At 45.3% G+C, this 71,845-nt stretch overlaps 1 long non-coding RNA gene across 8 annotated transcripts; it reads left to right on the forward strand.

Moving 5' to 3' along the window:
• The first annotated feature begins 331 nt into the window (after positions 1 to 331).
• On the forward strand, positions 332 to 59,557 carry LOC123799799 (uncharacterized). 8 transcript variants are annotated; one of them, XR_015725272.1, is made up of 7 exons: positions 332 to 445; positions 5,001 to 5,092; positions 6,573 to 6,647; positions 6,833 to 7,014; positions 8,571 to 8,761; positions 53,599 to 53,787; positions 58,386 to 59,557. It is a non-coding gene; the product is annotated as an uncharacterized LOC123799799 (long non-coding RNA). The 8 variants fall into 8 exon arrangements; XR_015725270.1 differs by lacking the exon at positions 332 to 445 and adding an exon at positions 4,095 to 4,197; XR_006781704.2 differs by lacking the exon at positions 332 to 445 and adding an exon at positions 4,095 to 4,197 and having other exon boundaries at positions 8,596 to 8,761.
• Positions 59,558 to 71,845: the final 12,288 nt, after the last annotated feature.

The raw sequence follows: 71,845 nt of genomic DNA on the forward strand, positions 1-71,845 counted from the left end.
TTTATTTAAAATAAAGGTTGTTATGCTTGACTGTAAACATGCTGGCCCATCCCTCCCTCCCACCCTCTTCTCATGGCAGAGGGCTCAGACCACACAGCAAGCTGGGGAGCAGGAGGCAGAGAAGGCCATAGGGAGGGCTGGGACTAAGGTGGCCCAGGTGTTGGGAGGGGAGAGGGACCCAGGAACTCAGTGCCCTGCTGAGCACACCTGGGCTGGGCTAGTCCTAGACCGCACTGGCCCTCAGCTCCGAATCCTTCAGCATATAAACCCGCAATCGTAAAGACGGCGTCAACGTCACACGCACACGCATGCGCAGTCAGCATAGGGGCCAGGACGGCACAGATGGGCCCGCAAACCCTGCCTCGCGGGTGTCTGCCTCTGTCTCTGTTTCTCTCCTTGTGGGAGGCAGGCAGCAGTCCTAGCGGAGGTGGGAAGAACTCCAGCTGTGAGTCACCTTTTCTATTTGAACTAAAAATTCTTATCTGCCTTTGTCCTCTTTCTTTCTGGTTCCACCTGACTTCCTTCCATTTTTTTCAGTGCCTGAGCCGTTTTGGGTGGCCTGTAAGAACCTATGAGCTCCCCAGAGAAGGGAGACAGGTGTGGATGGGGAAGAATCTGGACTAGAGACAGGTCTGGGGACGCTGCGTTGCAGCTCTTTTGTGAATAGGTTGCTGTGGCCACCATTGGTGGCCCCAACCAGACAGGGAAGGCTGTGGTATGCAGGGTCAGAAGCAAATAGGCAGGAAATGTTTTGTGATAAGAGGCTTCCCTTCTTGCAAGCTCTCCTTAAACCCAGACCCAGCTGTCAGACCCCAGGGCTGCAAGAGCCAGCCTTTGGGACTGTTGGAGGAAGGGGCTGCATTTGCTATGGGGCCCTCGGGGGCAGGGGGGAGGGCTCCCCAAAAGGCAGCACTTGGGGATAAAAATGATCCTGGGAACCCAGCCAGGCTGCCTTCTTTTGGGATCAGGAAGTTCAATCATACTTCGTAAGACCAATCAATCTCTTAAGAAAAAGAAAAGAAAACAAAGTCCTTTGGTTTTTTCAATGCAAGTTGCCCAGAGGGCAGAGTGGGTCTAACCACTGCTGCCCTCCCCCCCCCCCCCGTTTCCTGCTCTGGGTTGGTGCCACCTGGAGCCATTCATTAATATTAAGCAGTAAAAATGGAAAATGGAAGAGTGCATCCATGAAGTCCAACCTGGGGGCTCTGCGAGGGAATCCATTCCGGGGTAGTCTTCTGCTGGGGATGGAGTCTCAGGAATGTGTGTCACGCAGCCGTTCGCGAAGCACGGTGCTCCCCAGACTCCCAACTGTCTCCTGTTTGTTCGAGGCCCCCATAACTTCGCCATCTGTGGTTGACTTGGACAGCTCACAAAAGAGCTGGAAGGGCTGCAAAGGAGCACCCCATGGATGGGGGTGAGGCTTTCGGCCTCCTGCTATTGTATCAGTGCTCCTTCTTAAGGATTAGCGGCTTCTATCTGTCCCTGGGGGCTGCACTGTAAATGCCTGTGTAATGCTAATTTGTGGTTGGCAGGAGATTGATTGGGAAGAAGCTGAACAATGGCAGGAGGAGGCTGAGCTCCCCCCCCCAACTTCTGGAGCCTTTGGGGTGTGTGTGTGTGTGTGTGTGTGTGTGTGTGTCTATCTTCTAGAAAGAATGTAGCACAAAGGACACAGAGAGGATGATTGAAGGAGAGGACGGGGATGAAGTCACTGACAGAGTAGAGTCTGAAGCACCCACTCAGGGAGATTTTTTTGGGATAAGTGATGTCCCATCACTTTTGCTGTATTCTATTCGTTGGAAGCAGGTCCCACAGGTCCAGGCTACGCTGAAGGGGAAGGGATCACACAGGAGGCAGGAATCGGCAAGAGCCATTTCAGAAGCTGCCTGAGACACAGTGCCTGGTACATAGTAAGTGCTCAGGAAAAGTTGTTGGTACTGGGTCTAGTGACACTGTCACTGTGTCTGTGAGGTGTGTTACTTCGCCTTCAGTGGCCCGGCCTCTGCTGTCCCATCTTCACCCCTCTTGGAATGGCTAGGTTTTCTTGGAGGATTTTTCCTCTGGCACTGTGAGGTTTGTGACTCTCTCTCTGGGTATGAGCTGGCAGACAGAGGCTAGACGCTTGCTCACACGAACACTGTCTCTCTCACAGCCTCTTTGTGACCGTGTGTGGTCTTGCATTGTGGTCAGCGTACAGATATTCTAATTTCCGGCTCACCTGCTCCATGGAGGATCTGATTTCTTCTTGCGTTTATTTTTTTTTCTCTAGCAGCTTGTGGACAGGTATTTTGGTCTGACCATCTGGTAGCCATTCACCTTTATGATGGCTCGAGAAAGGAATTAATTTCACTTGTTTCTTTAGCCATATCTGCCTCCTTTGACAGTAAGTTACCTTTACCACCTCTTAAAATTCTTACTATGTTGGTCCTTCTGGTACCTAGGGGGCTCTTTAGATCCCTAATTTTGTGCAACTGTGTCTCCTTCTTTGGTTTAGCTTCTCGTGCCTTTCTTTTCGTACCAAGGTTTTAAACAACCTAGATACACTTCTAAAGCGTACCTCTCCGCACCCATGGCCCTCTGAGAGATGGATTCCACTTGACTAGGCCAGGCCAAGAGTCATCAGAGAACAATCAACTGAAAGAGAGAATCTGACCCCTGCCCCAGTCCTGTCCCTTGACTGACTCCTCAGGCCTTTAACCTAGTTCTAGTGGGTAATGTGGGGAGGGCAGAATATGAGAAGGTAGAGCGAGAATGAGGTGGGTGGAGCCTCTTCATTCCCTCTGGCTTTGTATTGAGTGTCTCAAGGGCCTACAGTCTCCCCGGAGACCTCTAGAAGGTGGAGAAATCAAGGATTGGTTTTCTGCTTGACAGATGGAACATCAAGGGCTTCTGTTCTGGAGCCTCAGCTTAGCCTACCATGTTCTGCTGTATTTTTGTTGGAAGGAGTGCTGGCAAGGCGGTGGTATACACTGGGCTCTCTGGCCATAGAATATTATGAACACTTATGACAAGTGTCATTATATACCTTGCCTGAAAATGGTGCTGTGTGGAGGGGATGGTCAGAATGAAGCCAACAACTGTCTTCTGGGGTCTTAAAAGTCCTTCTAGCACCATTCATACACTAGTCTCTAATTGGTTAATAGACATGGTTGTCATTTCTAGGACCTCTTGCTCTAGTGTAGTGGTCAAGAGTTCGCACTCTGGCCAGTTGGGCCTTGGTTTGAATCTTAGTCCCTTCACTTACTAGCTCTGTAACCTTAGTTAGCTTCTCTAAGTCTCAGTTTTGACCTCTGTAAAATGGGCATGTGATGGTTTCATTCTCATAGGGTTGATATGAAAATTATACAAAGTAATAAATGTAATATTATATGTAACATAGGGTGCCTGGTGCATAGTGATCTCTCTTTTTTTTTTTTATTTATTTGAGAGAGAGAGAGAGTGCACAAGCGGGGCGGGGGGTGCAGAGGGAGAGGGAGAAGCAGACTCCCTGCTGAGTAGGGAGCCTGAAGAGGGGCTCTATCCCAGGGTCTTGGGATCATGACTGAGCCAAAGGCAGACAGTTAACTGACTGAGCCAACCAGGTACCCCGCATAGTGAGCTCTTAAAGTCTTTTTTTTTTTTTTTTTTTTTTAGTTTTATTATCTTGGCCCCTAGGACCTTCCAACAGTTGAAGCCTCCATTTTTGGAGTTTATCATGCTTGTTATACTGATGGAGACTGTCTCTTTCTGTCCACCTCCCTTGCATGTTGGGCATCTCATGACCCTTCCATCAGTCTCCCTCCCGGATATCCTTTCTCTGGGACCTTGACACCCTTTCCCTGCAACCCCCACTCCTTGCCCCTCCTAGCATGCGACTCAGTCTCCACGTCCCGTCAGCTTGTCTGAGGGGCTGTGGGACAGTCCAGCTGGGAGGTCTCCCTCCCTATCATTAATGACTTTGTTGTGAACCTTACTGAGGCACGGAGGAGAAATGTAAAAAGTTCAGACAAGTTGTTATTTGTCATCCCTCTCACTCCTCCCCCCGCCCCCATTAACGGAATTTAACTCACTCCCTGAAACACAGAATTGAGTCAAAACCCTTTTTGTCTACAGACATAGAGTGGACTTTTCACTTGGCTGGGGAGCTGTGCTGAAGAAACTGCCCAGGAGGCCAGACAGGATGTCTGTGGTGGGTCGGCTCTCTCAGGGGGAGAGGAGGTGAGATGGAAAGGACAGACAAGTGTCAGTGTGGCCTGAAGCTTCACGGTGATCCCAGGCTTTGGCCACAGCCACTCCAGGCCAGAAGCTTCCTCAGTTTCTACAGAACAGCCTGGCAAAGCAGTGCCGCAAGAACAGCTAGTCTTTCTCCTTTGGAAACTGGCACACTGGTTTCCATAGTAACAGGACTCCCCCATTCTGTCCTCTCTGAGCCCCATCTCAGAAGCTTTTTGGCATGGATATCAAGGCTCAGGATGAGAGGATGAATCATCTGCATACTTTATCCAAAGGGAACTGGGCTCTCTAAGCCCAAGGCTCTCATGCGATGTAAATAGTGAAGCCGAAGTCTAGGATGTCAGGGTGTTAGGGAGCTCGGCTGTGCTTGCAAAGCAGGAATGCTGAGTCAGTTGACGGAGGCAGATTTTGATGAGTGTTGTGAATTACTGGTTTGGCATGGAACATGAAATGGCTTTGTACCAAATCTTTGGCGAGGAGAAAAGGGCTGGCACGGGCAGAGACCCCCGCTGGCTTAGGTAGAGTGACGGTGTCTGTGAGCTCCTTCTCAGAGATGTGGAGAGCTTGCACAGTCTTACAAAATCCTTCCGAGGAGGGAGAAACTTAGAAGCTGTCCCATAAAGAGGGAGGAGGGTCATTTTTCTGTCTCAATGACCCGTGGATAAAGCCTATTTCTCAGGACAATAGAAATGAGGGGTCTGAGAGTGGGGAGGTGATCTTCAGGTTGGGGGGGGCTATGACATATCTTCAATTGGAGTGAAGAAAATTTTCTTTTCTGATTATTCCAGAAGAGGACAAAGCTGACTGGATGGTGGTATGGAGGCTGGCTGTAGAAGAAAGAGAACAGTGCTGGGAGTTCTGCAAGCTGATTGGTTACTGGGTGAGCTGAAATTTACTTTGGGAAGCTAGCTGATCATTGATACGAGTCTTATTTTTCACCGGAGTTATTTCCCTGTCTTTAGGCATTCATAACAAATAAGGGGAGAAGAATAAACAGATCTCTACAGTTTTTATACTGGAAAGTCCTGTTAATCTCTTTGTGATTTGGGCAGGTGGGTGAGAGATTCCTGATTTCCTGATTCCTCCTGTGCCTGGAGGTTTATATAGAAAAGGATCATTGGGGTAGACTTGAAACGTGGTGCCCATGAGTGGAGACTGTACTCCAGAGGCCATGGAAAGAACTTCCTTCTGACAGCTGGAGAGGGCCTTCTGTGTGGGTGGGTGGAGACATAATCCCTTTTATCCTGGCTTTGGTTTGCGTAATTACCTCTTTAGCAATACTGTTCATGGCTACAACAGGTGTCAGGCTTTGTAAGGCAGATGCTGAGAGCTGGCCAATATCTTTGGTCATTCCTGACCTGTAGGATTGAACCTTCAATACCATGAGGTCTTATTCACCATTGCAGTCCCTTGTCCTGGGGATGACAGATAGGGTGTTGTGTTCCTTTCTAGTAAAAGTCCAGGAGCCAGTCGGGAAGGGCAGACTGTCCTTCTAAGTCCCCAAAAGAAGCTACAGTGGAAGAATTGGGGTGGCACAGGGGATGGAGACCAAGGGGATTTGTCACCGCCTTGAAAAATTGTCCTAGACATTTGCAAGTCACAGGAAGTTAGAGGAATAACAGCTGGATTCTTTTCATCACCTTGGCCTGCATATTATCTTGAGATAATGTGTGCTGCACTACACTTTTGAGAGAGTGTAGAAATATGGGAAGTGTATGATAGTGGGAGTCAGGACCCTGGCGTTTTAGACTGCTCCTGACCAGTGGTGGGAGTCTGGGGAAGTTGCTTTGGCTCTGGGGTCTTTCCAGTTTTCTCCCCTGTTGGTGGGGGTTGGGAATGTGGGCGGACAGGGATGAGGTGGTCTCTATTCTATGACTCACTGGGCCCCGCAGCATGACCATGTCTTACATACACAGCCAACGATGTTGATTGCTCTCAGCAGGGCTACACTCTCCCCTCCCCTGCCTCCACAGCGGGTTATCATGCTGACTCGACTAACACAACCCCCATCTGGACGCAGTCCAAACGCCAGATGTGCCCCCGATTAGTGTCGGTCTGGGGAATGTCTCCATGACTGAAAGGTCAGTGTCAGCTGGAAGTGCCCAATGTGGGTGTCTGCCCCCCCACCCATGTCAACTGGGAGAGCTGACACTTGCATTATCTCACTGGCCAAGGAACTTGGCTGGGGCAGCATGGGGCCGGGAGCTGGCCAACTTCAGGAGGGCCTTGTTTTACTTGCCTTCCTCCTTTGCTCTCCGCTAAAGGACAGAGTGTGATTTTCCACTTGGAAGAGACTCCCGGGGTGTGCAAAGAGGGAAGTCCTGCTGGTGTGTAACTGAAAACACTTTGTTCTCCTTCAGATCTGCAACGTGCTCGTGTCTCTTCTGATTTTCTTATGGCGGCCGTCACCTCCACTATGGAAAGAAAAATGAACGGTAATGTTGTGATGGGCTGGGCTGCCATGTTTTACCCTATTTACAGGTCATTTTAAGTATCGCTTCTACACTTCAGACGGGCTTTCATGTTTAATTTCACTCGTGTAGGGCTATGCGAGGCTTTCCTCTAGGTAGCAATGAAAATTAAACACAATTGAGTTTGATGTGGATCTTATTGATTCCAGACCCATTTCAGTAGACTGTGACACTTTGGCGACCTGCAAATTCTACACACTAGAGTTCATATTTTACACAAGTGCCGGATCCCCAAGCCACGGACTCTCATTCCTCCCGGCAACATCCAGCTCCCAGCAGAAGACAGAGACCCTGTCAGAGGACGAAGACTCCTAATGAAGATGCATTACAGGTGATATTTACGGTCAGCCCCTTAGGAAAACAGAAATGATTCATGAATAATTTCATGGAAGTCACACCAAAAAGAGAGTCATAATTTTCTCAAGTCCACGTTGTGGCCACTTGCAGTCCCACAAGTCACCACAGCTTCACTTCAAAGGGATGAGGCAGGACAGGGGAAGAGGCAGTGTGTTAACCTGGCTTGGGAACTACCACGTAATGAAAACTGCTCAGCACCTATGATTGATTGCGTCCGGTCAAAGCAGAGCTTCTCTTCTTCGCCTGTTACTGGAAGGCTGAAGTGGGCTCTTCGGCTGGTGGCCGTGGTTCTCCCGGCAGAGCCATCGTTCGTTATAGAAGACCCCCCCAAGCTAAGGGAAGGATTGGTGACAGAGCAAGGCGGGTGGGTGGGTTCTGGCCGGTCATTGGTTTCAAGGCCCTGTGTCCATCTTTTCTCTTTTGCCACGGAGCTGGGAATGCGAGGCTTTCTTCAGGCCAAAGTGGGAGAGAGGGAATTTTTACTAGAGGGCATGGCCTTCTGAGGCAAGGGAAGAAAGGATCTTCTGCCAGCAAGGGCAGGGAACAGAGGGGAGTCAGAACAGCTTGTGGAGAATGGTATTCCCCTCTGGGGGTCACAGGGCCACTTGTAAAATGACGTCGCGATGTTGGTCCACATCCAAGGTTCTCAACCTTGGCTGTACATCAGAATCACCTGCGAGGCTTTTACAATCCCAGGGTCCGGGTCCCAGCTCATAGCAATTACATCAGAATCTCGGGGACGGGACCCAGGCCGAGGTAGTTGTCAGGGGGCCCCGGATGATTCCAGGGTACATCCAGGCTTGGTGATCATCCATCTAGGACTTTGCTAATCAAAGTACGGCCTGGGGACAAGCAGCGGTGGTGTCCCCTGGGACCTGTTAGACGTGCGGAATCTCAGGTCCCACCCCAGGCCTACTGAGTCAGCATCTGCATTTTAGCAAGGTCCCTGGGAGATCTTAAGTCTGTTAAAGTATGAGGAGCTGTGGTTCTCAAACTTTGCTGCACATTAAAGTCACCTAGGGAGCTTTTAAAAACCCCAGTGCCCAGGCTGCCCCTCGTACCAATTAAATCAGAATTTCTGAGGGTGGGATGCAAGCATCAGTAGTTTTTTATTGGTTCTCTGGTGATTTCTGATGTGCATGGTACTCAACCCTGGCTGCATATTAGAATCACCTGGGGAGCTTTTAAAGCTCCAGATACTTGAGCCCTATTTTCAGAAATTCTGATTTAATTGGTCTGGGAGAGGCTGCAAAAAACTTCCTAGGTGATTCTAATATGCAGCCAACGAGAGCCCCTGTTCTAGAATGTTCTGCCAGCTTCACTGAAGGGGCAGCCAGGTTGAAAACCTTGCTGCAAGTCAGTGGATCCAAGAACAGTTGAAGGGAAAGACCAACCAGACCATGTCTAGACTTATCTGATCTCAGGGCTTTGATATTTGATCTCCTTACGTATGACAACCACTATACTTTTTTTTTGAGTTCAAATATTTGTATGCTTTACTTTTACTTTTTTACCTTTTCTTTTCTAAAGTTTGTTTTGAAAAATTCAACTTCAGTGCAGCCAAATGAAGGGGCAAAAGCATTGGTCTACATCTGGGCCACAGGGGCTAGGAGCAGCTGAGGAATCAGGTGGGACGGTGGCAAAAGAGGTCAAGATGGAGAACTCGGGACGGCCGGGGCCCAGCTGAAGCGTGAAGAAGTACCCTTGGGGACAAGAAAGAGGTGAGCCGACTGTGGTTTCTTGTCCCCTTTGCCCTATGGTACCCCCTCTCCACTTCCACCATGGCTGTGGAGTTAGGTATTTCTTGAGTAGGGATGTCAGAGTTAGCAAATAAAAACAGGGCGCCCGGCTAAACTTGAATTGCAGAGAAGTAATTAATTATTTTTGAACATAAGTATGTCCCAGGCACTATTTAGAAATACTTATGCTTTCTTAGGAAATGATTTGTTGCTTACCTGAAAATCAGTTTTAATTGGGTATTGTGTATTTCATCTGACAATCCTACTTGATCGACAACCCTAAATTCTCGGTGTTGGAAAACCTGCCCTCATGAATGCCCTCTAGGTCTGGAGGGTTCTTGCTGTTTGAGGTGAGGTCCATGTGTGTGGGTTTGAGCCCTGTCCCTGGGAGGTCTGCCCTCCTGGGCTCTTCAGGGTTTGCTCAACGTCCCAAAGCTAGCTCTGGCAGGGATGTGTGGGGAAGACCCGGTTCTGTGGACAATATTCCTGGACTTCACTTCTCTGGACTGCTTCTCTGCAGTTTTTGGTGTCGAGGTGGTTCCTGGGAGGTCCTCAGAGCTACCCTCTTCTCCCAGTCACTTGCCCAAGTGAGGCTACCCAAGCCCAAGAGAACGGGAGTGGAAAGGCATTTTGGGCTGGAGGCGACAGTGTGGAGCTCAGGTAACTCAGACATATGCAGGGCGAATGCAGCAGCGTGTTTCCCAGTCCAGCCACAGCTCGTCCCTGAAGCTGCTGTTCCACGTCTGAGCCCACCGTGGCTGGCTTTCAGCAGAGGCTGCTCCACGGAAACACATTCCGAGTCAAAGGTACAGTTTTCTGTTCCACTCAGCTGTGGAGCAGCTCATCCCCTGCTGGCTTTGGAGCATGTGGGGGCTCGCCGGGGGGAAAGGGGGACACAGAGTGGGAGAGAGCCGGCTGCTGGTAAGGGACACACACATTCGAGAGATGTGCAGGATGAGAGATAGAGATGGGGGGGAGAGGCAGGGAGGGATGGAAGGACAGAACTGGTTAGGTAGCTGGGGACGTTCAGCAAGATGCAGGCTGATCAGGAAGGGCGTCCTCTGCTCATTCCTCTAGACTGTCCCACTACAGACCTAAGCTGGTGCTGGTCTCTTCCCTGAAGCAGAGAGTCTCGATCAGCTAGCCTCAAGAGAAGCCCAGGAGGGCTCCGCGGGCTGGAGAATAGGCTGGGCCAAGATCTGAGGCCGTGGCTCACTTTCTGTGGGTGCTCCAGAAGGTTGGGTGCCCCTTTGTGAGGCTTACCCGCCGGTCAGACTCCGCAGACATTGTTGAGGCTGGAGAGCTGGGATGCCCCGTAGGACTGCTCACATACAATAGCTACTGTTGGAAATCCTCTCCATCTCCCTCCTGACGCCACCTTCTTCCTAGAATAATAAATAACCGCAGGATAAATGAAGGTCACAGACTTGGCTTTGTGTTTCTTCTGGGATTCAAGTCATGGGAAGTCTGGGCTGTTCTTTGTCTCCTTCCTGATGGGCTCCAGTGTGGAGAGCTGGGCTTTCCAGCACATCTTCTCCCATAGGCACCCGAGATGTGGCACGGGGAAGGCTCTCCAGAGAAACCTCAGTAGCTAGTGGCAAATTAAGATGATAAATGGTTTTTTTTCTTCCCTGGCCACTTAGTTGAGGACAGAACAGCCAGAAGTTCTGTGGAAGATTGGGAGAGAAGCCAAGGGAAGGGAGGGAAGGAGGACGGAGCTGCTTCATAATAGGACAGGTCTCCTCAACTCACACTTGGCGGGGGCCCCTCCTCACATAGGATTGGTCCTAGTTCCGATTTTGTTGAGGGCTGGGCATCTGAGCAAGAAGTTGGTTTCCAGATCAACTGTACTGACTGGTAGGTGGAGCTGGGCCTGGGTTCTTGCTGACTATTTGGGGTTTGGCTTATCAAATCTTGGCCAGAGCCTGGCTACTAGCTACAGGCCTGTTTTTTAGGACCAGAGTGTACTTTCCTTGGAGACTGAGAGGCCTGGCCACTGGAAAAAGAGTTGGCCTGCTCCCGTGGGCCCGCAGTTCACTCTGGATCTAATTCAGAAACAGCCTGTTGGCAAAGTCCTAGGTGTTGTGGACTGTTGGACAGTGTGTCAGGTCCTGGGAGCCATGGAAGATGGGCTTGGATGACCACTGGGGCCAGGCTCACATTCTTATCTCAGCTGTAGGGAAGAATGGTTTGTCCCATGGGATTCCTCTGGGGCTGGCACACATGGCAAGTTCAAGGGAATGGGCTGGTACAGGCCTTGCTGGTCAGATCCCAGCTGGCTCTCATTTGTCCATCTTTGACAGACCCGGGCTTGGCTGGAGGGCTCTGACTTTCTGGCTGGTTGAGTGTGCAAAGAGCCAGGGCCCAGGAGAGACTTGTGGGTGAATGCGAGTGGGATTGTGGAGTGCATTTCTTCCCATGGAGCCAAGGGGGTCTGAACACCTGGCTAGTGTGTGTTTCAGGGGTCAGGTAGGGAGAGCTCAGAAGTGGGGGCATGGCTGGGATGATTGATAAAAGAGAAAGGGTCCAACTCCTGGTTAGCCCCTGCTCTTCCTCATCTCCTGGCCCCTTTCTTCTGCCCCTGGCTGGCACTTCTCATGTTCTGGGACAAGATCTAAATTGAGACATTCGGGAGCTGCCAACCTTCCAGGTCCAGGGTGATCACAGGACTCACTGGCTCCCCAGCTCCTCTCGGCTTGGCCCTTGTCCTAATCCCCACCAGTGCCTGATGCCAATATCTGGCTGCCCACTGAAGTCCTCTTTCCTCATGCCCGTTCTGGGCACTGTTTGGAGGTGCTGAGACGGCTCTGCATGTGTGTACATGTGTGAGTGTGTGTGTGTGTGTGTGTGTGTGTGTGTGTGTGTGTGTACATGGCCTCCTTGGACATTTGACTAATCATTTATTGGCCCCGACTAAAGCACAGATTCCACAGTCCTTTCCAACCCTGGACTTAGTGGTTGGAGAAAGTGTCTGAGCATAACTTATTATAAACAGCCTTTGGGCCCAGCCTCTGATGCCACTCCTTTGGAAGGCCTTCTCCCAGGACCCCGGCCCTGTGTCCCTCCCCTTCTTTGGGCTCTTAGGGTCCAGAGAGCGTGCCTGGCTCCACCCAACTATGAGTTCTTCTGCCCTGGTCTGGTTCTGAACAGTTCATCTGTTACCTTCTCCCAGAGCCCAGGCTTTGGAGTCAGCCAGACCCAAGTTCAGATCCCGACTCTGTTGCTTACGAGCTGATAACCTTGAGCCAGTTGATTTCTTTGCGACTCCGTCTTCTCATCTGAAAAGAGGGCTAAATACGCCTCTCTGGGCTCCTCGTGAGGCTCTGAGAGCTCACGCAAATGAAGCAGCTGGCACAGGCCCGAGTTTTTGTTCTTTACTCTTCTCTCCTCATGGTTGTTGGAACAGAGCGGGGCTTGTGATCGGCACCCAGAAAAGTAGTAGTGACTGATTAATGATTATGGAGCCTGCAATTATTGGGATGAAGTCCCTAAACAGGGAAACAGCTCTAAGCAAACCCATTAATTAGGGGCCTGTTTGCAGTTCTTTTGTGCTGGCTTGTCATGTGTTAGCTCAAGGAGGGCTGGGTACCCCCTACCCCCCCAGAGGTCATTCTGGGAGAATAATGACCAAGGGGAGGCTCCGGCCTGAGGTGTGCAATTCCCACCTACTTGTGACCTTCACGCCCACCCTCCCCTCCCCACCCCAGAGCTGCTGCAATAAACAAGTTACCAGGTGACACACAGCCCTAATAAAGACGGCCACTGGCTTTAGGGTGGCGTTAAGCCTGAGCTAATGGACTTTGCCAGGGAGTGAGGACTGCCTGAGGCGCAGGACTTCTGACCTGGAGTGACCTCTCAGGCCAGGGGAAGCCAGCGCCAGCAGCAACTTTTTGAGAAAAAGGAAGATTTTCTTTTCTTTTCTTCTTCTTCTTTTTTTTTACAAAGAAGAAATGTCAAAATGGAATATTACAAAAATCATGTTATAACTTACATGTTTACATTTATCTGATGAGCAAGTTTAAGCCCCAAATGCGATATAACGGTTATTCCACAATAATTTCAGTAACAAAAATATTAAAAAAAAATTTCATTCGTTTATTTGAGAGAGAGCACAAGTGGGAAGCAGGGGGAGAAGCAGACTCCCCGCCGTGCAAGGAGCCCAACGTGGGGCTGGATCCCAGGACCCTGGGATAGTGACCTGAGCCGAAGGCAGAACCTTAACTGACTGACCACCCAGGTGCCCCTCAGTAACAAAAATATTAATTGTTGTGTACTGCAAGCAGGCAGGTGGTAAGATTAGCTAATGGGGTAGATATTGAAAGTCGCATGACAGACGTCTGTCTGTCCCCGGGTCAGCCCCCACCACACTCCAAGGGGCTGGTCCTGTGGGGCAGCTCGGAGCCCAGGGCCCTGGCTGGTGGTAGGCTCTGTGGTCCTCTCAGAGTTGGTGGGGCCCTGGTGACAGAGACTCAGGGATGACCTCATTCTCCTGGGAAACTAAGGTTCCATTCACAAGCCACAGACCCGTAAACAAGAGGCCAGGCCAGCTTCCTGCAACGGCTGTGGCCCGTATGCATCCGTGCTGTGTCGGCACTGACAGCCTGTATGCAGTGGGTGCCAAATAAATACTCTAAGGTCACCTGCCTCAAGCACGGTCAATGTGCTTCTGTTCACTTTTTGGAGGACCGTTGCCTTCCCCATTGGAGGGTAAGCACCATGAAAACAGAAACTGTATCTGACTTTTTTCCTCTCCTGCATCCTCAGTGTATAAGGGCTCCACAGATTATATTGAAATACATTGAATCAAAATCTTCTCTAAGAAGTGCCCCGATTCCCACCCAGACTGAATTGGACCTCTTTTCCTAGGCTTTTGTCCTCTATTTCAGGCATAGCATATTATGCTGTAATTATATTGTTTTCTTGCCTTTTTTCTGCACAGGCTGTGAGCACTCACTTGGGATCCCAGGGACCCCGCATGGCCACCGGCGCAAAGAAGGCGCTGACCACAATTCTTTGGCAGGACTGGATGAATGCTTGTGTGAATGAGTTTGCAGGGCAGACAGCCTCCCCACCAGTCACCCCAGGTCCAGCATGCTTGGAAGCTACATTTCCTGATGAGTGTTTTCCTGTTTTATGAATCTTTGTCTGTCTCTAAAAGCCCATGTTCCCTTCTGGTATCAGGGCACATCTGGTTGTTGGTGCATGTTGCTTCGTTAGAAACTCTTAAAACAGCATGAAATTGTTAGCACGTTGCTCCTGCCTGCCAAGCTGTTCTCGAGACTCAAGCTTTGGTGGATTTGGTTTTCTGTTTGTTTTCTGTTTTCATGCAGTTTAGAAAATTGGTCTGTGACAACCTTGGGGGAAATAAGCCTGCCTTGAGCTCTGCCAAGGAGAGGGCCAGCCTGGGAAGAGGGCTGGGGGTGGCTGGGGATCAGTGTGGAGAGGCTCTGGGAATCCTGGCTTGCGTGTTCTTTCCTTTTGTTTTGGATTGGACGCTCAGGCTGATTTGATGTGTGGAGAGAAGGGTGCCCAAAGGAGGGAGGGTGGGCCTGGGGCTAGCCTTGTCTTCTGTGGGTCCTCAGAGGGAGACCGGTGCAGATTAGTACAGTGCCTTAGGGTTCCAGAGGACACAGATATGCTCTCTGCAAATAAATGCCTGGGCATGGTAGCTATGAAGGAAGATGCCTCTTCTGGTACATTTGATTTCTCTGCTATTTTGGGGTGTGGGCAGTGCCAGAAATCAGCTTTTCCCACATGGCCCCAATATGCCATGCCCCCTCCCCATTCTCGGTAGCTCTCGTCTCTTGGCAGATTTCCTTTCTGGAAGTAATCTCATCTGGGGAAAAGTCTGGGCTGGTCTCTTTTCACCTTGGGTGGCAGTTGTTGTCATTGCTGGGTATGTAGACCCCGCCAACACTGCTCCTGGATGGTCAGTCAAGACTTGGGCAGGTGGGAAAGGGGCAGCTAGTACCCCCAGGCAGGAGTTGGTTTGACTCCTGACAGTGGAGATGGGACTCAGAAATTGTTCTGTGGTAAATGCCAGTCACAGCGTCCATGCCTGCCCCTACACCCTCCCCAAACACTATGCCATATCTTTGGTCATCTTTCACTGTTATTTAAGAATTTTTCCTTTCATCAATTTCCACAAGAGTGTAGCCTCCATTTCAGCCTCTAATCTCTCCTCAGAGAATGGTTCTAGGCTGTGCTGCTGCCTTCTGAGTCTTTGTGAGCACATCAAGATTTCTACTCTGGCTCTAACCTCCTGAACAAATCTCAGAGCACATCATGGAGGACCCCACAGTAGGCATTCTGCCTCCTTATTGCCCTGGGACTCTGAGGCCTTCCTGCGCATGGTACTCTGCTATGGACTGAATGTTTTGTGCCTCCCCCTGCCCCAAAAGCGTCCCCACTATAATGGTTCTAGGAGGTGGGGCCCTTGAGAGGTGATTAGGAAGACAGCCATCTGTGAAGGAGGAAGGGAGCTCTCACCGACACTGAATCTACTGAAGCCTTCGCATTGGAATTCTAGCCTTCAGAATTGTGAGAAATCGATGTTTGTTTTTAAATCACATAGCCTGCAGTACTTTTGTTACAGCGGCCCAGATGGGCTAAGACAGACCTCTAAAGTCTAAGTTCTCGCAAGGAGCCCTTGCTTATGTGGGATCTGCAATGTGCCAGGCACTGACGATGGGGCTTGGATAGAATGCCTGGCCCAAGCTATATAAGCCACAAGTGACACAGTGACAAAGAGACATTGAAATCCTTGTCTGTCTGATGTCAAAGTCCTTCCTCGTTCCTCTGCATGAGGGGATCATGAGCTCAGGAAGGGCAGAGAGTAGAGTGCTTTGGTGGAGGGTGTATCGCCCTGCCCCCAGCCTCATCCTTCTCGTCTCACCTCATTCCCCAGCTCAAAGCCAGCGGGAATGCTCTTGCTATGAACTAAATCAAAGCAAAATTCTCTTTGTTTTAGGGAACTGGGTTTTAGGGAACTATATTAAAATGGGCCTTTAATTTAAAAAAGGTAGAGGAAGGGAGAGAAGTACAAAAAGAAACCCCTGGAAGAATTTATAAATTTTGAATTCTCAACGTTTGGTAAAGGCTTAAAGGCACGCGGGGCCATATTTCAGCCCGGCCCCATCTTAAGGGTGTTCTAGTGTGGCTCCCTTCTAGCTACAGGAAATCCTTCCTCTCTCCCCCTTTTCTGCTCTCGCCTCGCCTGGAAAGGGTTTCAGGCAGGTGTCCCTGTCATGCCCTTAACCTAGACTGGGGTTCCTGAACTGGAATCCATGGGGCCGGTGAATTTCCAGACATTGAATGAAGAATGTGATTGCATTGTTGTCTGTGCTTTTTTCCTGGGGAGTGGGTTCACAGATGTAATCAGATTCACAGAGAAGTGGTCTAAGGAGACCCAGAGGTGAACCTGACACTTCCACGTGAAAAGTGTACCATAGAGCTAAGCGCTAGGACAAGTTTTGCTCTAGGACAAGTTTTCTCATCCTGTAATCATTTTTCTATACCTGCCACCGTTAACACGTTTCTAATTTATTCCATTTTCATTTTATTGAAATGATTCCTACCTGGATCAGGTCAGCTCTGTGTACATATTACAGGAAGAGTGAGTTCATTAATCCGTTTCTTTTTTCTCATATGGAACAATCAGTTACTGTTCCTGCCGTAGGAGATTTTCTCCGGTGTCTGTGATACAAAGAGAATGTAGAGAGACAGAGGGAGAAGAGGGACAAAACCTGAAAGGCATCTTTACTGAGGGTGAGTTCAAATGTCCTTGGGGGACAAATGGAGGCAAGTAGTGGGGTCAAAATACCCTGATTCCGTGTCTCTGCCATGTCTGGGAGCAGGAGGAAACAAGCCCCGTAAAGAGCGAAAAGAAGTTGCCACCACCCCGTGGGCAGGGATGCCTTTACCAGGAAGGACACAGTCAGGAAAATGTGGACAGTGAATTTGGAAGACGCCTCTGAGCAGTCTCCTTCTTCCCATCACCCTAGTGAGACCTTAGTAGGACATATCATGAAGTCATCCTTGTCCGTCACGTCCTGTAGAGTTCCCTCCATCATCATGTGACTTAGGATACTTGCTCTCCCTGCAGTACCAGGGAGCTCCTGGCTCGGGTGGCAGAGACCCTCAGAGCGATTCCCTAGCTTTATAAACGTCTGTGCCACTTAACCTTACAGGCCTCACTTATTTATTTGAATAACTACTGTAGGATAGTGTTGGTTTTTTTAAAAAAAGAAGTTGTGTGGTACAGTGGAAAGAACATGGGTTTGGAATCAGTCAACCCTTGCTCGAATCCAAAAGTGATGCCACCTTTGCTAAAAGATAAATTTAAACACTGTTCTTCCTTCCTCTTCACCCAAGGGCAGGACACAACCAAGGATGTTTACTGGTGTATTTTCTTTCACTGTTTTATATGTAGCAGCTATGGCAAGAGAAGCCATGTAAGAAGGACACAGGAAGGCCATTGGACTGTTTTGTACTAATCTAGGCATTAAGCCTGTCTATACTGGGCTTATACTTGGTCCAGCCCAGCTCACCAAAATAAGTGTTGGGCTAGGGACCCAGCTAGAATAAAGTTTTCCTAAGCCTAGTATGGTTGGGGTTTAAAAAAAAATTTTTTTTAAAGATTTTATTTATTCATTTGACAGAGGGAGAGAGAATGCACAAGCAGGGAGAGCAGCAGGCAGAGGGAGAAGGAGAAACAGGCTCCCCGCTAAGCATGGAGCCTGATGTGGGGCCCGATCCCAGGACCCTGGGATCATGACCCCAGCCGAAGGCAGGCACCTAACTGACTGAGCCACCCAGGTGCCCCAGATACAGAATATTAAAACACATTCTCCATGTTTCTCAATTTTCCATATATTTTTTCTTTTTCATATGTTAAAAATGTCCTTATTATGTTTGTGTTATATTCTGGATGATTTTCTCAGATCTGTGTTTCAACTCACTGGTTTTCTCCACAGCTGTGTCAATGGATGATTTAACCAGTCCCTAGAAATTGTTTTTTTTTTTTAATTTGATTGATTATGTTTTTCATTTTTAGAACTTCATTTCAATTCTTTTTCCAACCAGCTCTTCTTTTCTCACACTGTTCTGTGCTTGTTGTATAGATTACATTCTTCTTCTAGCTTTAGAATGTTTAGGCAAACTTATTTTAAATTCCTCTCATAATACTCTCTGTTCAGGAATCCCTTTGGATTGATTTTTCTCACTTTTAACATTCGCATCTTGCCGTGTGCTTTGTAACTTTGACTCATCCTCAGCAGGAAGTATCTTCTGCAGATTCTGTGTATTCTCTAGGACTAGGAGGTTTCTATCCCTCTGATATAGTTTCTGCATTCTAGAATTCTCTTTTCTAGACCAGTTTAACTTTCTTTTGTTGATGTTGGCTATCCCTGGTAAGAAGTCTGAGAATTTAGGTTTTATCCTAGCATTTACAGACTAAGTGCTCCAATTTCATTCATTAAATCTTTTTTCTTTCCCCTTGTGCACACCCTGGGGTGGCCAGCCAGTTTCTCTGCTATAACCTTGAGTAGTAGGAGTTTTTCCAGTGGGAGGGGGTGATCATCTTTTCTAAAGCAATTTCTATCCAATTTCAGTTCCTTGTGATGGAAAGGAACTGTGGCCTTGTTTTTGTCTCTATGTGATATCAAAGGCCCCCTAAGGCACGTTTCTGTGTGCAGATGAATCACCTGGAAAACTTCTCAAAAAGGAAGATTCGGATTTAATAGGTCTGGGGTGGGCCTGAGATTCTGCATTTCTAATAAATTCCCGGAGATATTGATGGCGCTGATTTGGGAACTGTGCTTGAAGTGACAGAGGCCCCCAGCACGACTCTGGTCAGTTACCTCATGGACGAAGTGGCTTTACCTCTCACTGTTCACATGCTCTCTTTGTTTTTGAAAACTGGAAAGTTCCTTCTTGAGAGTCCTTTCAACCTTTGGCTATGACTCCCAGGCTCTTTCCATTTCCAGTAAAACTCCACTTACCCAGTGTTTTAATTGGGACAAAGCAAGACTGTAAGATGGGGAAAAACCCAAAATAACTGAGGCTTAAACTAGATGACTATTTATTTGTCACTCACATAAAAGGGTCCAGAGTTAGGGAGTATAGGGCTGTATGGTGGTTCCACAATTATCAGGGACCTAGGCTCCTTGCATTTTGCTGCTCTGTTTTCCTTGGTGTGTCACCTTAAGGTTTAAGATGGCTACAAGAGCTCCAGCCATTACATTCACATTCCAACCACCAAAAAGTAGAGATAGATTAAGAAAGGCAAGTGTTTAAAGATTTCCTAAAAGTTACAAATGTCAGTTTTACTTATATCTCACTGGCTAGAACTTAGTCACATGTTCACTTCTAGTTGCAAAGGTGGCTAGGAAATGTATTATTTATTCTAGGTGGCCAGATGCTAGCTAAAAACTGATGCTTCTATTGCTAAGGGAGAGGGGAATTGATAAGGAATAGTCTGCCATCATCAGAATGTAGTTTTCTAGAATCTTAAGGCATTCCCTTAGTCTTGAATCAGAAAGGGGGTGGGTAGTGGATGATTGCAGAGAGAGGAACAAACAACCTCTTTGCAAAGTGGCAGCCTTGGAGCTCCAGCAACCATGACCACAGATTTTTGAAGAAGTATTCCAAGAGGAAACTATGCCCTCTGATGAGTCTATTGCACAGGAGAGCAGAATCTTAACTACCTAGTGATGTCTATAAAGTGTCAGCATTTCCCCTCAAAGTCTTGCCAAATCTGCCAGAAATAACCAGGTGACACAAGAGAAAAGAAAGAAACAGAGAGATCCTGATAAGCTGGAGCAGAAGAGACTGGAGGCAGGAGCAGACAGCCTGTGACATGGGAATCAAGCCAGTCTGGGAGAATGCAGAGGAACAGCCACCCCACGGGTCAGCAGTGGAATGTCTGAAGACCCAGACGTTTCTCCAGAGCGTGGGTGCCTGTGTTGGGATGGAGTCAGGTGTGGGGACGGGTGAAGGGAGAACGAGCAAGAGAGAAGACCCAAGAGTCATCGTGTCACACTTCAGAACCGCCAAACAGGCTCAAGGGGCACTGGGCAGTGTGAGTCAGAAGTCTCAGAGTGGGCAAGGGAAGGTAATTTTGGCATATAAACATCTATATTGGCTTCTGTGGTCAGAGCCCGACCCGAAGACTGTGGCCTGTTATTACGATCATCTCCAGTCACCGAGGGAATGTTACGCTTTGTAACATTATATAATGCATATTAGCATATTAGGGACTCAAAGAAGTTCTGTGGTAAAGAAAAAAGACTCGTTTTGGCTTAGAGATTTGTACTTTTTTTTTTTTTTTTAAACTCTGGAGCCCCCTTTTCCTGGAACACCAGTGAACCGCCTCTTGCCCTCATGTCCCTCACAGCACCCTCTAGAAAATCATGCCACATATGAGTGAACCAGTTGCTTGGGAGAAACACTATTCTGAGTATTAGATTCAGACGGAATTACCCCTGAGGATACTTAATAACGAAAACACCCGTGTGATGTAATGAACAATGTCTTCAGCAGCCTTGTTACCCCAAATATAATGGTCCTTTTCATGGGACCAGGTCTTGTAATTACATTAAAAATATGCTGATGGCATCACACCAAGAACAGGTCAGCAGAAGCAATCCTGTTGGGGCCAGTGTGATGGACTCCAGGTATCTGTGTTGTGGTTGCTCTGGAGGAATCCTGGGAGTGGTGTTAGAAAATCCGGAAGCGTGGATGCACTGCTTATCCTTGCGAGTAATCCTCTCTGGTTAGTGTTTTTTCTCAGCAGGGCTTTTAAAAAAATAGTGACGGGGCATTCCCACTGTACTTCCCAGCGGGACCTAACGGGCAGCTCTTTCTGCTGTCCTCTGAGTACCTAGCCACATGTCCTCACTGACAGTTGAGTATGGGGGGGAGGTTGGCATCCCTTGGGAAAACGGAGCCCTCCTATCACTGGCCACCAGCAAGACCAGGACTCTGTTCTGGAGTTGCCTTGAGCCCATTCCAGGGCATAAATGGGTGGACAAACTGGGCCCCCAAAGCCTACCTCATTTGAACATGCTGAAGTAATGCCCATAGCTAAGAATGTTGAAGACTGGTATAACCAGACTCTTGCCACAGCCAAATAAAATCTTGGCAGAACACCAGGGCATGCCTGGCTTTGGGCAACGCTACTGTCAGGACCCTATCCAAGACAAACGCTATGTGAGTGCCAAGGTAACGAAATGAAGTAACTTGTACTGGGTTGTTATTTATGAATCGGTTAAAATGTGGAATGTTTCTCAGAGATAACATGTTTAGTTTTTAGGACAGTTGATCTGAGGGCTTTCTGGAAATCATTGCCTAGCATGGCAAATTTCTTTTCAGGTCACCTCTAATTTGAGACAATGAAACATCATCTAAGTTATAAGAATGCTTATAATAATATATTTTGTTGCTCAGCTTGGTAGCAGGGGAGTTTGGGATTGGCATCTTGGATATCCAGGAGATCCCTAGGAAACAAGCTAGAAAGAGATGATCCCAGAACACATCCCTCTAAGACCCGTCTGTGCACTTTTTACAGCCAGAAATGGAACCCCACTGCCATGGATGGTCATTCCCATCTTTCAGAGGTGTTCTAGATCGGTATCAACCATCCAGATCCTAAGTAGGCATCTAGGCCGGGTCCACTCCAGGTCAACAACAGTGGCACATAACCTAATCTGCTCTGGGGACGGAGTGTGGCCGTGGTCTGGGATAGGATAGCTGCTTCTGAAGCTTGCATGCTCCCTAATGTGTAAGAATTTGGTATTTGCTGAAATACCCATTTGGTGTGCTGACAGGGCGAACCTGGTCTGGGGCAGGAGCCTCTTCCTAATGGTCTCAAGCATTTGTATTCTGTTTTCCATCAAGGAAGTGAACAGAATCATCGATGTATGTGTATACATGAGAAACAGCTCCTCCCCCAAAGCCCACTCCTGATGCTAGTGAAGGAACTGAAGACGTTTAGGAAAGGAGATATTTGGGAAAAGTTAGAGTGGAGTATCAGTCATACACGCATATGCACGTCCCTGGGTAGTAACATAGCGAGCAATGGAATGTGGCATTGCCAATATGGGGAGAATGGCTAGATTATTCAATGAATGATATTGGGACCATATTTAGGAAAAAATTAGCTCCCCCCTTTCCCGTCATATATAAAAATCCATTCTGGATGGAATAAAGAGCTAAACAAAATAAAATCTCAAACAACAACAAAAACCTTCAAAATATTTGAAGAAAATACAAGTGAATATTTTATTTATCTTGGAAATAGCAAAGAAAGCCAGAAAGGAGACATTTGTTATAACTGACTACATAAAAATAAAAGATTTTGTCAAAAAAAAAAAAAGACACCATGAACAAAATTAAAGGACAAATGACAGCCTAGAAAAGAGTGTTTGTAACCCATGTAACAGACAAATGGTTAATAACCACAAAATAACAATGAAAAGGCAAACAACCCCATAGAAAAATGGACACGGAATAAGAATAGGCAATTTGCATTAAAAAGTTAACAGTGAGATGTTTTTTCTAATCATCAGATTGATAAAAACTTGGGAAGACTTAAAATACCCCGTTTTGAGGGAGTGGGGATAATTTTGGGTGGCGCAGGTGTCAACTCTGCCCCTGGTGGACAGCAATGTGGCAGAGGCAATCCATACTTTCAGTGCATGAGTCATCTAACCCACGTAAGCATCTGCACACGCGCCCAAAGAGGCAGGTCAGAGGATGGATTTTGCAACATTGTATGAGGAAAGATTTAGAAACACCTGAAATAACCTTCCATAGGGATGTCTCTACTATGCAACATGATGCACCACTTAAAAGGATGAGGAATGTGCTGGCACAGAGAGCCCTGCTGGACACACAAGAAAATGCAAGTTGCAGCACCACGTGCATGGCACGATACTATGTCATAAGGGTCTCCAGGCAGGTAGATACAAAGACAGGTCTGTAAGAGACAGGCATGCCAACTGCGCGCGCGTGCTGTCTTAGTGGGGAAGTGCGATGGGCTGGGGAGAAGACTGGTCAAGGGCAATGTCTACTTTCTCCTCTACCTACTTGTATGTTGTTTAACACATGTACACACACACACAAGAATGTGTTCCTGTATTACTTGCGAATTTAAAAAACCAAGAAAATCACACACACACAGAATGGGATGTGACATGACACAGTAGGCTTGGACATCTGGCGCGAGTGATTCTGTCATTCTTCTAGACTGTCACTCATTCATTTATAAATATTTTTTTAAAGATTTTATTTATTAATTTGACATAGACAGCCAGCGAGAGAGGGAACACAAGCAGGGGGAGTGTGAGAGGAAGAAGCAGGCTCCTAGCGGAGGAACCTGATGTGGGGCTTGATCCCAGAACGCTGGGATCACGCCCTGAGCCGAAGGCAGACGCTTAACGACTGTGCCACCCAGGCGCCCCAATTTATAAATATTTTTGAGCTCCTACTGCGTGCCTGGCACAGAAACTAGAGAAAGTGGTCTGTAAGACGATTTCAGTGAGTGCTCTGATTAGTAATTGCAATAGTCAGCTTGGGGTGCCATAACAACATATCATAGACTAGGGGCTTCAACAACAGGAATGTATTTTCTCCCAGTTCTGGAGGCTGGAACCTGAGATCAGGGGCCAGCAGGGTTGGGTTCTGGTGAGAACTCTCTTCTGAGCTTACAGACAGCTACCATCTTGCTGTGTCCTCTCATAGCAGAGTAGGGTGGGAGAGGGAGGGAAAGAGTGAGAGAGGAGGAGAAAAAGGAGGAAGAAAATGAGGAAGAGGAAGAGGAGAAGAGAGCAAGAGTGAGAGAGAGAGGAGAGAGAAATCTTCTTCTTCTTTTTGTAAGGCTACTAATCCCATGAAGAGAGGGCCTTCTATACCTCATCGAACCTCAATTACCTCTCAAAGGCCTCATCTCCAAAGACTGTTATGTTGGAGGTTAGGGCTTCAAACTATGAATTTTGGAGGGAAAACAAACATTTAGTCCATAACAATAGTATCTCCTGTAGGGTGTTACAAATAAAAATTAGAGGGAGACATCAAGGAACAATAGATGTGCAATGACATAGTTAGCTCATCACCTGCAGAATGTACAAAGAGAATGGAACTGTTGACACCATCTTGTCCATCTTGAGAATATAAAATGGTTGAGGCAGTGAAGAGGGAGAATCGATCAGAAAGGAGATTTCTCTGGAGAGAGCTGTCGCAGTGCTCTGACTCCTTCCCTACTGTGTGTGTGTGTGTGTGTGTGTGTGTGTGTGTGTGTGTGTGTGTAAAAGATACACAAAGCAGATAGAGACACCATCCACTCCCTCCCTTCCCAACACAGCTTCCAGCCTAAAGCAATGTGGAACAAGGAGGAGGGAAGAAGGCACGTTCTTAAGTTTAATTATTATATAAAAATGGATGTTTGAATTATTGAATTAGGACTGTGTTTGTCATTTCAAGTGACTTTGTGTGTCAACCACCCAAGGCTGAACTAAAAAGTCATGGACCTACAGGAGTTTTTTTTCAGTGGTAGAGGAAGACTACCCACATGGAATCAGGTTTAAAGGGATAATGGGAAACGAAAATAAAATTGTGCTTTGATTACATCATAAGTCATGCATGGTCAATGTACCGGTTACATATAATTGCTCATCAAGCAAGAGGAAAACTGTAGAGTCAGTGCAAAGCGAGGGTGATGTGCCGTGCCAGGCTACATGCAGGATACCTGTGGCTTTTCGTATAAATGTGATTCTTGAGCAGCCAGGAGTCTGTCCAAGCCTAGCTGTATTTGTGAATTTGGAGATTCACCAAGACCCCTTGCGGTACCCCTTGCAGATGCCAAGGGTTTACTATGGTACATTTTGGAAGGCTTTCCACTGAAAAATAGCTAGTTAAAATTATGCCTTGGCACCTCAAGGATTAGCCTCCATTTATCCAGAAAATAAAGCTGTCAGGTTGGAATTTACTGCTATAGTATTTTGAGATTCTGCAAAACCATTGTAGTCTCTGCAGAATCATGAAAGCCTCTCTAAAGGCTTGGAGAAGGTGTCTAGAAGACCTGCTAGACCAGCTGGCCCACGGGAGAATCTTTCCTGGCATTCCCTTCCCTTCTTCTTCTTTCAAGATGCAGCTCAAATGTCATCTTTGTGAAGATTTCCCCATTTCTGTGGCTATGTCAACTACTTCTCTGGGTCCCAGCTGAACTGTCTACATACCTGCTAATGCATTTGTATCACTTGGCATATATTTATTTGCTTATCTTCCTCCCCCACAAGATCTTCTGCTTTGTGAAGGTGAAAAATACTGCTTTTAAGATGCACATTTCCCCTTCACTCAATTACATTTCTGAAACTAGAGCAGTTTTGATCACATGTCATAGTTTAATTGGCAATATATTTTCTCTGTGGTACATAATTTCTTTTAGTGGTACCTCGAATAATGATATGTCTCACAATCAATGGTGACTTAGAGTCAATGAAACATGGCATATCTAATTCACCTTTGTTACCCTGAACTGCTAGTACGCGGCCTGGCACATAGTAGGTGCTCTGCAAATGCATGAAACTAATAGACGTTGTAGCGACAGGTTTCACCAGCAGTAGTCACTGATCTGAGTGATTCTGGCACTAGAGAGTAAAGCAATAAGGTGCAGACTCGGAGGCCTGCAAGCACCTTCCAGAATGTGGGAGGGGATGTATTCATTAAGGGAACCCCAACTGCTGTAACAACAAGATTCCAAATGACTTAATGGCTCAAACTCAGAAGAAATTTATTTCTTGCTGACATTAGCTGTCCAGAGCAGGTGCCCCTTTTCTGTGGTGGCTGTTCTCAGTGGGATGTGTCAGGGATACACGCTTCTTCTATGTTGAGGTGCCATCATCCCCCAGGGCCTCTTATACCAATGTCTAGATGCAAGGCATGAGCAGGAGGTGGGAAATGGAATCCTTCGCTGGGCATCCAGTTCCCAGTAACAACCCTACATGATGGAGTGGGAGCATGTGTTTTGGTGGGCAGCTAGCTCCCTCTACCATAGGGAACCACTGGACTCTCGCCTCTGTCAGGTAGGGTTGTCTGCTTCTTGTTGCGAGTTTAATTTTTGCTCTGATTGCAACTGTTTTAGCCAATAATTTCTTAGTCACAGGAGACAGAAACCCAACTCTGACCAGTTTTAGTAAAAATGGAAACAATCCAGGAGCTGAAATAACATCAATCACCTTTCTCTCTCTCCTCTTTGCTTTTCACTATGCTGGTCTTAATTCGGGAGCAGGAAGTCTCTGCACAATGGAAACGAGAACGATGCCTTTGCTTCCTTTCAGCCCAGCATCTTAGGAGGAGAGAGTTCTGAATCGTGGATCTCTCTGAATCCCCCTGAAAGGACTGTTTGGCCCTAACTGGGTCACATAAGCACTCTTCCACCAACAGCTGGGTTTTGGGGGGAGATGGCATGTTCTGGGTGGAGAGCTCGGCAGCCCCCCCAGAATCACCCAGAATGAATGGGGACAGAGGCAGCTCCTAACAGGAAGGGACAAGGCACAGATAAAAAATGAACATTCACTGTCACCAGCCACCACTCCAGTTTCATCTCCAGGCAGTCCCTACCCTGCAGCCACCCCCAAACTGATGCCATTTCCCAAAGTCTGCCAGACTCCTTCAGGCTTTCATGCTGCACCCCCTTTCTGAAATGACCTCTCTCATGTTTCCGCCCATTTGCCCCGCAAGACCAGCTCATGGTCATCTTTTCTTGACGCTCCACTCTCACACTAAGCCAGCCTTACAGCCACTGAAAAGGATTTGCGCTCAAATTGACTGAGATTTGAGGCTGCGTCTGAGGTCCAAACAAAAGCAAGCTCTGTGGTTCTGCCATGCTGGCCGCACCCACGTTGGAAAGCGGGCTGTCCTGGGAGCAGCCTGCAATGTGTTGTGTCGGCTGAGGTGTAAAATGTCATCTTGTCCAAAACAAACGGCAGTGCCAGAGAAACCCTCATCCCCATCTCACAGGGACTGAGTGGGGGAGAGGGCTGCAAGGGGTTGGCTGCCCACAAAGCTCCAATTAGCCCCCAAATTATCTCCTGCATCACGTGCACAAGGATTTCTAACCAAAATTTGCTGGAAAATGGATTCTCAATGCTTCTGTCTATTTACCTAATACTTAACCCAAGGATAACAACACACATACAAATTTAAAATAAAACACATGTTGCGTTTTTTTTAAAATAAAAATTTGAAACAGATGGTCTCTTTTAAGACAAATATTTATTCCCCTGACATTTTTTTTCACTTACATGTTTATATTTTTTAAATATAGGCTTTATGCAGAGACCTTAGAGATGTCACGATAATAAAATCCATGTTGTTCATAATTGTCTATTTCCTAGAAATGCAGGGCTGGAAGCAACCTCAAGAAGCTATCTCTGGCATCCCCCTCCTCCAGGCAGGCCAACGTGCGACCAGCTGAGACCAACTGCTGTTTATTCTGTTTATCTTGGAGACTTTTGAGGAAGGAAGCTGTAAACTCTTTCTTACCGAGCCTGTGGACTCTCCACTGGGTTGCGGATCCCTTGGCTGGGTGAAGAGTTCTCGGATAGGGCAGAGTTCAGAGTAGAGCTGCTCAGGGAGATTTCTTCCCTGGTGTCTTCCGAGTTACACTCTTGTCAGCCCCACCCAGCATTTGCAATGCAGATACTCTGACTTTGTCACCACATGCTTAACTTGGGTTCCATTGTCGCCTGCTCAGATCCCTTTGTACACACCTCTGACAGGGCCAGCTCTTACCTTGACCAGGGCCATTAATATTTCTTCCCCTAGAATAGGTGAGGGTCCAAAGGGAGAATCAATTGCTGTATGACGTGTTAGGCAGAAAAAGATGGATACTTCTCAGAAGTTACCAATAAGACGGAGACAGCCCTGAGCCTGAATTACGTGATCTGAGAATCTTTTCCTTGTGAGAGGTAAATTGATTTTTCTGTATTCTTGTATCAGTTAGCTTTGGCTGTGTAACAAACCACTCCCAAAGGGTCCTGACTTAAAAATAACAAAGTGTTCTTCCTCACTATTCTGTAGGTAGGCTGGACAGATTGGGTAGGAAGTGGTTTGAAAACCTGGATCAGATCAAGTCTCTCTTTTGCCTAAGGCTCTCCTTATGAACTGTTATGATCATAATAACATCCAAATTCCTTACTATGACTTACAAACCCAGTGATCTGGTCCCTGCATTTCCTACATCATCCTGTTATTTTCTTCTCATCCCTCTTAGCTACTAAGTTCAGCCAGAATGGCCTTCTCTCTGTTCTTAGAATGTATACATATGCCATGTTAAAGCTTTATCCCTTTCCCACTTAGAGCTTTTCTACTCGGCATGTTGTCCCCCCTCTCTCCCACCCCCCGGTCTTTACAAGGCTTTTTAGTTAGACTTCAGCTTAAATATCATCCCTCAAATAGGGACCATGTCATCCTGATCATCTACACTAAGGTAGCTACTGAACCACTTTCTGTCATCAAACCATTTGAATCCTCTACGTGGTTCTTGCCAGTATCTAATGATACCTCCACTTATTTATTTGTTTCTTTATTCATAGTTTGTCTCCCATCTCCTACTAGGATGTTAGTTCTAGGACAGTACCTCGTCTGTCCAGTCACTATGCCATATCCATCATTTAGAACATTGCCTGGCACATAGTATGTGCTCAAGAAATATTGGGAGTGGTTGAGGATTCTCACCTGATCCTTTAGGTCTTAATTTCTTCTTTCTCCTTGATTTAATTGACAAACAAAAAAGAAAACCTCCATTAAATTACTTAGGGGTAATATAATCTGGTTCCTTCTCTATAACGGTTCCCTGGAACATAAAGTACTTACTGCCTGATATGGACATGTATCAGATAACTGTTGGAGAATCTCCATTTGCACTGGTTGCTTAAAATAAATTCGTGAACAAAAACGAAAACTTCAGGAGCAAAAAGTTAAGTTACATAGCAATGAATTATTTTGATGATTCCTTTTATGGCAATAGCTTCACAATGTGACCTTTTCTGAAAAATATTTTAAAAGTTAAAAAAACCCAAACCAAACAGTATCAAAGGGCTTATGATAAAAAACAACAGATGCCTAGACTTCCCACTTCACTCCCCTGTCTCCTGTCCTGCTACTGAGAAAACTCTACTTTTATCTGTTTCTTCTGTTTTTAGTTCTGAATAATACGCTTATATCATTCCTCCTTGATTTACCAACTTCAGACATTATCTTTTGACTTCTGGTTATGATGGATGAGGATCTAGCTCTCTATAATTTTCCTTCATGTTGAGGGCTTTCCTCAGTATCTGGGGATCCTTGCTTGTCACTTATATAGGAGAATGAGGGACTAAGCAGTGTGCCTGGGGACACTCGAAGGCTTTGGTCCGAGTGAGAATGGAGGTTGGGAGTGGGCGCTGGTCATCATGCTGTGGATTTCTGTTTTTTGTGTGTTTTTTTTTTTTAAGATTTTATTTATTTATTTGACAGAGAGAGACAGCCAGCGAGAGAGGGAACACAAGCAGGGGGAGTGGGAGAGGAAGAAGCAGGCTCTTAGCGGAGGAGCCTGATGTGGGGCTCTATCCCAGAACGCAAGGATCACGCCCTGAGCCGTAGGCAGACGCTTAACGACTGCGCCACCCAGGCGCCCCTGCTGTGGATTTCTGAAATGCTAGGATGGCGAAGCTTTCTTTACTCTGACGTATCACCAACAACCCTTGCTACTTCTGTTCTCCTAGACAGTGAAATTTCCCTAGAGAAGAGCTCTCCTCAACTGTTCTCTCCTCTGTTCTCCACCTGCAACCCTACACACACACACACACACACACACACACACACGCACGCACACGCACACCCCTCCCCTTCTCCTCTCTGTGGCCTTGGTTGCAGGCCATTCTGTCAGCCAAGTGTCAGTCACCATTCTGTATACAGATTTTAGTTAATCTCTCACTTTTCACTTTTATCACCCTCCTTGTCTGATGTTGCCAAGTCTTGACCTTTCCGAGGATATGGCCAGGAAGGCTCTAGGAGGCCAGGACTCCTACTCTGCCCCCTACTTTGCTTCATCAGCTAATTCTTCTCTATTGGCATTAAGATTTCCAGAAACGGGCTGAAATTCTTCCTCTGCTAAAGGACTCCTCCCATTTTTTTTCCTTATTAAGCGTTTATATCTTTAAAAAATTAGTTTTCATGGGGTCTCACAGAGGAGAGAAAGTGAATGCATGCGATCTTTTGCCAGACAATCTTGACTCTTCTTTTACTTAAAAACTTACTCTTAGGCTGTTCAATTTATATCTTTATCATTTCTTTTAAAGATAATTACTCTATAGATTGTTCCTCTGATCGGCTCATGATGTCCTTTGTCCAGCTGCAAAAGTTACTCCTCTTTGCTTGTCTCTACTCTGCAGTCTTGGAGCTCCAGCCCAAGCAGGTGATCTCAGCTTTCCAAGTTCTTGCTTAATTTTACTATTCACTCAATGCACATTTTCTGGGAAACTTTTTTTTTTTTTGTAAGTAAGCTCTACACCCAAGATGGGTCTCGAACTCATGACACCAAGATCAACCGTCTATGCCCCACTGAACTGAGCCAGCCAGGTGCCCTGGGGAATTTTTGATCATGGCAGCAAACTGGGTTTCTTTCATCAATCCAGAGGCTTCCTGATGGTGGAGTCACCTTGTCAAACTAGGGATTCTCAAGGATGTGATGATGATTTCATAATTAAGCAGGGCTTCCTTATTGACGGGACTGCTTCTCCGATTAGATTGGAGGCATCCTATATCTCTTCTAGGACTAAGAGGTGTGAGATTTTTGGACCTTCGTAATGAATACAAATAGTGATGGGAGTGGGGTTGGAGGCAAGGGCAGTCAGGTGACTCAAGCCTAAGAAAGTAAAAATAGCAGTGGTATCTGCGCTGGCTGGCTGGCAGCTGGCTGTTGGTCCTAACATCAGAGAGGTGCTGTCTCTCACCATATTTAGGCATCCCTGACTTGGAGAGCTTGGATTTTATCTTTCTGGGATAGCTCTGGCTCTCTTCAAGGGAGTCTCTATAAGCAAATGAACCAAGTAGAGACCCCTCATCACACAAAACTATTGCCCTCTGAGCTAATAATAATAATAATAATAATAATAATAATAACAACAACAACAGTAACAACTAGGTGTCCAGAAAAATGCAGCTCAGGGTCAATGGAAATGTCAGAGGTTGTCGAGCTCAAGAAGAGTTCACAGTTTAAGCTATACTTTTAGCTGCCTCAGAGGATTACAAAATTCTAATTTGATCCAATTCTAGCCTTTATTGGAAACTACAAATGGAAACTGAGCTACTGGGTTTAAGACATATGAGTAAAAACATGGCTATGTTTAAGAAAAAGATGGAACTAGAATTGGTATTAAAAGACCAATGCTTTTTAAATGGGAAATAACTTAAATACACAATAATAGCAAATATGTTAAGATAATTATATCACAAATATAATAAAGAATAATATTCAGACATTAAAATCTTACTAGTAGAACACTTAAAATACGGAAAATTGATAAAACTTTATGTGTGGTATGATTCCATTTGTAATTAAATACATATTTTGTATAATGCATGGGTTTTGCTTTTTTTTAAATAAGCATTCTCTAGGTGATAAGTGGACTTGTTTTTCTATTTAGGATTTTCTACATTTTCACCATTGAGCAAGTGAGCATGTATTTAAAAAATAATACATAATATATAGTGTACACTAGAGGTTGCAAACTTAGATTTCTACAGAATTCAGAAATGCAACAAAAATGAGTAAAGTGGGCTAGGTGTAAGAAAAATCAACTGGTAGGAATGTAATCAAACTTTCTTTCATTTTTACTTGGCCGTTGCATAAGCGCATAATATAATACAAACATGTATGGTATTACAGACTATATATTAAGTTCAAAACGGAAAAACATAACATTCTAAAAAAATAGAAATATTTAATTATTATTATTTTTCTTTCGTAACTCATTACTTCTTTGCTTTTTAACCAGAAACGTGACACTTTTTCTTTTGCCCTAACATGTCAATGTCGGGTCTTGCATTTCATGTTGCGATGTGCTGTATAGAATTCAGCCTTGAATCCTTTAACTGAGAGCAATAGTTTTATTTAGTTTCATAATGGAAAACAGCTGTTCATGGCTGAACATGGATAGAATCTTTGTATGATGGTTTTTATATTTAGGGTAACTACTCCTGAGATATTTGTAGAATTTTGGCATCCTAATGTTGCAAAATTTAGTTTTGAGGACTCAGTTGTGGTTCAAAAATTCCATTTGCCACAATATTAATTAAGAAAGGTGAGTTGAGGGGCGTCAGGCTGGCTCGGTTGGTGGGGCATGCAATTCTTGATCTCGGGGTCATGAGTTCGAGTTCCACATTGGTTATAGAGATTACTAAAAAATAAATAAACTTTAAAAAAAAAGAAAGGTGAGTTGAATAACAAAAATTTTATTTTCATGAAATTAGAACTTTTTTTTGGAATCCTGTCTTCAATTCCCCCAATTTTGGGAGGGCAATTTAAGTGATCATTTTCATTTCTGAAAATTGATTTCAGCATAGGAAAGTGGGCCAGATTGCTCTTTGCGAAATGAGTTTCCTGAAGATATAATTTCACTATGAATGAACAAATTTGATAGCATATTTGCATAGTTGTGAAGATTCTTGCAGAGAAGTACCCAAATGGGTTGGATGGCTTATTATACTTTCTTTTTCTTTTTTAAGATTCTATTTATTTATTTTAGAGAGAGAGAGAGCGAGAGCAGGGGGAGAGGCAGAGGGAGAGAGAGAATCTCAAGCAGACTCTGCACTGAGCAGGGAGCTCGATGGGGGACTCCATCTCATGACCCTGAGATCATGAGCCAAAATCAAGAGTTGGACGCTTAACCAACTGAGCCACCCAGGTGCCCTCTTATGATATTTTCTTTAATTCGATCTTTGCTGGTGAGTTGGGATAAGTATTTTTTGTTGGATGATATGAACAGTTAATAGTTTTACAACAGTTCCTCCCATCTGCAAATAAAAGACTCCAACTTTATACACCAACTACTCTTAATTTATCAGAACAGATTAATGTTATGACTATTATGTGTCTAATGCATCAAGCAAAGCATTGAATTCTATGCTTTTCAGCCATGGGTGTGAATCCAATTCACTAAGCCCATGATATGTTCTATTTTGCTTATTATTTATCAGCACAATTCCTGATGAATTATTTAGCTACTCCACTGTGCAAATTTTGCCACTCTGGATTTAAGTTTGATAACAAGGTCAGTGTTACTGCTGACCATTTCAGGAGCTCTGTCTCACAGCCAGTCTTACTAATTTTGACCTGTCTGTTTTAAATTTTTCAAGACTTCTTAACAAACAAAGCAAAGCCATTTCCTGAAGTTGTGCCTGTGATGGACACCATGCCCAAAAGTTCTCCAATCACACCGAAGTCTCTTTGGAACCATAAATAAATATAGCTGACTGGGTGGTATTATTTTAACTGGGCTCTTATAAGCCTCTCTAGGAAATGCCACAAATGATTGAACTTTTTCACACAACCTGTCCTGTAAGTTCTCAGCCATGTCGTCATCTTGCTGAGCAACAGCATTTCTGTTTAGTCTTCCATTTGCAAATACTTGTTTTTTTGTTCGAGGCATGAATTTTCTTTGTCCTCAGTAGATACTCTTTCACAAACCCACCATTCATAAGTTTTCGGTGCCTGAGCAGTATTCTCACATATTTTACTCCATAACTTCATTTCACAGTTGTATCATTTATTTTATTTGCATTGAAAAATTAAACACGTTGAAACTTCAGTCCTTTGTTTTCAGATCCTTAAGTTTCTGTATAGTAGTCACAGTCTCTTTGGTTGGATCCTTTCCATGCCAACCCACTTTATTTGCTTGTCAAACTTGGAAGAATATTTTTAACTTCAGCAAACAAACAAACAAGCAAACAAAAAAAGCCCTTTTCCATTTTTCTGCAAACACACAGCCTTCTCTGGCCTCTTTTGTTTCCCTGCTTTTGATAGACTTACGGATGTAAAAGAAATAAGGTTACTTTCTTCTTAACTCTATTGTGAGAAAACAGTTCAAGATGATAAATGACTACTGATCCTCAGTCTCAGTGACAGGCAGAGAATAGGGAGTGTCAGGGAGTGTGGCAAAATGGAAAACCCCTCAGTTCCAGTGGACTCATCCTTGGCTGGAATGTGCCTCTCGTGTTGCCAATTCTTCTAAAGTTTTTAAATTTAGAAAAGATGTAATGTATATTTTAAAAAGTGTATGTATTTAAAGCGTATAGCTTGATGAACTTTTCACAAATAAAACATGGTGGCATAACCTGCAGCTAGCTCAAGAAACGGAACACGATCAGGCCCTGTATGGCACCCTCACATTCCCTTCCAGTTAAGATCTTTCACTTTTTTAGGAAAAAAATCTGAATTCACATGTGGACTCTCAATTTCCACATTTTGTCAAGTAATTCAAAACATTTAAAAACCCCGTGGCCAAACTAAACACATAGTCTCACCAGAGTCAGACCAGAGGACTCCAGTTTGGAGTCTTGGGGTTTGTGTGTGTGTGTGTGTGTGTGTGTGTGTGTGTGTGTGTGTGTGTGTGTGTCTGGAAGCCCACACCACTCTTTTCTTCCATCTAGAAGAGTGGGTAACTATGTTTGTGCTAAGTGATCTCAGCCTTGATTGACTGGGGGTCTTTCTCTGGGACTTTGGAAGTGGAACTCTGGAATACTGTTCAGCTGGGAGCAGTGCTAGAAGTGGGAGCTTCTGTAGCCCCGGGGATGAAACAGGCCCTAATGCACCCTGTCATTGGAGCAGCAGAGAGCTGGTGTCCAGAGAGAAAAATGAAGCCCATGTGCAGAGAGAACAGAGAGAAAGCATATAGCAAGAGGGAGTGAAAGAGGGGAGAAGCTGCCTTGGTTCGCATAGCTTTCTAGCTTTCCAGCTCTTGGTTCTAGACCATCTGAAGCCAGGGTATAGTGGGGACTGAGGAGCTAAGTAGGCCCATAGGCTTCTCTAAGAATTCAGGAAGAACAATCAGGTGGGTAAATCACAGCAAGAGATGCAGGTGACCCAAATATTTAAGAGATGCTAGAGATTGGATTACCAGTCCCAGTTCTTCACCCCCTTGCTGTAATAGAATTATACACCCATGCCATGTGCCATATGACTTTGCATACACCCTACTGGAATAGGTGGAACATATATTCCCATCCCTTTGATTTGGGGCTTACCCAGTTGACTTGGCTTGGGAGATGGAATGGGGTGGACTTAACAATGGCTAGTTCTGGGTTGAGGCCTTAAGAATCATAGGAAATTTTCATTAGGCTTTTCTCATGCTTCCCCCCTCTATAATGAAAAGAGCCTGCCCCAGGTAGCTGCTGGTCCCAGAATGAATGACATATGGAACTGATCTGTACCTGACCTAGAGACTGGATCAGAGCCACTCCACCCAATCCACAGACTATGGGTGGAAAAAAAAAACTGTTTTTATGATACTAAAATTGGGGGGTTGTTTATTACATAGTATTTTCACTGCAATAGCTGACTAATACAGAGGAGAACTGGATTCTAGCAGAATTAGGGGCTATGAATCAAGGCAGAAGAAGTCTGGCTGTACCAGAGTGGGCCAAGCCTGGAGCAGGGAAGGAAGAGCTCAGACTCAGAGGCAACATGAGCAGTAATGTCAGCTCTTAGAGGTCATTCCAGAGGGCACCAGATCCTTGTCTGATTGGAAGAGGGAAATGAGAGTGGTCTGGGGGAAGTAGCTGTCACCTCATTGATCATCTGGCTTGAAGGAAAATCAGGAGGAACACAGCAGCCAAGCATTTATAACTGAACTGGTGACATTATTCTAAGCCATCAGGTCTGCTCAAAGTTGATTACCAGCACCCCCCACCCCCTGGCTCCAGCTTGGTCAGACAGACTCAGGAGCTGTGAGCATTGGTGAATCTGGCTCTAAGGATTCTGGGAAAGTAGCAGCAGGAAAAATATGATGGGAGAGGACAATAGCAATACTGCAGCTCCCAAATGCTCAAAGGTGTGTGTGTGTGTGTGTGTGTGTGTGTGTGTGTCTGATGGCCCATCTGTTATAAACCTGATAGTTACCTTCTGTCCACCTGTTTGCTATTCTTGTTAATGGCTCAACCTGGGGTGGGCTTGAGGCCAGGAAGCTATTCCATATTCTGACCATGTTCACCAGGTCTCTGGGAACTTACAGCCTCAGATGAAGCCCATGAAACCACAGGGCCATAGGACAAGCGGATAAGCAGGGCAGGAACTGATGGCCAGTGGCTTCCATTGCCACAACAGGAAATGCTGGGCAGGAGCAAAGACAGGGGGCCTTTCTGGCTTTCTTTCTTGAAATTCCTTTTCCCAGGCACTTCCAAGCTCAGGAAGCTCTTGTCATCTCCTAATTGAGGCAGATGAAGATGGCAGTTCTATAAGGAGGCGTTTCCACTTAATCAAGGCCAGTCATACCCAAGCTCTAGGATTAGTCAGAGATCTGCAGATCTGCACAGTTGCTCGGGCAGCCTGTTTTCTGTCTTCACTACCTTGTTATCTGGCCCTTCTCTGAATTCCTGTAGCTTTTCCAGGACTTAAACAATGAGATTAACAGCTATCATTTTTGAATGCCTACCATATGCTAGGCTCTCTAGTGGATCTTTTACAAATATTATTGATAATAACAACAGTGAAGATAGCTAATATTTATTAAGCATTTACTATGTACTAGGCACTGTGCCAAGCCTTGTACATGTATTAACTCATCGAGAATCTTCACAATGAGGCAATGTGGGCCTCCTTATTTTTACACATGAGTAATACACGGTGGAGTCAGGACTTGGATCTAGGTTGGTCTGACTCTGGGGCCTCTGCTTTTTGTAAATTCACGATGCTGTCCTGCTTGATCTTGACGTCTAGCCATGCCAGGGTGCCATCCAATTACCAAGATGGACTGGGGCAGTTGTGAAGGGGTGGGTCATAGGTTAGGAGGGTGAACACAGTGTGGCAGCCATCCCCAGTAGGGGTCTCATGAGCGGTTCATAATGGGGGCAGGGACAAGGTCCAATGGGAAGCATGGCAAGGCTCCAAAAGGTGAGCGGAGCAGAGAGAAGGACACTCCAGAATGTCAGATGTCCTAACAGGCAGTTGAGTGATGTAGGAGCCTGGCAACAGGGAGCAGGCCCTGGATGTTGGGATGCATGGCTAGGACACCAGGCCCTGGAGGAGATGGGGCTGGCCAGGCACAGCCTATCATTCTGGCTCTGCCCTTTACTAACTTTTAGGCAAGTTACTTACCTCCCTTGAGATTCAGTTTCTTCATCTGGAAAATGGAGATAGATAACATTACCTCCTTCATGGGGTTGATATGATAACTAAATGAAGTAACAAACATAAAGCACCGGTGGTATTGCCCTGCACCAAGGAAGTGCTCAATGTGTGGATTTCGCTATGCTTCAAAGACAGTGACTCAGGCACAGCGACAAGGCAAGACTCAGGCTATCATAATTGAGAATCAAGTGAAGTGTCAGAGGAACAGCATCCTAAAGTTCCAGAGACTACAGTGGAGTTAAATAACTTCCGGCTGGAACCGGAAGCATGTCTTCTTCTTTTCATTCATGGGTTTTGGAATCCGAGTCCCTTACAGCTGAATGGCTCTTGCTCAGGGCTTTGGACTCTCAGTTCAATGCTCTTGTAAACGGTGCTCCTGGCAAATAAATATCTGACATAAACTATAGACAACGATGTCCATGGCGCACTCACTATAGTGGTTTTAAAAACGTCTGCAAATTCTTTGGCATGCCTCCCATCAGAAACTAGCACCGAATTCCTCTTTCCTTGAATGTGGGCAAGACCTAGTGACTGGCTTCTAAGGAAGAGAATGTGGTGAAAGTGGCACTGTGAGTCTGCCAAGGCTGGCTTAGAAGAGGTGATATAGCTCTCTGTCCAGCTTTGTCTCTTGGGATGTTCATTCTTGGAAGCAGCTGCTATGTTAAGAGGAAGCTCAGGGCACCCGGTGAAGCCACAGGAAGCATTTGGTCCAACAGCCCCAGCTAAGGTCCCAGCTCTTAGCCAGTATAGTCACCAGACAAGTGAGTGAGCTAGACGTCAGGTGATTTGGTCTAGCCTTGGAGCCACTCCAGGTGACAGGATTACCTGTCCCCGCCAAGCCCTGCCCAAATTACTGATGAAGGAAACAAATACAAGTGTCACTGTTTTAAGCCGTCATGTCCTGAGATGGCTTGTTACACGGCAAGAAGCAAATAGAACACACACATACATAGTGCAAGGGAAGCAGTTGGACACGGTGCTTTAGAGTTTGTATTCTGGCATCAGATGGTGGACTCTCAACGTTTAGCTCTGTTGTGTGCTTGCTGGGCAAGCTTCACAGCACCTTGAGACTGTTTTGTCCCCCTGCAAGATGGTGGTAATAACCATATTAATCTTATGGGTTGTTTCATTAGTTTGCTAGGACTGCCGTAACAAAACACCACAGAGCGGGTGGCTTTAAAAACCCAGAGATTAATTTTCTCACAGTTCTGGAGGCTAGAAGTCCACGATGAGAGTGTTAGTAGGTTTGTTTTCTTCTGAGGCCGTTTTCTTCCGTAGATGGCTGCCTCCTTGCTGTGTCGGCACATGGTCTTTCCCCTGTGAGCGTGCCTGTCTGGGTCTACGTTTACTCTTCTTATAAGAACACCAGTCATATTGGGTTAAGGACCACCCTAAAGCCCTCATTTTAACTTAATTTCTCCTTTAAAGACCCTATCTCCAAATATAGTCACATTCTGATGCCCTGGGGGGTCAGGACTTCAACCTAGGAATTTTCTTTTGGAGGGGAGGGGGATTTAATTCAGCACATAATAGTTGTTATGAGGGTTAAATGAAGTAGATAAATAGAAAAAATAGGTTAGTGGTAGACACATAGTAAGTGCTTAATAAATAATGGCCATTACTATTATCTATATAGGACATCAACATGATTATACTTGATTCACGCAACAGGAGCAGGTATGGGGGGGGGATCTTGTCTTCCCTCACTGGGATGGTGAGAGAAGACAGCTCCTACTAAGCACAGTTGGTCTCTCAGACCCGCAGCCTGGCCCCCCAGCTTGGTGATGGGGGCAAGAGAGGGGCCGGGAGTGTCCTCTGAAGGGAGGAGGCAGCAGCATTTCCTGACCCAGCAGAGAGAGCTGTTTCCTTTGGCAACCCTTGGGAGGGGCTCCCTGCTTGAGGCTGGGAGAAGGTCCCAGGGTGATCCCAGGTAAGGAAAGGCTGAGATGGGGTCAAAACCAGGAGCCACAGTCTATCTGAAATTAACTGGGTGCTCCAGAGCTGACCCTCAGAGTTGTTCCCGCTGGAGGCAATTTGGAAAAGGTATTTTGGAGAGAAAGTCCCGATTCAGAAAACCTTTCTGCCAAGTCCTTTGTTTTCCTAATGTTGCCGCAGTGTCTGGAGCTGAATTTTAAAAATGGCATTTTCCTGGAAAGGATTTTTTGGTCTTTTTTGGAAATGTCTCATGTAAAACAAGATCACCAGTGGGCTGTTGGGTCTGGTCTCTCAGGAGCAAGTTTGGGAAATGGGTGTGGGGGAGGGGGAGACAGGGTGGGAAAAGGAACAAAAACAGAGAGAGAGGGAAAGCAGGACGTGACAAAGGGGCCAACATTTCTGTGTTAGAAACAGGCCCAGGGCTCAGGATTTATTCTGGTGGGTTAAGAATCATGGTGGGGAGGAAGGAGGGAAGGAGGCCCTGGCTGCAGGGCTGTGGGAATGTCCCCTGAGAACCTGCTGGCACCAAGCTCACGGTCTCCATTCATCACAGAAATGGGCCCCTCCCTGGGCCCGCCACTTCTCTCCCTTTCTGGTCTTGCAGGAATGGGGGGAGGGGCAAGAGCTACCGCAGACTCTGATGAGGGCTGAGGCCAGGTATCCTCCATTAGATCTGATTTTCTTCCTACAGAGAGGGGCTCCCCGTAGCATTCATTGTAGGGGCTCTGTCTTACTCTGTTCTGACTGCTGTAACGAAGTACCAGGAGCAGGGTGGCTCATGAACAGCAGGTAGGTACTTCTCATAGTCTTGAAGTTGGAAGCCCAAGATCAAGGTACTGGGAGATCTGGTGTCTGGTGAGGGCCCACTTCTGGTCTCATAGATGGCTGTCTTCTGTGGAAGGGGCAAGAGAGCTCTCTGAAGTCTCTTTTATACGGCCACTAACTCATTCATGAAGTTTCCACCCTCGTGATCTAATCTCCCACAAAGGCCCCACCTCTGAATACCATCCCATTGGGGCTTGGAATTTTTTTTTTTTTTAAAGATTTCGTTTATTCATTTGAGACAGAGAGATGCAAAGAGAGAGAGCATGAGCAGGAGAGAGGCATAGGGAGAGGGAGAAACAGACTCCCCGCCGAGCCGGGAGTCGGCTGTGGGGCTCGATCCCAGGACCTGGAAATAATGACCTGAGTCGAAGGCAGATGCTTAACCATCTGAGCCACCCAGGTGCCCCAGCGCTTGGAATTTTAACACACAAAATTTGGAGGGACACAAAACATCCAGCCCATAAGGTTCCATGAAGGCCGGGCTATGTCTTATCAAACTGGAGGGTTCCCAAACACAGGGACCCTGTCCCTCCTTGATCTAAGAAATCCCTAGATCTGGGGACCTCATTCCCTTCCTTCTATGTGTCCCAGAACATAGTAGGTGGGAGAAGCTTGCTTCATGGACCACACCGACCCAGTGACCTACTCCCAGTCTTGCTTCTCTACCCTTGTAAGCAGCACAGACAAGATGTGCTGACGAAAGGCCCTGCCCTGGGCAGGCCAGCCGCCACCTTCCTCCAGGCCCAGGGCCAGGGTAATTGCTGTGGCCAAGTGGAATTTCTGTGGCAGGAAGATTCTTGGAAGCTCTTTGCAGAGCTGGCTTCTACCCTCTGGGCTCCTGTGTTACTCTTCTGTCCATTCCTCACCCTGCCCTTGCCTCTCAGTGCCAGCCTCAAGTCTCCTGGGTTGGGGTGTGCTGGACCTCAGAATGAAGTGAGGGCAAAGAACAGAGCAATGGGTATGTAAGAATCACTGAGTCTTAGGACTGGAAGCCACTCTAGAGGTTATTTTATCCATTGTCTTATCTGGACCATTCATTCATTCATTCATTCACTCAATAGACCCCTACAGATGCCAGTTCTATGCCAAGCTCTGCTCTAGACATTGGGTATACAGCAGGGAACAAAACAGACAGTCTCTACCCTCATTGAGCGATGTGTCTGATGCTTGCAAATTCCAGCCATAGCCTCATTCAGCGTCATACAGGTTCTGCAAAACCTCCATGTTTTTGGAGCTCTCCCTCCCAGGGCAACCCATTTCAATTTTGGACATCTCTAAAAGGTCCTGTGTAGGTTGAGTCAATGTCCTTCCTTTCTGTAATTTCCACTTGTTTGCCTCAGCCTGCTTTCAGGGAAAATCTCTCACTCTGGTGGTGGATGTGGCAATTCTTTCTCTCCTCCCTCCCTCCTTCCCTCCCTCTTCTTTCTTTTTTCTTTTCCTTCCTTCCTTCCTTCCTTCCTTCCTTCCTTCCTTCCTTCCTTCCTTCTTCCCTCCCTCCCTCCCTCCCTCCCTCCCTCCCCCCTCCTCCTCCTCCTCCTTTTCTTTCTTTCTTTCTTTCTTTCTTTCTTTCTTTCTTTCTTTCTTTCTTTCTTTCTTTCACTATGTTGTCAGATATATCCAAGTTTAAAATTGTTGTATTTTCCTGGAGAATTCTTTTTCTTATTTTGTAAACATTTCCTTTATTTTTCTGACTTTAATATTGCTTCATCACTTGTTCTTTTGGATAATGATTCCTTGGTGGACTCTTTCTAATCTCATTGTTTTCAATCTTTCTGTGTTCTAGAAGTAACACAGAAAAAGCAAAAGGCTGTGTGTCAAGGGGCGCCTGGGTGGCTCAGTCAGTTAAGCGTTGGCCTTGGCTGAGGTCATGATCCCAGGGTCCTGGGATTGAGCTCTGCATCGGGCTCCCTGCTCAGCATGGAGTCTGCTTCTCCCTCTGCCTCTGCGCTCTCTCTCTCTCTCTCAAATAAATAAATAAAATCTTTTAAAAAAATCTGTGTCTATCACATAAAGCAAAAAACTGAATTTCGTATTTAATCTAATCATTTTGATATTTTCATCAGTGGTTTTAATCCTTTTCATTTATATTTATTATTGGAATCCTGTTATTACTTCTATATATTGATATATTAATGTTTTTTTAACCTCTTAGCTTCTTTGTTTCATTAAGTTAAAAGGTAAACTGAGACATATTAAAAATTTTAAGAGTTTTTAAAAAAGATTTTATTTATTTGAGAGAGAGAGAGAGAGCACAAGCAGAGGAAAGGGGCAGAGGGACAAGCATACTCCCCGCTGATCGCAGAGGCCAATGAGGGGTTCAACACAACCCAGGGCTCCACATGGGGCTCCACTCGGGCTTGATCCCAGGACCCTGAGATCATGACCTGAGCTGAAGTCAGATGCTTAATCAACTGAGCCACTTGGGTGCCCCCCAAATTTTAAGAATTTATTTAAACAAAAATCTATTCGAATCAGGCAGCATCCAGCCTAGCTGATAAAAAGGAGCTCCAAGGAGCTGTACAAAATGAAAGACTCTCACAGTCAGAAGGGAGCGGGAACAAGGACGCTATACCAGGCAAGAAAGTGGGTTGGTTATTCCCAGGTTACTTTCCTTTAGGGGATGGCAGGGATCTATCAGGCAGATTACTTAATTAGTGCTGATCAGATGATTCCTCACTGACCAGTTTAAGATTCCATTTCTGGGAGAGCTGAAGCTATAATTGTGTCTTGGTTTGGTGATGTAGGACTTAGCATAAGCATCTCCGTTTTGGGCCTGTTGTCCTGTTTTTTTTTGTTTTTTGTTGTTGTTGTGTTTTTTACCACTTCTTTCCTGCCTTTAATTATAGTGACTGAGTATTCTTATTCTTTTACTGTTTTAAAAGTTATGTATATTTAGATTCTCTTATTTTAGTGGTTATCCTTAAACTTTTAACATGCTGTGGGATTTAGGATTGCATTTGGTGGCTGTGATATTGCGATTTATAATAAGAAATATATATTTGATTTTCATCCCCCCCGGCACAGAGCTACTAAAACCCTTGGAATTTCTTAAGTAATGAGGATGGAGAAAGGTCTTGTATTATGTTAATTAGGCGATTTGGATAATTTTCTAAGATCCATTTCTTGATTAACTGAGCCTCTCTTCAGTTTTGTCTAATTTGCTGTTTATCCTTTGTATCTTTCATTTCTTGAAGTTCTAGAAGTTTTTTTCAAATTCCTTTTTAAAAACAGTATTTTATTATTCCCTATGGTTTTTAGTCATGCTTTTATTTAACATTTTAAGCATGTTATGGTTTCTTTCCAATTGATCTTTTATTTTAAATTTTTGGGGTGATAATCCCTTTACTTATATTCCAGTCTTCCTTATGGTGGTTTGTAATTTTTGGTTGTGAGGACATCTTCGGCTGTTTCTTTCCCTTTGGGATAGTGAGGGTTCTCTGCAGAGTTTTCCATTTTTCCGCTCCAGGGGGCAATCCAGGACCAACTCTTTTATTAACTTTTTGGTTTGCAATTGACAAAACAAATTTTATGTGTCAACTTGGTTAGGCCATGGTACCCAGTTTTTCCTCAAACAGCAGTCTAGATGTTGCTGTGAGTTTAAGATGAGATTAACATTTACATCAGTAGACTTTGAGTAAAGCCAATTACCCTCCATAATGGGAGTGGGCCTCGCCCAATCAGTTGAAGGCCTTAAGAGGAAAAACCTAATGTCCTCTGAGGAAGAAGAAATTCTGCTTCCAGACTGCCTTTGGCTCAAGCTTCCACGTAGACATTTCCCTGGGCCTCTAGCCTGTTGGCCTGCCCTGTGAATTGCAGGCTTGCCCGTCCTTACAATTAACTGAGCCAATTCCTTAAAACAAACTTATCTCTCTCTGTCTATACACATCCTATTATTTTTGTTTCTCTGGAGAACCTGGACTAATCTACCAGGAAAGGAGCATAAATTTTGAGAACACATTTGTGTTTGGTGCTGATTTGAGGATTTGTTTCTCGGGGATAGTTTTGTTTCCCCCTACCTGCAACCCTGGAAAGAGGCACACATCACTGGGGTTTCCCTGGGCCTGGGGGTAAGGCTTAAGGGAAGCAACTATGCTCCTGGGGTCTCCACTTCATTCTTCTGGATTCTCCATCGCAGGGCCTCCAAACTCCATCTTTGCTCTTTTGTGTACATTTAAACCCCAGCCTTTAGCCATTAGAGCCTGTATTTGGGTATTTCCCTGGACCACCAAGGTGTCAGCTGAAGCTTGCCACTCTGATTACAAGTTTCTTTTCTTTTCTTTTTTCTTTTCTTTTCTTTTTTCTTTTCTTTTCTTTTCTTTTCTTTTCTTTTCTTTTCTTCCCTTTTCCTTCCTCCCTTCCTCCCTCCCTTCCTTCTTTCCTCCTTTCCTTCTTTCCTTTCTTCCTTCCTTCTTTCCTGGTACCTGGAGATTTTGCTTTATATTTATGAGCTTAACTATATTTATAATTTTTTTTTTGCTATATTTTACCAGTATGGGTTTTTAGAGGCATTAGAAGTTCACATTAGCTCATTCTGAAAGGCCCTTCAGTTTGTTGAAACTCTTGTGCCCCTTCCTAGGTCTTCTCTGCCCTCTTGTCCCTCACACAACGAAGTGTCTTATCCTAATTGTTCTTCTCTCATGCTGTTCTAGTTTGTTGGTGTCCTTCCTAAAGAGTAGGACCCCTGACAGAGCTGGGTTCCCCAAGTGTGGCCAGACCAAGACGTCAGAGGCCATTGTCACTCCACAGTCCGAATGCCACACTGCTCTCTGTGAGGTCGAAGGCCCCAGTAACAATTTGGGCTAAAAAACACTGCAGTGTTGGCAAAGAGAGAGTTAGGGGCTGGAAGAAGAAAAAGAACAGCCATGAGAGGCTGGGAGAGTGTCAAAGAGTCAAATAGGATTTGAGGGAGTTAAAACAAATGAGATATGGCCCTGCCCTGAAGCCCTGGGGAGACATTCCCCAGCCCAGTCTCAGGATCAATGATGTAATGGCAGAAAACTTCAGGAGACCTCCTTGGTGTTTTCTTAATTTATTTAGGTTATTATTTGCCTTCAGTCTACTTTTTTTTTTTTTTTTTTTTGGTCAGGTCTAGATTTTCTTTTTTCGGCTGTTGCGTAAGCACCTTAAATCTCTGATTAGAAACCTTGCTGTGTTCTGTTTGGTGTGCTTTGCTCTGATAAGCTTGGATTTTATAACCCCCAGGTCTTTTGTAGAAAGGCTGGGGAGCAGGGACCTGTAGTCAGATGGAGATAGTTGCTATGGGATATTCATTTAGTGTGGATCAGGAATCATACCAGTTATCACCTCCAAGCGGTCTGGGGAGGAGGGATGGTTGGTGGGGGGAGGGAGGGAGCGAAAGAAGGAGAGGGAGAGATACTGAGAGATTGATCAGGTAGAAAGAAACCTGCCATGTGATTTTTTCCAAATCCCTTAAACCCTCTGGGTCTCAGTTTCTTTACCTGTAAACACAAAGCATTGACTTTGACCCCCCTGCCTTAAATGATTTGAGCTCTGATTCCTCTGGTAGAGAAAAGATACTGTGAGGGTCATGCTGCTGGGGATAGAAAAATACTGCATCTCTCTCTTATCATGGAGCGCAATGTCTCAGAAAAGCAGTTTTTAATTCTTAAAGTAATAATTACAGCAAACTTCTATATGGTACTCATGATGGGTCTGACACTGTTCTAATCTTTCATTTAATCCTCACAGCATTCCTAGAAGCTAGGTACAGTTATTGGCTTCACGTTGGAAGTAAGCATGATTTAAGTGGTAGGTGACTTGTCCAAGGTCCTACAATTAGAACATGCCAGAGTGGGGACTCAAACACTAGCCAGTTGGCTGCAGTTAGTGCTGGTAGCCCAGACATTTGAGAGCCAAGAGGCAAGGAGCTTGGGGAGTTCCGAAAAAGCCACAAAGACACTTTGAAAACCCTGGGAAAAAGAAAGAATAAAGGGGAGACAGCATGTAATGGGGGACTTGACTTAGTCTTGCTCAAAAGGCTTCCCAAGAAAGTATCTACTGAATGAGATCTGGGGGTGAGAAGGCATGAACTAGAATAGAATGAGAGGGTACAGCCTGGCAGGCAGAGGGATCAGAATATGCTGAGGGAGGGGTGCCTGGGTGGCTCAGTCGTTAAGCGTCTGCCTTCGGCTCAGGGCGTGATCCCAGAGTCCTGGGATCGAGCCCCACAACAGGCTCCTCCGCTGGGAGCCTGCTTCTTCCTCTCCCACTCTCCCTGCCTGTGTTCCCTCTCTCGCTGGCTGTCTCTCTCTCTGTCAAATAAATAAATAAAATCTTAAAAAAAAAAAAAAGAATATGCTGAGGGAACACAGTGCAGTGAAAGACTGGAAGTTGTTTGCCTGGAGTTCAGAGAATGAGTGGGAATGGGGCAAAATATGGAGAGGGAGGTAGGCGGGGCCCAGCCCATGCAGGGCTCTCTGTATCTCTTGTCTCAGCATTTCTCAACGTCAGCCTATTGACACTTGGGGCTGCGTAAGTCTTTGTTGTGGGTCTTGTCCTGTGTTTTGTAGGATGTTTAGTAGCATCTCTGGCCTCCATCTCCTAGGTACCAGGAGGACCCCCCCATCCCCCAAAGTTATGATAATCACAGATGTCTCCAGACTTTCTTGAATGTTCCCTGGGGGGCAAAATTGCCACTGAGCTAGATATTTCACTTTTTGATATCTGTCCTTCTTCATTGTCTACAAGGTGGACCCAGAGTCATGGGGTCACTTTCTAGATGTGAACATTGACCTGGGTCTCCTTTGGCCAGGTCATAGCCAGACCTGACCAGGTAAGTACAGCCTTCTGGAGACCTTCCTTGGAAACGATCATGTTCAAGTAGAGATACCATCATCAGAACGGACAATGCCGAAATTAGTGCCCTGGGCTAGAACACGAAGACTGGAGAACTGCATCAGGTTCAGAGCAAAAACAAAGGGGGTCTTCACAACCAGGCCCTCTAAAGTTTCAGTATAATATGATACTTTCCCACCATGCCCACTTCTCTTTCTCCCAAAGCCAACGTAACTGTGTAGGGCTTAACAAAGCAGGCCTTTTACAAAGAAAATTACCTTAAATCAAAAAGAATAGAAACAAGATATTTGGCATTAATGGTAATAATAACCAGATTCCTGTGAAAGGCTAAAATATTGCTACTTTAGTCACTGATTGTTGTGGGAATTTGTACTTTTCAAACCCAATATCAAGCCTTTCTGGAACTTCTTGTCAAGAGTTTTCTGCTCCTGCCAAGTAACCCGGGGAAAAGGAGAAAGCATTGTTTTGTCTAGCGCATTTCTTCTATCACCAGGAAAATGAAGTTCTAGGCGGTCTGCTTTTTTTTCTTTTTCTTCTTTTTTTTTTTTAATGGCTTTGGAGATGCTGCAAATACTACAGTCTGGGTCTATTGAGATATTCCTGAAGCATGACTGTTACCCAGGGTCTATCCTGACCCTTCGTCTTTGAGTTGTAGGAATTCCCTGGTTTTCTTTGCCCTCATCCTGTGGGGATTTCAAAGGATGAGGTGACACAATTTGACTCAAAAATCATGCCAGAAAGATTGTCCACAAAGAAAACTGTGCATTAGCCTTTTCCACGTTTCCCTGTTTCTCTGAACTTCTCTGCCTTACTTCTTCTTCCGGGGATCCTGAGTTCTGGCTTGGAGGCCACCCCTTCAGAGGGGACTCAGCTCAGAAAGGCACCTTGTCTCTTGGCCTGGAGGTCATTTGGGCTGGTTTGTGGTCTGGGCGAGGAGCCAGATCTGTGTCCCCAGGTCATAACTAACTTCTAATTAGCCATCTCTCCTACTAAATTATTATGCCTGTTTCACAGTCGGAAAGGTAGGCAGAGTGGTCAACTCAAAATCAGAGTTGGGCTTTAGGCAAAAAGCCTGAGGTGTCAACATTGCAACAATAGTGAATATTTATTGAATAGTTAACTATTAGGTCAGCCTATGCCAGACACTCTGTATACATTATCTCATTTAATTATTACATCATCTCTTTGAGATAAATACTATTGTTATACTTTTACAGATGAGAAACGAAGCTTAGAAAAATAAATTATTTGCTCAAGGTCACACAGCTTCTAAATGGTCGAGCCAGGGCATTCAGATCCCAAGTGTCACTTGTACTCTCTACCCTTTGCTTCTCTTGACCCTTTTGAAGACTTTATGAAGAAAGGTGGAGGGCATTGTTGATGTTCCCAGGAGAACTCTACCTTTGGAACACATGGAAGCTTTGAGAAGGCCAAATCCGAATTATTTCTGATAAAGTCGATCTCATCACGGCTTTGGGCCACGATGGGCTGAGCACATTCTCTGCTTCCTATTTAATATAAAATATATTGATATTCAAGGAAAGCTTTATAGTTATAAATTTCAGTTTCACTGATCAAGTTCATCATCATCTTTACGGATAATGGTTTACAAAGACAATGTGGGTCCTTATCCCCTGGCATCATGATAAACTAAGGTGATTTCTCAGGGCTTTAGTTTCCTTATTTGTAAATGAGGGGTTTGGGTAACATGATCTCTAGAATCTTTTTTGACATTGTGGCTGGTGTGTGCTCACACATGCGCCCAGAAGCCCACTTAAAAACCTCAAACTCTTTAGTGACATATCAGTCACTTCCCACTGGCTCCTACAACGCAGAATCTGGTTCCAGGTGGGCAATCACCACACCTGAGGATTTTCGACCCCAGTCGTCTAAGCCCAGGAGAATGCTGTTTACACACTGTCCCCACCCCTCACTGTCCCAGATCCATAACAGTGAAGGGTATAAACCAAACTAGCTGGTTTGCTCTAGGGAGTTCCTGTTCTCTGTGGGAGGAGCATTCAAGCCAGTCTTCCCACTCTGAAGGCAGAAGATGGACTAATTAGTCTCTGTCTTCCGTGGACCAGGGCTGAAGAGGGCTGTAGGAAGACCTGTCATGGAGTTACCATTCCAGTACATGAGTTTCCTGGGACAAACTTGGAAAAGGACCAAAGGAGGAGGCACATGAAACCCACAGTGAGGGGAAGCTGGAAGGATGGTTTATCCTGGTTAATCCTGGGGGCCTCAGGGAAAGCTCTGTCCCAGAAAGGTGGCTCCTCACAAGGCTTGTCAGAACTGATCTCACATGCAGGTAAAGAAGGATCCAGGGGAGGAAGGATGGGCTTAGCTGGGCATGTTCACAGCACAAGGGTCCAAAGCTTTGCCACAGTGTAGGAGGGATCAAGGGGCTAGTGGGGAGCCAAGTCAGTTATCATCCAAACAATACTGACACGTAAGAGGTCAGGAGAGAGGGGCGCCTGGGTGGCACAGCGGTTAAGCATCTGCCTTCGGCTCAGGGCGTGATCCTAGCGTTATGGGATCGAGCCCCACATCAGGCTCTCTCCCACTCCCCCTGCTTGTGTTCCCTCTCTCGCTGGCTGTCTCTATCTCTGTCGAATAAATAAATAAAATCTTTAAAAAAAAATAAAGAGGTCAGGAGAGAGAAAATTAGTAGAGTGATCTAATACTAAAACAGGTCAAAGTCATGGCATCGCAATTGGAGGCAAGCTTTGATAGACTCAAAGATTAAAGAGTGCTTACTGTGTTGTGTAGAGGAGACGTTAGTTAGCCAACTGCAGCTTGTGGGCTAAATATGGCTGGTGACCTTTTCTGTAAACACAGTTTACTGGAACATCCATCCATTCATTTCTGTATCGACTATGGCTGCTTTCGTGTTTCAGTGGCAGAGCTGAGTGGTTGTGACAGAGATCGCATGGTGTACAAAGCCTGACATATTTACCATCTGCTCCTTTACAGAAAAAGTTTGCTAACCCCTAATGTCGAGGAAAGAACATGTCGTTCTAAGCCTTGGATCAAACAGCTTGGAACCCACACTCGTTTTTATCATCTACCTTTCAAAGCCTTCATTTCTCATCTGAGAAATGGGAGACTGTATTCCTGGGGCCACCTGACCACTTAGCTCACTAATTACAATAATTTATGACATTGAACAAAATCATGAACGTGAAAATGTGCGTGAAGCTATAAAAAGTTATACGGAATGCTCAATATCATTAGGGCCGTTTTCAAAGTATTTGGCAAAAGAGAGACGGCCAAGAAAGCTGTTCTTTCCGCAATAAAGGTAAAGAGGAAATAAATAATAATGATTGCCAAAGGGTACATTAGCCTTTTTATTTGTGTCAGTTAACATATAGTTTGGAGGTGGTGTAAGCTGGTTTATAAGACTGAGGGGAAAGAAGTAAAAGCCACAGCCACCTTGAGGATGGACTGAAGAAATGTGTGAGGGGCGAGGTACAGCCGGGTATTGTGGCAGGCCCAGGTCTGAGAGGATGCCTACCCACCTGCGAGCCTCAGAGGGGGGCTGGCGGAGGGCAAGAATGGGAAGACAAATTCAGGAAATACTGCATTTATAACGACAATTATGTATTGTTTATCTGAAATGCAAACCTAGCTGGGCATTTTATATTCTTATTTGTGAAATCTGGCAACTCTCCCCACCCTGTGTGGTTCTGGGGGGGTGGCCAATCACAGGGGCTCCCCACCCTGGTCACAAAGCTTGTCTAGATCCTAGGTCCTGAAACTCTGAATGTTAAGCAAAGATAAACAAGGATGGAAGACAGTTGGAGCTGATTACCTGATGACAGTGTTTTAGAAAGACCTCAGAGCTCCCCTGTTCTGTCGTTTCCTAGGCCTAGGCTCAGCCCTGTCTTTCATTCTGTCGACTCTGCCTTCATTCCCAAACAAGCCTTTTCTGTTCCTTAAACCAGTCAGAGGTGGTTTCTGTTGTTTTCTGTCAAAGAGCCCTAGCCCATAGATACATATATCAATACACCCAAAACAGTATCTAACAAGATGTTGTGGGGGTGGGTGGCTGGTAAAGGTGTAGCCAGAGTGAGAAGACTAACTAGGAAAAGCTTTTTGAATGAGGATCTGTACATACGCAGAAAGGGGGTGGGGAGAGAACTCTGGACCCAGAGTCTGGCAAATGTTTGCATTTGCTGTATCAAAAAGCAGCAGGGAGCTAGCTACTGAGGGCTCTAGAATAGGGGAGGGACACGATAAAAATGACGTTTGATTTAAAATAATTATTTCTAACGGGGGCTTTTAACTGTTTTGGCAGGGAGGGGGCCAGATGGAGGCAGGGAAGCTGGCTGGGGGACTGCTCTCAGGGTCCACAGGATAGGCTGTTGTCTAGATGGGGTGGGGGCGGGGCAGTGGAACGGAGGGGAAGAGAACTGTGGGGACCCCTCAGAGGAGACTCTTGGATGTTAGTGATGTTCTGGTCAAGGAGGACATCCATGGGGAGAGAAGTTCTCCAGTTGTGTCCTGAGTGGCAGTAACTCAGCCTGGGGCAGGGGGGCGTGCGTGCGGAGGGGAAGGAGCAGCTCTTGAGGCGGGACGCCCATTATTCCAGCTGGCTCCGAGTCTCCACCCTGGGGGAGGGATGTGGTGAGAGTGGAGGCCATCCAGCAGAAAGTGACAGGGATGATTAAAGGGATGGAAAATCGGGCCCATGAAGAAAGGTTAAAGGGATTGCCGCTATTTAGCCTGGAGAAGAGAGGCGGGCCGGCATAGCTGCCTTCAAGTCCATGCACGGTTATTAATAGACGCGTGCTAGGCAGCTGCCCCGTGCATCCGGGAGGACGGCACCCCTGCAGCCAGCCTGGCACCTCTGCAGGGAGGGAGAGCGAGAGCGAGAGCGAGAGGCAGGCTCCCGAGAGAGGAAGAGGCATAATTATAAAGGCTCTTTTGTGGTCTCCAAAGGGCCCTTTCCCCTCCCCTTTGTTTTTGGCATCTGTCATTATGCTGTGCAAACCACAGCCAGGCCTGCGATGGCACCAATATCTGCTTTCCTGCCCATAGGAAGGTAATGTGGCTATAAAATTGATGAGTTAGATAAATGGGTTACAAAGGGTGGACTGTGTCTAGCTCTGCCGAGCGCTCCAACTGGTCTCCCGACCCAACCTGGATAAATCATCCTGTCTCCATTCCTCCCACCACCTCAGCCTAGTCTAGTCCATCTGGGCTCCTTCTGACCGCCTCCCCAGGAGTTCACATTTGCTCTGCCTCCCTGTCTAATCCGTCACTTTGGCAACTTGAGAGGTCTTCTATTTCTTCCCGGGTCAAATATGTTTCATTTCTCTTTTCTTTTCTTTTTCTTTTTCTTTTTCTTTTTCTTTCTTAATGTGAAACTCTTCTTCTCAGCAAGCCAGCCTCTTGCTGTCTTGACAAGAGAGCCAGCACGCCACAGTCTCACCAGAGGAGGCCAAGAGGCCCCTTAGCCTAGGCCTCGTCAGATCCCTGTTAGGGTGACCCAGGGCCTAGGCATGGGGTGACTGTGTTTTCCTGATGGACACCTAAGGGATACAGTCACGGAAGGAAGGTCGGTTGTGAACCACACATTGGGACTCTTCAGAATTGGAGCTGAGTGAGGGGTGGGGAGGAGAACAGGAGGAGACGCAGGGAATAACCATTAGCCAGATGTCACCACAAAGGTGATGGAATCTGGCTTTCGAAAAGCCCAGAGCTAACGTTTATTTGGTTATGGCTCATGTTCTGAAGGGAGCATGCCAGTGACTTTCACTCTGCAGCTGGAACAGCCTCCTGAGTCAGTGAGAGATACCTGAAAGTCAAATTCTCACTAAGAAGTTCTGTCAGGGAGCAGGGAACTTAGCCCTCACCATCTGCCTTTAGCCTTGACAGAAATCACTTCGACCACTGAGAGGCTCCTTCTGAGGTGGTCAAAGGAGGCAACAGGCACGGGGGAAGGACTGGAGGAGAAGCAGGCAGGAGGCTGCTCAACCAGAGACTCTGAGAACAAGCTGAGCCCCTCCCCGAACAAGAGTAAATGCTCTGTTTCCCTTCCTCTGTGGCTGTGGGGACTTTCGGAAAGCAGGTCCGGTTTGTATGGACCCCCGTGACAGCACAGGGATGGGCACCCCAAGACTGGGCAGTTAGTATGGTAGGCTCCAGAACCAAGCAGAACTGCCCCCCACCATTCTCCAGCTGTTACTGCCCTCTTCCTCATCTGTGAAATGGGCGTGATCACGGTAGCTACCTTCTAAGGCTGTTGAGAATACTGAAGAGTGCAAGGCACATCTAGGGCTCGGCATGCTTGGCACAGATGCTCAATACACATTAGCCACCATTACAATGATTCATTCTCAAGAGGATCTGCTGAATGGAATTTGTGGAGCGAAGGAACGGCTGTGAGCAGGAGGCAGTGGACAGACATGATCACACCTCCTTTTAATGCCACCCCCCCAACCCCAGCCCCCTCCGAGCCAGTGACAGTGGCCAGCTCTGGAGGGGTAGGCTGCCCACCTTTCATTGAACCTTTGTTCTCATCTCTCTTTGTCATTATCTTTCCCCTCCTCCCCCTCCTCCTCAAAAGAAAGGGTAAGGCAGAGGAATCCTTGGTTCTGCAAAGAGGCGGGTCCATCTCTTGCTCAATTCCACTGGAAAAATCAGAACAATTCCTATTATTTTCGGTTCCCAGACCTTGAATGTGTCAGGCTTCAGGTTCACTTCCTACATGTCTCTCATCGCCGGATCTGCAAGTAATTTAACCTTGTTTTCATAGAGCGCAAAGACGGTCCACTTGTTTACACTGGAGACAAATTTTCCTCAATTGACGCAATCCTATTGATTAAATAATGACTTTCTTCCTCATTTAAAGGTAATTTTGGTTGGTATCATGACACGGAGGAGGAAAGTGAATGCCTTTTCTGTCCTGCTGTGTGAATGGCAGGCTGTGAGGGCCAAATCCTGCCGCCCGCCCTGGGGAAGGGCCTTCTCATTTTTCTCACCTGTTCTGGAGCCCTGGAAGGCCGGCGGAGTGAAGCTGATGCCAGGACCCTGTGAGGAGGTTGGTTAAACATAGACAGATCTTGATTAGGGGCATTAAGGAGCCTCTATTTGCTCGGAAATGGATGTCAAGCCTAGGTGGGGTAGATGTTCCTTTGTTTTAAAAATGGATTTGGGGCGCCTGGGTGGCTCAGTTGTTTGGGCGACTGCCTTTGGCTTGGGTCATGGTCCCAGGGTTCTGGGATCGACTCCCAAGTTGGGCTCCCCCTGCTCTGCAGGGAGCTGCTTCTCCCTCTCCTTCTGCCTGCCTCTCCCCCTGCTTGTGTTCTCTCTCTGTCAAAATAAAATCTTTTAAAATAATGGATTTGAGGGGGGCTAGGGGATGGGTAAAATGGGTGAAGAGGGTCAAAAGATACAAACTTCCTGTAATAAAATGAATAAGTCCTGGGGATATAATGTACAACATGGTGACTTTAGTTAATAACACTGTATTGCATGTTTGAGAGTTGATAAGAGAGTTAATCATTAAAATTCTCCTCACAAGAAAAAACAAATGTGTAACCGTGTATGATGATGGCTGTTAACTAGACTTATTGTGATGCTCATTTCACAATACATACAAGTATCAAATCATTATGTTGTACACCTGAAACTAATATAATGTTATATAGCAATTATACCTACCTCGATTAAATTTTTTAAAAAAATGGATTTGATTTGCTTTTAAGATTATTAACATCTAATAAACTAGGACCTGCACATGAACTGTTTCTCAAGGTCACATCATATGATGTAGAATATAAAATCAAAGGGAAAGGAAGCACATACAACAGGAAGAAGGGCAGAGAACAGCAAAACATAGGAAAGGCACCAAGATGGGGGTGAGGGTGGCCAAAGAGAGTTGATTGCTCTAGGCTAAGTCCCTTAACTTTGTCCAGCCTCAGATTCCTCATTTATAAAGCAGGGGCAATTGGATCAGAGAATTTCTAAGTTCCTTTCTCCGTTCAATGTTCTCTGATACAAGGAAATCTGGAGACTGCTATTATTTGCTTCTATTTTAAGCCCTTCCACTTTGTATTCCAATAAGGATAAGTCCAGAGGATGACATTTAGGAGGATGGGACCTCTCTCCCATTGTCTTTCTGTGAGGTCAGGATGATGCCTTCTGTGTTGATAATGCCAGTTAGAACTAGATACCACCATATGTCTTCTACAGGGAAATGTATATTATGCAGCGTTTAAAAAATAATGCAGAAAACCTTTGGAATCACATGGGAATGTATCTCCAAAGGCAAATGGGAGCTGGACGGTAATACAAGAAAACGATAGCTGACATTTTTTTGGTATTTACTATTACAGGCATTTCCAGGCATTTCTTTGTTTTCTCTTTACCAGGGATTGGCAGACATTTTCTAGAAGAGCCAGATAGTAAATATTTTATGCTGATGGGCTATCATGTCTCTGTTGCAACTATTCAACTTGGCCGTTGTAGCAGAAAAGCAACCGTAGGCAATATGTAAACAACTGTTCATGGCTATGTTCCAATAAAACTTTATTTATGGACCCTGAAATTTGAATTTCATGTAATTTTCATGTATCACAAAATATTCTTCTTTTGATTTTTTTCAACCATTTAAAATGTAAAAACCATTCTTAGCTCATAGGCCTTCATAAAAACAGTCAGTGAACCAGATTTGGCCTACAGGCCATAGTTTACTGACTTCTGTTCTTTACTACAACACTTTATGGAGGGATCTATTTTACAGATGAGCAAGTCAAGCCTTGAAGAGGTTAGCTAACTTGCACAAGTTTACGAATTATAAGCAGTTGAACTGAAATATAATCTGAAAGGCCAAATTCAAGAACTTGACCTTTTAACACCTTACACTTCCAGGATAAATAGAGTGGTGGGATGTGTAGTGTGTGGGATGTTGCTCTCTCTGAGTCTGATTTAACGTGGTTACAAAATTGTCTTTTGAAATTATTATTATTATTTTTTTTCATGGTGTTTCAGATTCAAAACATTAGAGTAAGACTGGTTTCTCACAAGGCCAGGAAATACCTGGTTGGGTTAGGACTCACATGAGAAAATTGCTCAAAAGGGGACTGGGACCGGGCAGGCAGGGGAATGGAAATGGAGAAAACAAAGCGTCAGTTCTGGGAGCATCAGGATAAAGGGGAAGGCCTGGCCATCCTCATCCAGGAAGTTGGCCTGGGGGTCAGATCAGCTCCTCCTTGGGGTGGACAGGGTGGAGACTAGGAAGGAAGAGAGAGCCTGCCTCATCTCCACCACCTCCTATTCCTGCTCTTGAAGATGATACACCTTGAGCCTTCTCTAATGCTTCCTGTAGACAGACCTTGTCTTCTCCTGGGGGAGGCCTGTGTCTTCTGCTGTCTTCTCCACACTTGCTGTGGTCCATGCACATGGGGATGCAGGTTAGTGAGCCCTCTGACTCCAGGACACAGTGCTTCAGGAAGTTGTGAACTGCCTGCTTCTGGAAGTGACTGGGGAGCTTGCTCTCGGTGGATGTTGGTGTAGAGGGTGGGAGGTGAGTGTGCCAGAGGGTTTGGAGACTAGATCGGCCCATGTAAGAAACATTTGCTGAGTACCTATGTGTGTCAGATCCCAAGCCAGGAGACCCCACATCTATTATGTCCTTTGATACCCACAGCTGAGTTCTGAGAGACGCATTGTGGTCCCATTAGAGAGATGAGAAAACTGAGCTTGTCACTTTCCTGAAGGGATGCAACAAAGGGAGGCAGAATCAGTCCACTCTGCTGTCTGCCTCCCACCACAGACCCCTTCATTGGGTTGTGCAGAACAATGGGCTGCCATTCTTGCTCTGACACTTAGTAGCTGTGTGGCTTGAACAACTTGCATGACCTCTCTGAGTTTCAGTTTCTTCACCTATTTATGGTTATACCTCCTTTCAAGGGTTGTCATGAAACAAAAGGTGGTATCATATGAAGGTCCCAAAACAGTGCTAGGCATGGAGCAACTTATATGCACGGTTCCTGCTTCCTTCTGCTTTGAGATGATGTGGTTTTGTGAAGTTGACTGAATGATCAATCTTGCTCAGTTTGAGGTTTTCAGGGCCTAGCAGAAAGCCAGGCATGGAGCAGACACTTAATAAATATTTGTTGAATGAATGGATACACAATGCTTACATCCACTGATGCCGGCCATCTGGATGCTTAGAAACCTAAATGGATGGATTCTTGACTTTTCATCTGAATGTTGGGTGTTATTCTAGAATATAAGCAGCAAAATGACCCACAATGTATAAATATGAATACAGTCAGGTCTTAACTGATGCAGAATTGTTGGGAGAAATGTGTGAACCAGTGGAAGTCTTCATTGGGCTATATTTAAAAAAGAGGATTTGCTATTTTCAAATAACTTGAGCTATGTGGCCAGGTTTATTTATTTACCACTCATCCATCCATTCGTTCAATCATTCAACAGTGGCCTAAAGGGGCTCTTAGAGCCTCTTTTCATAAACAGGGAAGAAAGATTATCTGGAGCATGTCAGTTATTTGTAGATAAATAGAAGCTTCCAAACTGCTTATGGGAGCTTGGAAACAGTTTGTTCTCAAGTGTTTTAGACATTCCTCCAATATCCTGCATGCACGGTTTCTGTGCACCGTCTCTGAAGAATCCTTGTGCTGATTTACAGTCATATTCTTATCTGCTGCAAGGGTGGAAATGCTGAGTGCATCTGTCGGGGGTGTGGGAGTGCGGCTGAAGAGGAAATACTAACACGGGGGCTTGGTTCCCAAGAAACGGGGTCTCATTCTTGACGTTGACACTATGTATGGACTTCTTGGAGTAAAAATCCTTTGAACTGGTGAGGCTGGGCCATTATTCTTAGAATCAAAAGATGGGTGGAAGAGCTTCTTTTTTTAATGATTCAGGCAGACAGTAATACCTTCAAGTCTTCTGAAATTTATGTGGCGATTTAGTCCTACGCTCAAATGAATTATGCTTTGGGGCCTCCTATGTGTGCGTTTTTGCTACCCTCCGTCTCCCAGATCATAAATACTTCTGCGATTCTCAGTATGCTTCTTGCTAGCAGGTCAGCACCTTCCTTCTAATTTGTTGGCTGTTTCTAAGATCCCATGGATTTTTTTTTTTTTTATTAAAGTGATAATAGTGACAAAACCAATCCCAAACAAACAAAATCCTGGCAGGCAAGCTCATTAGAACAATTTAAAAAGTAAGAGTGAAAAGGATCTGAATGAGTCTGAGGGGACTGTCAGTGAGCCCATGGTATGAACTTTGGAACCTGGACTTCATGGTGTCTACACTGGCTGTTTGGGGGCCTCGTCTACTTCCTTGTTCTTGGTCGTAAGCTGAAGAAGTGGTTTCAGGATTGGTACATTACCGCACGTGTCTCCTACCATGCGGACCTCATGGCAGTCCTCTGCGGCAGGGACGTGGCTTTATCTCCCAGAGGAGGGGACAGAGGAGGAAACAGAAAGGTATGCGTAAGGACTGTGCACGAGGCCTGGCCCTCAGGACCCGCTAAATGAAATGGTAAGGTGGTGTGTTGATTTGCAAATGGCAAATTGGCTACTCATTGACTACTCACCTATCATAATTTTGAAGCTGATATTTTAATATTTTGACCAGAGCCACTTATTTCTTGATCTCTTTTAGAGACCTTCTGGAAGATTCTGCTGTCAGAAAATAAGTCGGGAGTCAAGAATTGCTGTCTCGATCCAGCTCTGTGAGGTTGCTTAACCTCTCTGAGCCCTGATTACAAAATATGACGGCCGTGGTGAAACCTGACATTTGCTAGGATCCCTCTAATTATACCCTGTGTATCTTTGATTTTCTGTGAGCTTCGGAGCCAGCCACCTTCAGGAGTCAGGGCAATGGCTGTGAAAGGACAGCCCCTCTTCCTGTGGGGAATGGTGGCTGGCGAGTCCACAGAGCCTCTCAGCCACAGGATGGGCTCATGCCAGTGCGCTCCTAGCCCTCCCTTGCCGTGTGCCTGGGTGGGGCGGGAGGGGCGTCAGCTCCTCAGGTCCGTGCTTCATTCCCCTTGGCCTCCCCCTCTGTCTCTGCCTTGATCCTCCTCAGCCTCTCCCGCAGGAGCCACCGACAGGCATGTCCCATTCTGCAGCCAGTTCTGACCAAGGCAGGAAATGGATGTGGAGCCTCAGCCTGCCACTGGAGGGATGAGGGGGCTGGAATTCGGTCTCATGGTTTCAATCAGTAACAATCGTGCCTTGGGTAAACCTCAGAGGCGACGGTGCTACCACCGCTCAAAGCTGATAGTAAGTAGCGTTCTTCAGATGTGGGATCCAGACGCTTAGGCACGATTTGCAGGCTCCTGGGGGCCTTCCTCCTGCTCTCGGTCTCCTTTGCTCAAATCCGAATGAGGACTGGGTGTGTCCGAGGCAGCCGGGCAGCCTGCAACTTTCAGAATTTCCTATGCATCCCCATCCCCCAGTGGCGTCAGCAGCAGATTCCCAAATCCACAATCTGACCGAAGTCTTGTCTAATATCCAGACCCTACTTCCTCTTCCTTGAGGCTTGGGGCCGCCACAGGGCTCGGCAGCATGCTGGGCAGGGTCCTGTTGGGGATGGACAGCCTGGGGATCCCACTGGCGCCTGGACTCTGCCGGTGTCTCCTTTCCTCAGGCCCTTAGTCCTCACCCACAGGAATCACCCCTGAGCTTGCCTTGCATGGCTTAGTGCCCTCCCTAGAGTGTCCTCCAAGGCTGAACAAGCAGCCCAGAGTCCCAACACGCTTGGCTCCTTAAGCCTGCTTCTTTCATGCCCTGGAAAAGCAAGAGCAGACCAATAAATGCCTTTTGAAAGAATGTCTGCGTTTGTGGAAAAATCATCCTGAGAGGCGATTTGGTTTTGGAAGACACAGGTTTCCCTAAAATCGTCTTGAGAGACACCATTGGGCCTGAACTGTAACTAATATCTGCTAAGCCAGAATCTTGGAAAAGGTAATATGAGGAAGGTCGTAGTGATGGAAGCTTTTGGTGTTTGAGGAGCTGGACTGAAAATGGAGAAGCCAAGGGGGCTATAGAATTTGTCAGGGTGTCTGCCCAGAGGCGAGTAAGGGCTGATGCTAGACAACAGCTGCTGGGCTTCAGACAGAGGGGAGCAGGGGTTGCTGCAAATGGCCCTAGGAACATGCAATGCCCAGGCTTGATTCCGTGCTCTTTGGCTCAAGGCCCAGGGTGTCCCTCAGCCTCTCCTCTGGGGTTCCCCGCAGGTGGACTCCTGACACTCTGGCTGACCTTTTCAGTCCCTTCTGAATTTGCTGTTTGACAAGGAGATCCAGGGTGAGCGCCTCCTTCCTGGATATGCTGGGAGAACAGAGCTCCAGAGCATGGACCTCTGCTGCCAGCCAGGTCTTCCGCCCATGCTAACCCCATCAGCAAGGGTGGGCGGAGGCGCCTTCCTACTCCTACCACACGGGAGCCTGGCCTTAAATACGGGGAACAAAACTGGGGTGCAAATCCAGGAGGTCTCTTCACTCCCGCCCTCCCCACCCCGCCAGTGCCTCCATCAGTCCCATGGTGGCCTGGCCAGGCTATTGTTGCTCACTCTAGAAGGCTCACAGGAAGGGGTCCCTCCAGAGTCCTCTGAGACAACTCCCAGGGGAGGGAGGGGAGACCTCAAAGCCTTAAGGAAGAGTCTGGGGGGTTAGAGTGAAGTCTGAGAGGGAGCGAAGCCCACTTGAATTTTTGAAAAACCTCCCCTTGAGTCGCTGCCTGCCCGGGGCCTTTGACGGGACAGCAGTGCCTCCTTGTGGCCACTGTGTCTGGAATCTCCTCCCCAGTCCCCACTTTCTCGGCTCCCCATTTTCCCCCCAGGTCCAGAACTCTTCTCCCAGGGCCCCCACTGTCTACAATTCTTTTCTTCTATCCCTTTCTTTTTATCTATTCCCTATGCTTTTTCTTTCGAACTCAACTTTTGTCTTTTGAAACCTCGCTGCAAAAAACCATCCTGTAGGGACAAGATGGATAAGCTAGCAATAAGGCTTTAACCACAGATAGAGCGCGACAAGTTAGCATGGTGCAGGTCACCTGGGCTGGAGCAGTACATTTCCTTCAGTGTGCCATTGGCCTCTCAATTTCCTACGTTTAACTCCAATCCTAAACAACAGCGATGTCCTGAATGCCTCGTCTGTGCCAGTCCCCGTGTTGCGGATCTCCTCTGTGCCTCCTCCTTCCTGTTGCGGGAAGGGAGGGGTGGCTTTGGTAGGATGTGAGTGCAGGTGGGTCTCCAGCCTGTCCTGCCCCAGATTCCTCCTGACTAGTTGCTAGTCAGAGCAACCAGGCTTTTTTGTCTTGAGCACCAGATCCACAAGCTTGGGTGCTTCCTTCCATAAGGCGGATAGGAAGCAGCTGCCCACCGTGGAGTTCTTAGGCCCCGTCTTGGCCTTTGCGGGGTGCTGGCTTCTCACCGCTTGCCAGTCTAGCTGCAGGGCACAGCGAGGCGTGTGTGTGTGTGTGTGTGTGTGTGTGTGTGTGTGTGTGTGTGTGGTGGGAAGGAAGCACCCACTCTTAGAGGCCAGGATGAGAATCCCCCAGCATCCCAAATGGGCCCCGAGGAGGGGTTAAAAGCAATCATTCAAAGTTAGAGGCCTTTTATTTTCCCCAAACAGAAAAAGCTGAAATATTCAAATAAAAACAAGGCTTATCATGGAGCAAAAAGCTCTTGGCCTGGGTTCCAGTCTCAACACAGATAAGCACTCACTTCCTGCCCCAGGCTTTAATTTCCCAATACGTAGGAGGGCTGGAATACTCCCCCCTTCCCCAAAGCCCCTCTCCGCCCTGCAGTTCTCTACCTCCAATTCTTTTGCGTTTTCGCATCCAGGCAGGCGAGGATTTGACTTTGATCTGCACAAACTGGGTCCTGTCCCGGCACCAGCCACCTCCCACCCACTCACACAGATTCTGGGCTCTCATTTTTGCCAGCGTCATATTTTTTCTAGTGTTTATTTTGAAAAGGTCTGCATCTGTGGTGACCGTCTCCCATTTGGAAAATTAACTGCTTGCAGATGTTGCGTGTGGCACTGCATTCTCCCAGGCAAGGAAACCACTGGGGTTTGGATATCGTTTCAAAAGGAAGAGGAGAGAAGAAAAGCTGCACGTCTCTGCTGTAGGTGGCAGGACTTCTCGACCTATAAAACACCCAAATGAGATCTACTTTTAGAAATTGTAGGGTGGAGAATTTCTGAAGGTTTGAGAGCCCAAGTGTTAAAAAGCTCTCATTGAAACGGTCATTTGTGGGATGTTTGTGGCTGTGGCCGCAGGGCCGGGGCTGAGCTAGCTCCCTCCGCCCTTGCCCTTGCCCACCCACACAGCCATGGGCAGCTCCGGCCGGTCCAGGCAGCACCATCTCTTTGGGTTCAGGGTGGCTCTCTGAGTTTGGGTGAAGGGCATCCCAGTCTAGAGCAAAACCCAGCAGACCCTTCTGAGCCCGCGGTCCTGGGTGTACTTGCCAGCTCTCACCCTCTGCTGCCCTCCCCACCTGGACTCCCCCTCCTCGGTTTCTGTCTTCTCCAGGACCTTCCTCTGTGAGGCCTCCATCCCCAGGTGCCACCCAGCCCTTCCTCCCCACGCACAGCAGAAAACCAGCCCAGGCCTAAAAAGACATCTTGTGAGATCCCGAGGGACCCCCCCCCCCGCCCCCACACAAAGCCCATTTCTGTTTTCTTATTCGTTCAGCAATTTCCAAATGCAGAATTGAGAATGGAAACGAAGGAGGGGTTCACAGGCGGCTCTTTGTGCGAGCGCTTATGGGGCGTTTGTGTTGTCTGTAGATAGTGTGTGTGGGTTGCGTGTGCATGGTGAGTGTGGTGTGCAGAGGTAGGGTGTACTCTGTGTGTGTGGTTTGTGCACATGTGGTGGTATTTGTGGCTGTGAGGAGCGGATCGATGGAGGGGGGCACCTCCTTTCCCCCAGCCGGTCATCGCCCTGGGCCGGACAGCTTCCTTCCTGCTACGTTTGTAATTCCTTCTCTTAGTTCAAGGACCTCTCCGGTCTCCATGTCTTCCCACTTAGCAGGCAGATTCCTGCTGCCTTTGCCCGGTGAGAGTGACTAAGAATAAATGGAAGTTTGATCCAGAGAGGACCCGAGAGACTATCTCTAAATTATAATGAACCTGACTGCTTTAAATATGAGAAGATTGAGGCCCAATCCGTACAGTCTGCTTAGACAGCAATTTCATGCTAGTTCCAAATCAGCAGATTTAAACATTGTGGTCATATTACTTCGTATTTCTGGTAAGGTTTTCTTTATCAAAGGGGCAGTCACAAACCAGAAAGGGAGCATATGCAATGTGCATTGTAGGCATTCGGATGTGGTTTAGAATATAGAAATTTGGAAGACAATACTGAAGCTAGATACAATTTTTTTTAAAGAAGAAAATTAATAGTCACTTGTTCAAAACCCTGTAATACAAAAATGGGAGGAATAAATTGGGTGTAAGGTAAATTTATGATCAGGGATAGTATTTCCTCTTGGAATATAATAACTATGAAAAAACACTATTAAAAAAACACCCCAGTATGCAGTAGGAAATATTGACAAGTTGTACTCAAATCTGTACACACACACACACATGCACGCACACACGCACAATAAGGGGAAATCTAATTACTTTTCAAGGAAACAACATGAAAATTTCTCAACCAGATCTATCCTTTGGAGGAGTGATGTCTAGTACCAAGTCAGGGAAGCAGAGAGAAGGACAAAGGACAAACGCCACTGAAGAACAGTGAGACCATAGGAATTAAAGGTGCCTGGGTGGTTCAGTCAGTTAAGCATCCGACTCAATTTTGACTCAGGTCATGATCTCAGGGTTGTGAGATTGAGCCCTGCATGGGGCTCCACACTCAGTGAGGAGTCTGCTTGAGATTCTCTCTCCTTCTCCCCCTGCCCCTTCCCCTGCTCACTCCTCTCTCTCTCTCTCAAATAAATAAGTAAATCTTTTTTAAAAAAGCGACCACAGGAATTAGGACTCCCTTTCAGTAGTTAGAAGGTAGGGGAAAATTTTGTCTAAGATAATGCTCCTGGCTGTTCAGCGTTTGCATACTAGCATATCAGAAAGCATGTTTTTATCTAGTATCCTTTTGTCATAAAATATCAAACAAAAGTCTCCTTATAGACTAACTCTTGGACAAAAATGAAGGAATTGACCCTTGTTTCTTAGGTGATCACAAAGAGAGAAACTTTTCTTACTGTAGGAGCATTCTCACAATTCTGAAGGTCTTCTTTGGTTGAAAACCATGATAACTTTGATGGTCAGACTACCCAGAACTTTCACCTGCCCTGGGCTTCCCACAGACGATAAGCATAGACCAGGACCCACAGCTTATGCAAACACGCAGACTCCCTTGCTTTTGGCCACCATCTGTTTTCTAGCGTGTTTGTGCTTGGTCCACATGATGCCAAACAACTGGTTTGACCGGTTTTTGTTTCACTGAATGGATGAGACTGATCTATTTGGTGTCTTGTGGAGGCAGATTTCAGCTCTGGGACACGTGGATGGCTGAGGGAACAAGGCTCCCTTTCATGAAGGCGAGTTTGAGGTATTTTGATATGACAGAGCTGGAAGCATATGTTTTCAGTGGTTTCAGAGTAGGTCTGGAAAAACCAACAACCCACCACACCACACCCAGATGGGAGGCACTAGAAATAGCGGTTTTGTGATGGGTCCCAGAAGGGCATGGACTGTTGAAGGGTGCTGACGTGATCCATGCCCACCACAGGGTTATGGATGGTGGCTGCAGATGGTAGGGGCCATAAGACAAACCAGGTGCAAGGGCGGGGTGAGGGGCTGGCATCTGGGCCAGCTTGAGTGTCAGTCTATAGGGGGCATCCAGACACTGGTGGGCCACATCAGAAATATGGTGCCATGTTACCCAGTGTAATTCTGTTTCCAACGCTAATGTGTGGTTTTTTTTTTTACCCACACCGCCAATTCTCTAATGCCTGTTGGGTGTTTCTACAGTTCAACTCCCTCCTGACACTATCTACCTGGAGACGGTCAGATCCCACAAGTTAAGGGCTCAGTCCTACAGACTGTCCCCGTCCCCCACTTCGACACCAGTCGCAGGTTGTGACAGGTTGTCACCTGTCTGACCTATTGGCTATAGATATAGATTCTAATGACCCACTCTTTGGGTTTGATTAATTTGCTGGAGTGGCTCATATAACTCAAAGAAGCATTTTGCTTACTAGATGTATGGCTTATTATAAAAGGATATAATTCAGGAACAGGCAGATGGAAGAGATGCATAGGATAAAGTATGTGGGAACGGGGACAGAGCTTCCACATCCTCTTCAAGAATGCCACTGGGTGCGAAGTGTTCACCAACCCGAAGCTCTCCCAATCCTGTCCTTTTGGGTTTTTATGGTGGCTTCATTACACAGGTAAAGTTGATTATCATTAGCCATTGGTAATTGGACTCATCTCCAGCCCCCCTCCCTGTCCCCATCCCCAGAAGTCAGGGGGTGGGACTGAAAGTCCAACCCTCCAATCACATGGCTGGTTCCTTTAGGTGGTTTTTAAAAGTCATCTCATTAGTATAAACTCTGGTGTGGTTGAAAGGGGCTTGTCATATGAATATCTAGACACTTTTATTGCACTTATCACTTAGGAAATTCCAAGGGTTTTAAGATCTCTGGGACTGGGACAAAGAACAAATGTATATTTCTTATTTTACATCACAATAGGGTGCTTAGGTTCCTATACATGCAAATGCAACATTTTATTTTTATGGTATTTTTTAAACCTTGAGTCCAGCATGAACAGCTGCTTGACGTTTACAGCTGCTACAATTCTGAGACAAGTTGGCCCAATACATTTGCTAGATATAAATGATTGACTTTATTATGCAAATTTAAAATGCTTTAATATGCTCCCCCCCAATAAATTGTTTGGTTTGGAATTACCTGTTATCAATATACATCATATCTTAAGCCTGAAGAAAGAGGTATGCTTTTATTAATGTAAAACAATGTTGTCCCTAAATATATAACCAAATGTCAGGCAAATAATGAAAAGAATCGCTGTGGAGTGCTTACTGTGGGTGTGGAAGTACACTTTATATCAATCTTCTTATCACTGAGAATAAATATAGACAATGTTGTCATAAAACAGGAGGGTGAAAGTCAGAAGCTGAAAAGAATTACCAAAGAAGTGATCTGCTTAAATCTTTAAAAACTGCAGAAATGATAAAAGTGAGTGGATTTTGGTTGGACATTCCATGCAATATTTTTACACAGGACCTTACAAATTATTTACTTGCTGAAGATTTAATTAGTGATTAAAGCAATGAGAATGTAAAAGGGAATCATTCATATCAAATTCACAACTCAGAAGCTATAGATGTAAGCTGTGCCTGCCTAGGAGACACAAAGAAAATTACATTCGAGAAATTTCCCCAATGGGAGAAGGATGATGATACAGAAATTGGAAATTGTAGGGCCTTTGCTATGTGGGAGACTGATTCTGGAAAATGTCCCCTCTCACAGCAGAAGAATGTTTCCTTAAAACTCATGTCCCAACCAAATGAATGATTGCAAATCTTGGATGAACATGGCAGAAAATGTAATACTTCATTTTTCACCCAAATCCTTTCAGTTGGGGAAAGCAATTGTAGAAACTGGCTTTTACATCCTAGGTTCTAAGACAGTATTAGGTTAATTCTGTACCAGTTACAACCAATCTTGAAGGTCATCTTGAGCTAAAGAAGGTATTTGGGGCCACTTATGCACACAAAAAAGCACACAATTGTTTAAGGGAAGGGGAAAAAGGTGAATAAGCAGCAAACAAGAGTAATCAACAAAAACAAGTAAAAAACAATACAGAATATTGGCTGATATTCTTAAAAGAAAAATATTATGGGACGCCTGGTTGTTTCAGTCGGTTGAGCATCCAACTCTTGGTTTCAGCTCAGGTCATGATCTCAGGGTCCTGGGATCCAGCCCTGCATCCAGCTCCATACTCAGCAGGAAGTCTGCCTCCCCTCTCCTTCCTCTGCCTCTCCCCACTGCTCATGGGTTCTCTCTCTCTCTCAAATAAATAAATAAATCTTAAAAAAAAAAAAGAAAAAAGAAAAGTATTATATGCCCCAAATTTGGCCAAACAAAATGAAATAACATAGTCTTTATAGAAAACAGTGGAAAGTTGTCTGGTTTTATATAAATAATCTAAAAATTTGCTGCTAGAATGTTCAAACATGAGAGACAGATTTGAACCCAAGTGATGATTTATGAGGGTGGAGGGTAAAAAAGAGATTATAAATTAATGAATAATAAAATGATAAAAATACATAATTTTTATAAAAAGCAAATAGTACTCAGTTCAACTAGATTGTAGCAGCAGTCAAGAGTCATGTTGCGTGACTCACATTTATGATACTCATTGTTAAACTATTAGATGAAAACAAGAAACTTGAAATTGAGTATTTTATTGGTTTTATAGCAGTTGTAAAAAATAAAGGTTTTGCCTTAACTAAAGGCACAGTTTTAAATTCTAGCCATTGATTTAAAAGATTGTTGAGGGTAATAAGTCTGCGATAATGATCCTAACATAATGTTAAAGGAAAAGGTATATAATTCGGAAGGTTAGCTGAAAATACAGAAGCATCCTGTGATCAGTAGTTTGAATTTTAACAAGGACACATATAGCTTCAGCTGTGGTGATAGCTGTGCCATTCCTTGGAATAACCCAAAGATTATATACATTGTTTTCAATATATTATACTGCTGTTGCCTGAAGGTGGACCGTCTTGATGAAAAACATACCAAATCTGATTTTACCATCACTGAGCTATAGAATGGGAATTCCAATGAAATGCTGTTAGGGCAATTAGATTTAATTGAGGCAAGTTATGCAATATTAGTAGAGCTAAGAAAAAACCCAGAAGATCCTCAAATAAAGAGCAAATCTTGATCTTTATTGCTTGCTATAAATGAAGTTAGCAAAGGTTTACAGAAACAGAAACAAAGTGACCAAATCCCTGAACTCTTTTAAGCTTGGTTATTTCACTTTGAAGGGATTCTAAAAATGTATTGAAAAACTTAGAGCACATTTTCACCATAAACAGAAAAAGGCTGTGTGATAAATATGCAACTAAAGTACAATTCCAGTAAAATACAAGGAAATTTAAATAATGAAACAAAAATGTCTGCATTGATGATGAAGAAGATTTGCATACATAGGATCTGACAACTGGTTTCTAAAGACTGTTTTCTGGCCACTATTCTAACGTATCATCTCGATCAGGGAGAAATTTGAATAAATCAAAATATTGCTATTTTCAGTTTTCTTTATAATAACCACTCCAGAAAAATTTAGACGAACTTAGAAAAAGTGCACAGATCTAGATATTGTTTTAAGAGAAGCTAAAAATCACTGTATAAGTGATAGCAAGTTCTGTAATGAAATGAAAGTATTTTGTATTTCTAGCTAATTTGCCATATGTGACCTCATTACCTTGTTAGAGCTTGGTATGTAACATTCGTGGTTCATTTCCAATCCAAGTATTGCTTTAAGAATTTTCTTGACAATTCTAATGGTTACTATCTTTGCAGAATGTTTCCCTAAATTTGAAATTGCCAAATTTGGCATCATTATGAAACACTTTGATTATAGCTACACAATTAATGATTTGTTGAAATGAAGGACAAGAAATCTAGATTTTATGGATTAAATTTACAGTAATTAATTATGGTGTGGCTTTATTGTCTGACCCACCTGAACATGATCAGCTCATCAAGGAGCACAACCAGACATGTACTTCAGCCGTCTGTGATATTTTGCCAACTTTTAGTCATACAGAAACCATAGCTTTGCACACATTTTTCAATTTTGATGTTATAAATGTGGTATTTGTCAAGGAAGGAGGAAAGGACATACTATATTTAATCGTTTTTAGCTTGATTTATGACTTTTAAATATTTAGACATATGGTATCTTGGGTGGGCTCAAATGCTGGCTGACTTCCAGATGGACGTACACGTGGCTTGGAGGAAAAGGTTTGGGAGCCCACACCTGGAGAGAAGATTAGGAAATGAATTTGGGGTTGAACTGAATTCTTCCACATCTGAAGGCAGTGTAAACCCAGTGCTCCTTCCTGCTAACATAGCAGTTCTCCACCTTGGTTGCCCATTAGAATAATCTGGGTAACATTAAAAATGCCTATGCCCAGGCTCTGCTGTCAAGAGCTTCTGATTTAGTGGTCTTGGTTGAGGCTTAAGTATCCGCATTTTCAAAAAAAGCTCTCCAGGTGATTGTAATGTGCAGTCAGGTCTGAGAACAGCTATCAGTATCTTAGCTAGCAAACGACATCCCGACAGAGGTGACTGAGCTTTGCAGCCAGATCATACTATGGCCATATTTTGGTTACATTATGTCAGGCCTGAGTCATGCTCAGGTTGGACAGGGCTGGAACAAGAGGCTGTCATTAACGAAGAAACAGCAAGTGAGCCTCGGGCTCATTCATTCGACTGACATTTATTGTGTTTCTATGATATTTTAGGAACTAAGCTTAAGGAATAAGGATATAGGAATAAGGGGAACAGATATGCAAACAAAATCAAAGTATTATAAACATTATGGCAAAAGTATATATGGGGTGCAGGAGGGGAACACTTGCATACAGGAAGGAAGGATAGAAGAAGAGGGTCTAAATTGTGTCTTGAAAGACATGGGGGCTTCCGGGGACTGTAGAGGTTGGTATCCCTACGACCTTCTTGAGTTGGGCTGGATGGGAATCCCAGGTGTACTGAGAGCAGGAATAGGCCTTTGGGAACAGACCAGTAGGGGAAACAGGAATGTGAGAAGGCTTTGAGAGGATGATCAGCTGATTCCTTTTTGTTCTAGAACCACTTTTCACAGGCCCTGGATGTGTTTTCTGAGCAGTATCTTAGAGCATCTTCCAGCTGAGGTTTTTGGAGAGTTTTCCAAGAGCTCTGATGGCGTGGGAAGGGAATCCAGGTCAGATCCTTAACTTCCATACACCGTCTCCCTGACTGCCCTGCTGAAAAGCAGGTGACTGACCCACGCTCCCAGCCACCTCAAGCTCTCTCTCCTTTCCCACAATCACCTTCCGTGCTTTGCGCAAGCAAGCAGTGACTCCTTGCCCTTTCAAATCTCCCTGTGATGGGCTGCCCCAGGGTGTCCCCTCACAGGCACCAAATAAAGGGATTCTTTGAAACATCAGTTCCAGGGACCTCCTTTAATGATTAATCAAAGAACCATAAACCTGCCTTCTGGTTTTGTATCTTAAACACATTTCTCTTAAAGGCAAAGCACAGCGTTAGACAAGGGTTATTTTGGCCCATTTTGTGATGTTTTGAATCCTAATTTATTGTACAGTGAGGAAGCTGGAGTGAAGGCAAAATTACTTTAATCATCGATCTTGCTTCTTCCAACCCCACACTAATGAATCCCTCTTGGAGGAAAATTCCAGAAGAAAGAAGCAAAGAGAGCATGAAAGAAATACTGAATGCTAAAATGGCTCTTTTTGAATGTTTAACATAAGCAATTCCTTTCAGCTATTCTCACACTCATTCTAGGGTGCCTCATTAGCTAGAAGAAAACGCACATTTAACCAGTGGAAGCAATTAGTGATGCTAGCTCTTTTCTTCTTTTCTGGTATTACCAAGTTATTCAAGATACATTTAACAAATATATGGATAAAACTTGTGTGATTTATTTTCAATTGTTCTGAGTCAATAAAATACTTAAAATGTGTATTATCAAATCATATCAAATCATGGATTGATTATACCTACTGCTTATTTTTATCTTATTATTTAATATTTTCTATTACCTACTAATAAAAATACAAAGTTATATGATGAACTGATTAGTTTGTTTTTTTTTTAAAGCTGTATATACCTTTCTCTGTCATTGAATGGATAGGAAAAGTTTGATTACAATGTTCAAGAAATTATTTCTGATTTTTAAATGTGGAATTTTATTTTTTCCCCCAAACCACCAGAACTTGGGAACACATACATATGCTGAAGGGATATTATTATTTTGATCATACTTCTTCATAAAAAACTTACAATTTTTGCTACTTGTTATTTTCTGTTATTACAAATTAAGGAAACAGAAACAACACATTGATTAATTATCTTTTTCTACAACTTTCATTAAAAAAATTTTTTTGACTTTATTTATTTATTTATTTTTATTTATTTAAGTAATCTCTACACCCAAGATGGAACTTGAAATCACGACCCTGAGATCTAGAGTTGCATGCTCTTCTGACCGAACCAGCCAGGGGCCCCATTGTTTTACGACTGTTAAAACCAGGGATAGTTGGGAATTATTCCATTTTCTTGCTTTCTCTTAAAGAGCTTGTGTAGAACTAGCAGTATTTTTTCCAACTGTTTGGTGGCATCAGCCAGTAAAACTATCTGATCCCAGAGAATTCTTTGATAGAAGCTTTTAAACTATGAATTCAATTTCTTTACTAGAAATAGGATTTTTCAGATTATCCATTTCTTTTTGAGAAAGCTTTGGTTGTTTGTGTTTTTCAAGGCATTGATCTGTTTCATCTAAGTTGTTGAATTTATGGGCATAAAATTGTTCATAGTATTTCCTTATTATCCTTTTAATGTAGTATCTGTAATGATGTTTCCTTTTTCATCTTTAATGATGGTCGTTTCTGTCTTCTGTCTTTTTATCTTGGTCTGGCTAGACATTCATTGATTTTGTTGATCTTTACAAAGAATCAGTTTTTGTTCATTGATTTTTATCTGTCTATTTTCAGTTTCATTGAATTCTGAATTATTTTTGCTACTTCCTTCTTGCTTTGGATTTAAACTTTCTCTTTAATTTCTAGTTTCATAAGGTGGAAGCTTAGATCATTGATTTGAGACTTTATGATTTTCTCATACAAGTATTAACTTTCCCTCTACAGTTTACATTAGCTGCAACCTGCAAATTCTGATAAGCTGGCTTTTCATTTTCATTCAACTGAAGATATTTCCTAATTTTCCTTATAACTTCATTTTTGACCCACGAGTTACTATGTATAAATTGCATCGTTTCCAAATACTTAAGGTGAGGAGGGACACAGAGGGAAAGATAGGTGAATTTCAACCAAAGAATGAAT

This window comes from Ursus americanus, chromosome 7, assembly GCF_024610735.1.
Source record: "Ursus americanus isolate L20-20 chromosome 7, mUrsAme1.1.p, whole genome shotgun sequence".
Classification (NCBI taxonomy): domain Eukaryota; kingdom Metazoa; phylum Chordata; class Mammalia; order Carnivora; family Ursidae; genus Ursus; species Ursus americanus.